Source organism: Eumetopias jubatus, unplaced genomic scaffold (genome assembly GCF_037043125.1).
Source record: "Eumetopias jubatus isolate StellerSeaLion01/CBP00866 unplaced genomic scaffold, mEumJub1_p1.0 scaffold_1, whole genome shotgun sequence".
NCBI classification, from domain to species: Eukaryota; Metazoa; Chordata; class Mammalia; order Carnivora; family Otariidae; genus Eumetopias; species Eumetopias jubatus.
The window spans coordinates 86952654-87024742 of NW_028274807.1; the positions used below are offsets into that span (position 1 = coordinate 86952654).

General features: G+C 36.8%; 1 protein-coding gene across 1 annotated transcript; it reads right to left on the minus strand.

The window, feature by feature from the left end:
- Window positions 1-38018: 38018 nt before the first annotated feature.
- On the minus strand, window positions 38019-52364 carry LOC114207015 (L-lactate dehydrogenase B chain-like). The gene is made up of 2 exons (XM_028100986.2): window positions 52150-52364; window positions 38019-39087 (listed from the first exon to the last, which is right to left on the minus strand). Exon 2 carries the CDS (start codon window positions 39069-39071, stop codon window positions 38067-38069), a length of 1005 nt encoding a protein of 334 aa, XP_027956787.1. The 5' UTR covers window positions 39072-39087; window positions 52150-52364; the 3' UTR covers window positions 38019-38066.
- Window positions 52365-72089: the final 19725 nt, after the last annotated feature.

The following is a 72089-nucleotide window of genomic DNA, read 5'->3' on the forward strand; positions in this document are numbered from 1 at the left end:
GTGGTAAGCCTGTAAACCCTTACAGGTACTCAGTTAAGACACTGAATAAGGAGTATAAAAATTTGGAGCTCAGAGCTCCAAAATGGAGAGAAAAACTCGAGAAGTTTTAGATATGTAATGCTAAAGGGATGAGGAGCTCTCCTAAGGAGCGAATGTCCCTAGAGAGGAGAAGCTAGAGAATTGAACACTAAACCTTCTGACATTTAAAAGATAGAGGGAGGAGAACCAGTTAAGGAGGCTGAAAGGAAAAGCCAATGAGGTAGGAAGAAAGTGAGTGTGGCATCTTGGAAGCCAAGGGAATGTTTGGGGCATAGGACTTACATCATGGTGCGTAGTGACAGAGTTAGCTGCTCAGCAGCATGAAAGGAGGCTCAGTGCCAAGGGTATTAAATATATTTGGATGTTAATGATTTGTATTTTATTTTTGTACATTAATAAATGAAAGAGATGTGAAAGGTACAAGTGAACTCTCCCCAAGGACCTCCAAAATGGAGAAAGCAACTACTGAAAACATCCTGACAAGCAGTTATGTAAAATGCCATTTTCCTTAAGGAACTGAGACATGTACAAAAGCTAGTGGATTTCTTTTTTTATAAACTTCCTTTAGCAGCAAATCAACATCACCAAATGGCTGATTGCAAAGGGCAGAATAAAATATGCTGATTAAACCAGCTAGAACTTGGCATTTGGGAGAGGAAAGGTTAAGGTTTAATAAGTGGTAACAGAGAGCTAACATTCGTAGATTTCCAGTAGGTTTTACAGCAGCGGAAGGCACGCGGAAAAGAGGAGGTGGGAGAGTGAAAGGCATATTTCAAGTTGTGGTGAACTATGTTTTTCTATGTGCTCACCAGCTCAGAGACTGTACAGAAATAATGATAGCCTGACTAGACAGGAAAGGAAATTGCTGCCCTGTTTAGTATTTATTGAGTGCCCAGAATGAGAGCCATTCAGGGCACTTACAAATTAGGTGACTAGAAAGTCGTGGGACTGATCCACATTTCATCTGTGGTCAAACCTTGTGTGATTTCTTCTCCATAAGTTTAGTTTATAAGGCATCTAAAAATATGTGTCTCACAGACAGTGTTTTTATATCCAGATGAACACGTCTTTCTCACACATAGTATTGATCACTCTTATGATTAATTCTGACTTTTGTTGACATTTAATTTAGTTCATTCATGTTTTAAAAAAAATGTGCTAGCAGATTTGAAGTTAATCCCACAAGGGAGGCCAACTGCTGGCCAGACGTTTTTCTGGGGACTGTTTTTTTTTTTAATCCATCTACTCAGATTTTTAGGAAGGATTCTCTCCTTAAGAGTATGAATATACCTATTTTAAGTTAGCAGACCACTAATTTACAGAATCAATAATAAAAATTCACTTCATGGGAAATGAAGTCACAAAAATAAGGGAGCGTCTATACTGGCAGATTGAAAGAACAGACCAAACTAAATCTGCAGCTGTAATGGGACCAGATGTTTAGTAAAGTTGATCTCTTCCTTTTCTGATTTATCCTTTTTACAATTTAGGATCCTTTGCAATGATATGCCTGTGCTGGATTAATCTGCTCTTTTTTGAAGTTACAGGAAACATGCGATTATCTTCACTAATGAAAGGGAACAAAAGTACAGGCAATCCAAAATGGCGGCAGACTCCCTGAATCATGCCCAGTTGGCTGTAGGATGTGTTTTGTACTTAAGTTTGGATATGGGTGTGTCTGATTTTCTGGGAATTTACTTCAAAGAGAAGAATGAAATGACACAGTGAAAACTTGGCTCTGTTGGAACTGGGAAACTCTCCAGTTTTCCTATCCTAACCCTGTTCATTCAGGAAACAGACATGACCTTGCTCAAAGATCTCTCTGAACAAAAAGCTCTGCACTGATCCTTTGTATTTCAAAGGGCTTCCTCGCAGAGATATGAGTTCCCTTAAAGCCACAGCAATAACTAAGCTAAGTGTTTGCCTGTGCTTCTGCTAGGACTGTTGAGTAGACAGACGGATACCAAGCCATCTGCTAGATGGGGCTGAGGAGGAATTGTGAGAGGGCAGAGGAACTCCCCGCATGCAGCAAGTCTTGTCTTGCAAAGTACTATAGTATTTGTGATAAGGTCTCAAGCTGAGGTTGATAAAGATTCTTTCTCTTACTAACTCTGAAATCTTTAGCAAAATACTTAGTATGCCCAGTGTCTCCATCTGTAAAATGGTACCCCATGGGCTTGTTGTGAAGATTAAATGAGCTAATACTCAGCACTTGGCTCCACACCAGGTGCATAGTCAGTGATCAAAATCACATTAGCAATTATTAGAGTCTATGGACTGAATTGTAAAATGCTTCTCACACAGAAATGTCTTATTGTTCTGCAAATATATTCAGTTGTAGTTGTGCTTAGTTAAATGCAATGACACCTAAAGACATTACCAAATTCATGTATTCAGCAAGAAAATGTTAAACACCTATCACATACTAGGTATCCTTGTTCACTCATTTATTTATTTTTGCCATTTATATATTTTCTCAGTCAACCAGTACTGAATGAAAAACAACCGTCATGTGAAAGCTCATGCAATCTATGCCACTATAAGTTATCATGAATAATAACCACATGTAATGTAAGAAACAGAAGTGGATCCTAAGTGCAGGTGGGGCAAAGGGAATAGAAAACTCAATTTTGAGACACATGGGGACATTTGAATTTGATTTGGATAAGAAACACGATTAGGTAACTACTGTTACTTTTTAAAGTTGTGATAAATGTATGATAGTGATGCTGGAGAAGGCTGTGCTTAGGAGATTCATGTTGAAATTTTTAAAAGTAAAGTGTCATGATGTCTGCAAATTACTTTTAAATGGGTCATTAAATTAAAACAAATGGAAAAATATTAACAATTTTTAAATATAGGTGAGGGGTGTGTAACAGATCATTGTACTGTTCTTTTATCTATCTTTATATATGAAAGTTTTCTTAATAAAATTGGAGCAGGGGAGACAAAAATATGGTCCACATACATTTTCAAAATTCTATATGGACATAGAATAATCTATTCCAAGTAACTGAGTTGAGAGGAGAAAGCTGAAGCCTGACCTGTTAAGTGACCTACCCAAATAACTGGATAATATTAGAGCCAGATCACTTTCCAGCAGAAAATGTGGCAGTACTCAGCTATCTACGTGGCTCCTTCTATCCTGGTCAACATTTCAGAAACTGTGCCTTCAACCACAAGAGTAACAGAGTGCAAATGGATCAATGAGAATCTATTCACACTAATGGAGAAACAAGTAAGAATCCTCCTGTGATAGGAAGGCAATAGTGTCATTTTCTTCTACTATACAGGCCAGCAGAATTTTCTTCACCAGAAAGGAAAATAGTAGCTACTGGGTGCTGAAGGTATATAATTTCAGAGGAAAATGCTTTCAAATATTCCAACATTGTCAACACTAAAATTCATCAAATATATTCATTTCATGTTATCATGAAGCAAAATATCCAACTGAAATTGTAACTAATGTCACAGGTCAAGAATAAGTTTGTATGATTGAAACCTGAAGGACTTTTATTATTGCAAATGATATTTTCTAGAAGATATTCAGGGGGTTTCAAAGCAGTGATGAAGGAGGTTTATGACTTTTCGTAAGTATAAATATAGAAAAGCATCAATTGTCTATAACTCAACTAGAAAGAACTTTCAAGAAACCACAATGGGATAATGGACACATTCAATTTTTAGAACTGGAAAGGCAAATTATAATACTAATATTTAGTAAGTCAAGCATAATGCCATGAGGCTAACATGCATTTTATGTATCTCCCACAACTTCAAGTCTAGAGACCAATATTTTTCAGCTACCCAGACAATTTTATAATGCTGCACATCCTTTTCCATTCCATCCACTCAGCACAACAGCTGTAGCTTGGCCTTTTTCCCATTCCTCCCACTTCCAGGGTCTTCTGTATAGTTTGGAAAGTGAAACTTGGATCTATGCTATGGGGCACCGTATTACCATGCAGAAATTCAAGTTCCCAAATCATCACAAACATAGTCTCAATATTGTATGCAATAAAATGGTAGAAAAAAAATGTGTATCTCACCATGTGAAAGGAAGAGCTCACACAACTCCATGCTAGTTACAGTCTTTGGTGCTCACAGAAAGGTGAGGGAAATTCTAACAATCTGGTGACTTGCGATTTCCATGAACAAAAACATACTACCTCTTCCCTGAATTCAAGACTCCATTTAATATCTACATCTCTTAAAAATGATACCCACACATAGCTGTATCTACACACACACACACACACACACACACACACACACACATTTCCAGCATTCCAAAACACACACATATTTTTACCTTTGTGGTACCAAGAAAAAAATGTCTTTGTTTTTTATAGTAAACCATGTCCATTTTGCCACAACATTCATGCAAATGGTCTCATGTTGTAGATAGACTTCTGGGTTTGTGTCATTGTATTGAATGTGGGTCATTAGAAAACAGTCACAACTCTAGAATCTTGCTTAAATGGCAAAAGAGAAGGTGCTTCTTTGATTCTATTTTTCATTGATTAGTCAGTGGTGTTTTGGTGAGATAGATCCCCCCCCACTCCTAGATGACTTTAACTTTATATAATGTAAATTTGCATCCCAAACAATTCACATAAAAATATAAAAGCACTCTCTCATTTTTGTCTCACACTGGTTACTATTTCAGGATATTTTATAATAAGAAATGAAAAGAAGGGTTTCAAACATAGTTCATGAAAAATGTGTCCATAGATCGATGTGATTAAAATTAAATACATCATACCCTATTTCCCATTCTATTGAACAAAATGAGAAAAACCTTCCATTTTTAATCACCCACTATAGAATACCTATTACACAGAAATGAGGGAGCAATGGCATGCTTTCTGAAAGAGCTATGAGCTGAACGTGAGTCTTCTGGCTAGCAGTACAATCCTGCACAATGCTGCATTCTTCAATGTGTCAGCAGTTCAAAGCAATACTCTATTCTTTGGATCACTTATCCATTATTACTTCAGACAATGAGTATCTGATACAAAACAAAAGTGATGGATGCCGAGTTAACTGGTGAGTGTGTTCCAAGTAAGAACAAACGGGAAAAACACTGTGGTTCATTGCCCGATGAAATTACTTTTGGGTATTTAAATACATCTTACATTATGTTATGCATGGACTGTTGATGTGAACTCTGGAAATCAGCCCTGGAAAATTAACTGTTTCTACCCCATGAAAATATTATCTAAATCTCCTCAATTGCATATTGAAAACAATTATTAAATAAAGTTCCTTATATTTGTACTTGAGACATCAATATTTTAGAGTCATTATTTTAAAATCCATTTGGCACTCAGAGCTATCATTTGTCTGCCCCTGCCCTACTTTTTTTTTTTAATAGAAAGGGCAAAGAGAACAAGTATGGAAAGAGTAAATATGTCTTCCCGTGTAAGATACTGCATAATAAACATCCCTGTTTGATTTTGAAATAGTGAATTTCAGACAGGAAAATGATTCATCTTCTTGGAAAAACAGTTTTTTGCAGACCTAGGCTCTTCTTGGCATTTGGTTACATAGAAATGATCTGTCTCCTGGAGTTAAAACCACGTAGCTCCCTGACTTGGCATAACATTCATGTGCATGACCCCATGTTGTCAAGTTTGTGATGTCCTCATCTGTCCAGAAGCAAGTTTGATAATTTCACTCCTCTACTAAAAATTCTTGGTGTTTTTCTCCCACATAAGCCATTTCTACAGAATGAAAATCCAACTCTGTAGTTTTATATCGAAGTTCTACCATTATGGAGCTCTCTATGAAGACCTAGTCTCTCAAGAAAAAGAAATTTGCATTTAGCTCAACGCTCCTCTTCATCAGAACAATATTCTAGCGGAGTTGTGGACTTCTTATAAACAGAAAAAAAGAAGTAGAATTTTGGTGAATAATTGATGACGTAGAAGCTGGATTTTAGGAGACTATTCAGTACTTTATCTAACCAGCTATCAAGTCCTTTCCAGGAGCCCCCATATTCTTAGGGAAATGAGGTTTGAAGAAAGTAGTTTTCCTCTAAAATATACCCCAACTATAAAATGCAGAGTAGAATTCCTCTGAACTATATTCAAGTTATTAAGACTTCCTCTCTCAAAAGGTATGGATCACTTTTGAAACTCATATCGCTGTGAGACTTCAGGACATCATCTGTAAAGTCTACAAACACACATATTTCAGTAAATCTCTCATATTTTGGATATCAGTCCCTTGAAACTTATTCTGAAAGAATAGATCTTAAAGCTATTTTTTCAAAAATAAAAGAACAAATTTACATCTTGTATTCATTCAATGAATGTTCTACAGGGAGAAATTTACTAAAAATTTCAACAAAAATGTTAATAACAATGACCATAATGAATCACTTCTAGAATGACCAATTAGGGCTCTAAGAGGTAACTTAAATTTGGGAATTACCATGACACGGGAATCAATATATGATGAATGTATTTCTACTTGCCAATTCAAAATAAATTTCCCCAGATTAAAATTCTCAAGTGTCAAATTTGTTAAGTACATTCATCTCAAGAGATAAATTATAATTAAACTACTATTAAATGTCCAGCTTGTCTGGTGTGCAATTTAGAATGAAATATTTTGCCTCTAACAAGCAAAGGCTAGAGAAGTGTTGATAAACTTGTGTTTCAAGGATTTAAATGCGTTGCAGCTGAATCTCATATAATTCACCTATTAAGATCCCAATGTTCATACTTCTTGGTTATGGAAAATGAAGACTTGAGTACAGGAAAGAAAAGCTGACACCTTTTCTGAGCCTGAATGTGTTTTGGCAGTGGGATCCTGGGGGAAAGAGACAGACACTAGTGAATTGGGGCTCTGTAGAAGAAGAGGAAAGGAAGAGGAAATTCTCCAGTGGGTGACTGTACTGAGGAGTGATTTAGGGGAAATGAGTTAGGGAGATAATCCAGGTGATATGCGTAGAGTAAGCCTTCCCTGACACTCAAGTCTTTAATGAAATGTTCATGTTTGGTATGTGATGGTAAAGATGATATGGAGATATACATAGTCAGCTATTGAGAAGAAAGACCTGGCATAAGAAAATTTATTGACCATCTCTCTACTTGAACAAGGGCTATTTGTGTTTAGGGACTATGTATTGTATTTCTATGACCATGGTCGTGCCTGCTCAATATAAGATGCTTAATAAATATTAGCTGAATTGAACTAAATATGTAAATACATACAGGAGGTTGGCATCCTGTAGGCTGCTTTCATTTTCTGTTTTTGCTGAATGGGAGGTTCCCACTAACAGACATCAAGGAACGCCCTTATGTAGCAAATTTGAATGGTGTCAGCTAAAATATGCAGTGAATATATCTTTTCCGGCTCCAATTTCCTGTCAGCCTTTCAAAACAGACAGATTGTCTTTTTCATTCAGGAGAAGCAGGGGGAAGTGAGGAACAGACTTCACCCTGTCTGAACTACTCACCTTGTTGGATATTTGAGAACCACTGGATGGCTCAAGAGATGCCACAAGAAACGGTGTTGATTCTATTCTGCCTGGTTGCTATAAAAGAAAAAAATACATATTTTTTTTCCTGAGTTCTCTTACCAAGTGTTAGGTTTAACATCTGGCACCAGCAAACCTGCAAAAAGATAATAAAATGTGTTTGGGGACTTGCAGGCCCAGAGATGAGGATAATTTGTAGACCCAATTTCTAATAGTACAGGGGGAAATGCTTTCATCTGAATCACTGATGTGATCAAATAAAAATGAGTGAATACTCGCCAATTGCTAAAGCAATTTATCTCTCCAAATGTATTCGAAATGTTAATTTTATCAGGGTGCAAGCTGCTAAAATGCAGCTAGTAGATCATTAAATTTCAATAGGGAATAGACTTCATATTTAACATAAACAGTCAAGTCATTTTGGCTGCCTGCATCTTGTGCCACATTTAGAAAGCCTTCTATGTAACCATAGGAACGGTTTTGCTTAAGCACTGTTGCTTGTGTAAATCCAATTCATTCTGAATTAGCTGAAAAAAAAAGGAGGGTTGCCTGATTTGTTTCTGTCCATTGCTTCCCAAGTTGCCTCTTTAGAAGATGCAAGAGGAAAATTAAAAATAAGGTTTTTTTCTTTCCTCTTTTTGGAGAAGGGTAGGTGTGAGATTGGGAGGCAGAATTCTTCTGGCAACATTGGCATGATGGAGAATAAAAAATAATGAAGTGGTCTTCTACAGCTCAAAATCTTTGCTGCTTAATTAGGCACTTTTACCATTTGGAATATTTCCTATGCTTATCATTTTCTTCATTTAGAGTAATCTTCTTTAATAGAAGTGATTTAGGAACACACTCTTACTGGATATAATTTTACACATGGCATAAAGTCCCAACAGAAATTTATTGGTGTTAAGAAGCTCCTCTTACTGTTCTAGGGGATTTTAGGAGCTATCAGCCTCATACACCATATAGTGAATTAGATTAATCGTATTATTTTCCTTTCAACACCTAGAGTGAAGCAGCTAATTGGAGGGAGATTTAGAGAAGAAGATATTTTCCCACATAGTGCACTGAGGAGAAAGCAGGTTTGTATAGGTTGACCCAGGGGGAATGTTTAAGGCAGCCAGAGGGAAGGGAGAAGATAGTGATTTTTCTAGAGAAATAAGAGAGAGCTCTTTTTCCTCTGTGCCTTTCTCCTATCTGTAAAATTTCTCCAATATTATTAACTCATTGACATCCTCCTTATCTTCATGGACCAGTTCTAATTTCATTGGCTCCAAGATACTTTCTCTAACCTCTATCTCTCAATAACAATCATTAATTTATTACCTTACTGTGCATTGCAGACCCTTCTGTGTAAGTCATATAACTCTTCTCCTTTACATTACAAATGGTTATTTCACTATCCATCTCCCACTCCAAAGAGTAAACTACTGTGGCTAGGGAATGCTTCTTCTCCTTTTTCTTTTTTTAATCCCCCAAAGTCTAAGACATTGCACTTAGTGACCCCTAAATCAATGTTTTTTTAAGTGAACTTACAAATTTTACTTATTTATTTTTAAGATTTTATTATTTTTAAAGATTTTATTAATTTATTTGACAGGGAGCAAGTGAGAGAGCACAAGCAGGGGAAGGGGCAGAGTGAGAGGGAGAGGGAGAAACAGACCCCCTGCCTAGCAGGGAGAAGCAGGCTCCCGGTTGAGCAAGGAGCCCGATGTGAGACTCGGTTCTGGGACCCCAAGATCTTGACCTGAGCAGAGGGCAGATTAACTGACTGAGCCACGCAGGTGCCCCAGTGGTTTTAACTAATTATGAAGGAAAGACTGGAAGGCACAGGGATACCAAGGGCAGGCATAGCCTATTTTATATTTTTATCTAGCCTGTAGGTAGAAGCAGGTGCTATGGAGGACAGGTATGGAGATTTGGAGGAAGAGAGGGGAAAAAGAACAGGAAAGGGAAGTTTATTGAATTCATAAAACATGCTAGACATTGTAATATAAACCCAAGGAAGATACCTGTAATGGGCTGAAAAATGCCCCTCCCCCAAAACATATCCACATCCTAATCTATGGAACCTATAAATGTTGCCTGATTAGGAAATAGGGTCTTTGCAGATGTGACTAAATTAAGGATCTTGCGATGGTGAGATTTTTTTTTTTTAAGATTTTATTTTTTTAAGTAACCTCTACAGCCAATGTGGGGTTCAAACTTACAATCCCAAGATCGAGAGTTACATACTCTTCTGACTGAGCCAGCCAGGTACCCTGAGATGGTGAGATTATTTTGAAAATCTGGACCAATATTGCACTGTATGTTAACTAACTAGAATTTATTTATTTATTTATTTATTTATTTATTTATTAAATTTTATTTATTTGACATAGAGACAGAGAGAGAGGGAACACAAGCAGGGGGAGTAGGAGAGGGGGAAGCAGGCTCCCTGGGGACCCAATGCGGGGCTCGATCCCAGGATGCTGGGATCATGACCTGAGCTGAAGGCAGACGCTTAACCGTCTGAGCTACCCAGGCGCCCCTAACTAACTAGAATTTAAATAAAAATTTGAAAGAAAAAAAAAAAGAAAATCTGGGTGAGCCCTATCACAAGTGTCTTTATAAGAGAGAAGCCAAGGGCAATCCTGTTGACAAAAGAAGAGAAGGCTATATGAAAACAGAGGCAGAGATTAGAGTTGGCATCCCATTGCCACAAACAATGGGATGCCAACAGCTGCAAGAAACTGGAAGAGGCAAAAAAAAAAAAAAAAAAAAAAATTCTACCCTACCAGAGGTTGTGTGGTCCTGCCCACACCTGAGTTTTAGCCCAGTAATTCTGATTTAGGACTTCTGGCCTCCGGAACTGTGAGACAATAAATTTCTGGGTTTTCTAAGGCACAGAGTTTGTATTAATTTGTTACAGCAACCAGAGGAAACTAATACAAAACCCCATAGAATCCCTATTTATTAAGGAAAAAAAAAAAAGAAATTTAAAAAAGGGTCAGCCCCTTAGCCAAGTGTATATTAAAAATCATGGGCGGAGTTGGGACTCAAATCCAAGTCTGACCAACCTCAAAGCTGCTTAGATACTTTTTCTCATCCATGTGTTCATGTGCGGGGCAAAACTCCCTCAAAGCCAAATCGTTTTATTCAATCAATAGGGCATTGTTCCTTGGGCTGAGATGCTACATGTGGATTATCTCCTGCAGCAAAATGGAAGTAGAGATTTAAATTACTTAACTAATTTAGGTAAACCTGTAGGCCTCTCTCATAATTTTGTTTTTATTGAGGTTTAATTCATATACAATATTATATTGGTTTCAAAATCACAACATAGTGATTCAACATTTGTATAGGCTGCAGGATGTCACCACAAAAAATCTAATTATCCTCTGTCACCATATTAAATTAACACAATATTAGTGATTATATTTCCCATGTTGTACATTCCCATGACTTATTTTATAACTGGAAGTCTGTACTTGATCCTCCTCACCCATTTCACCCTCCCAATCTCTTCCCCTCTGGTGACAACCAATCAGTTCTCATATCTAAGAGATACAAGTTTTATTTTGCTTGTTTGCTTGTTTTGTTTTTTTAGAATTCACATATAAGTGAAATCATGTGGTATTTGTCTTTTCTGTATGACTTACTTTCCTTAGCATAATACTCTCAGGATCCATCCATTGCCATATATGTCAAGATTCCTTTCTTTTTAATGGCCTGAATATATGTGTGATACATATATATATTTATTTATATATCACCTCTTTATCCATTCATCCATCCACAGACACTGAGGTTGTTTCCATATCTTGACTGTTGTAAATAATGCTGCAATGAACACACAGATACATGTATCTTTTTGAATTAGTGTTTACATTTTCTTCGGATAGTTATCCAGTAATGGAATTGCTGGATCACATGATAATTCTATTTTTAATTTTTTGAGGAATCCCCATGCTGTTTTCCGTAATGACTGCACTGGTTTACATTCCTACCAACAATGCGCAAGGGTCTCCTTTTCTCCACATCCTCTCCAACATTTGTTATTTGTCTTTTTGATAATAGCCATTCTGACAGGTGTGAGGTGATATCTCATTATGGTTTTGATTTGCATTTTCTTGATGATAGTGATGGTTAATAATATTGAGCAGTTTTTCATGTGTCTGTTGCCCATCTGTATGTCTTCTTTGGAAAAATGTCCTTTCAGATCCTCTGGCCATTTTTTTAATCGGAATGTTTGTTTTTTTGTTCCTGAGTAGTCTGAGTTCTTTATATATTTTGGATATTAGCCCCTTTATTGGATATATCCTCTCCCATTCACTAGGTTGCTTGTTCATTTTGTTGATGGTTTCCTTTTCTATGCAGAATCTTTTTAGTTTGATGTAACCCTATGTGTTTAATAACTTTGGGCTTCACTTGTTCTTTTTTTGTTCCTTTAGGTTAAGTTATTTACTTGATATTTCTCTTGTTTCTACCTAAAGGTATGCCTATATTGCTATAAACTTCCCCCTTAGAACCACTTTTGCGGCGTCCCATAGATTTTGGTATGTTGTGTTTCTGTTTTCATTTATCTCTAGGCATTTTTTAATTTCTCCTCTGATTTCTTCTATGACCCAGTAGTTATTCAGTAACATGTTGTTTCGTTTCCATGTATCTGTAGTTTTTGTTTTATAATTGATTTCTAGTTTCATACCACAGTGGTCAGAAAAGATGCTTGATATGATTTCAATCTTCTTGAATTTACTGAGATTTATTTTGTGGCCTAGCATGTGATCTGTCTTGGAGAATGTTTCATGTGTACTTGAGAAGATTGTTTATCCTGCTTTTGGATGGAATGTTCTGTATATCTCTATTAAGTCCATCTGGTCTTATGTGTCATTCAAGGTCAATACTTCCTTATTGATTTTCTGTCTGGATGATCTACATCAACATTCATTGGTGGAAATGGGGGTTTAAGTCTCTTATTATTATTGTGTTGTTGTCAATTTCTCACCTTAGGTCTGTTAATATTTGCTTTATATATTTCAATCCTTCTATGTTGGGTGCATATGTGTTTATAAATGTTATATTTTTTTGCTAGATTAACCCCTTTATCATCATGTAGTATTCCTCATTGTCTTTCATTTCAGTCTTTGTTTTAAAGTCTATTTTGTCTGATATGAGTGTAGCTATATCAGCTTTCTTTTCATTTGCATTTGCATGGAATAACTCTTTTCCTCCCTTTATTTTCATTTTGTGTGTATTCTTACTTCTGAAGTGAGTTTGTTGTAAACAGTATATAGATACATTTTTTTTATCTCTTTTATAGATACATTTTTAAAAATCTCTTCAGCTATTTTATGTTTTTTGATTGGAGAATTTCATCCATTTACACTTAAAGTAATTATGGATAAGTGTGCACTTACTGCCATTTGTTACTTGTTTCCTGGCCAATTGTGTAGTTCCCTGTTCTTTCCTACTTCTCTTTGTCTCTTTCCTTGTGATTTGATTCCTTTTTTTACTGTTACATTTAAATTCTCTTCTCATTTTCTTTTGAGTATTTACTGTGGGTTTTCTCTTTGTGGTTACTGTGAGGTTCATATATAACATCCTATGTATATAGCACTCCATTTTAAGTTGATTAGCAACTTAAATTTAAACACATTCCAAAACTCTACAATTTTACTACCCTCTCACTACATTTTATGTTTTTGAGGTCACATTTTACATCTTTTTATTTTATGTATCCCTTAGCTAATTGTTGTAGTCTTAGCTAATTTTACCACTTTTGTCTTTTAACCTTCATAGTAGCTTTATAAGTGATTAATCCGCTACCTTTACTGTATATTTACCTTTCTAGTGAGATTTTTATGTTTGCATGTTTCTTTGTTATTAATTAGTGCTATTTCTTTGCAGCTTAAAGAATTCTCTTTAACATTCCTTGTAAGGCTAGTTTAATAGCATTTGTTTGTCTGGAAAACTCTATATTTCCTTCGATTCTGAATGATAATCTTGCCAGATCATGTATTATTGGCTGAATGGTTCCTTTCAGGCCTCTGAATATGTCATGCTACTCTCTCCTGGCCTGCAAAGTTTCTACTGAGAAATTTGCTGATAGCTTTCTAGAGTTTCCCGTGTATGTAGCAATTTGATTTCTCTTGCTGCTTTTAAGATTCTCTCTTTATCTTTAACTTTTGACATTTTAATTATAATGTGTCCTGGTGTGGCTCTCTTTGGGTTCATCTTACTTGAAATTCTCTGGGCTTCCCAGACCTGGATATCTCTGTTTCCTTCCATAGGTTGGGAAAGTTTTCAGCCATTATTTCTTCAAATAAGTTTTCTACCCCTTTCTCTCTTCTCCTTCTGGGACCCCATAGTGCAAATGTTAGTCCCAGAGGTTCCTAAATTCTCTTCATAATTTTTTTTTTCTTTTTGTTTCTCTGAATGAGTTCCATTGCTTTTTCTTCCAGCTTGCTGACCCATTCTTCTGTTTCACCCAGTTTGCTGTTAAACCCCTCTAGTGTATTTTTCAGTTCAGTTATTGTATTCTTTAGCTATGTGAATTTTGATTGGTACTTTTTTATAATCTCTCTCTCTTTGTTGAAGTTCTCATCCATTCTTCTTCTGAGTTTGGTGAGCATCTTTACCATCATTACTTTGAATTCTTTGTCAGGTAGATTACTTATCTTTTTCTTTTCTGAAGTAAAGGTATCTTTTCTTTACTTTTCTATTATTTCACTTGGAATATATTTCTCTGTTTTTTTTTTTTCATTTTGCTTGACTTTTTGTGTTTGTTTTTGTGTGTTATGCTAAACAGCTACCTCCTTAAGTCTTGAAGGAGTGGTCTTGAGTAGGTAATGATCCTTCTCATTCAATCTAGTCCTAACTCTTAGTTGTCTCTTGAACCATTATGATTGTCTAAACTGCTTGTTTTATTCTTGATATGTCCCAATTGTTGAGTGTGTACCAAGACCTGTCAGTATTCCAAGGAGAGGAAACTCACTTAGCACCTAGTTTGGGGCTTATTGTGGGCCAGACCCTCAGGAAGCAGCTTTTAAAGTATGCAATATATACAGTCCTGTGGGGCTACAATTATAATCCCTCCTGGCCACCAGATCTAGAGGGGGGGATCTAGAGATGCCCCCTGAATGACAGTTGCAAGTATTGGGGTTCCATATGAGCGCATAAGCTCCTTTCTGGGGGGCCTCATTGGCTATATTAAAGCCAAGGGGGTGCACAAGGATGATGTCTCCCTCCTTACATTCCCTGGACGTGCCTCCTTGGCCTCTAGATCTGTGGGAAGCCTAAAGCCTGTCCCTCAGGCTAAAGCTTCAGGATAATAGGCCTTTTTCACAGGAACACTGGGTGTGCTTTTCAGTCTGCTGTCTGCAATACCCTGGGGGTTGTGGCCTGCCAAGAACTGTCTTTCCAATTGTTGCATTCATGTGGTGCTCAGGAATACCAGCCACCTTGGCCACCAGAACCAATCAAAGGGTATCCCCTTGGTGGATGGTGCATGCCTGCTGGCTTTAGCTAGGCAGTTGGAGAGTGTAGGGGGCAGGGCATACTCACCAGCACCAGAAAGGCAAGAGGAAAATGTCTTGATTGCACATGTCCATGAGATTCAGGAATGCAGTGGGAGACTGCCTTGTCTGTGGGCACATACTAGCTTTAGGCTGGGAGGAAGAGAATGACTGTTCACCACTTGCCTGCCCCAGCCAAGGAGTGTGGAATGCAGCAACCATTATGCTTCCCAGCTTCAGCAAGGCAACCAGGTAGAACTGTAAATGCTTGCCCCTTCTGTCTTAGTAAGGCACCCTGGGGGAGGGGATTCTGCATCCAAGTTCACCCAAGGGTGCTAGCTGGGTAGATGGAGAGTGCAAAACTTGCTTCTGCTAGCACTTCCATCGCCACGGACAGTTTCAACTCTTCCCTACCCCTCCAACAGTAGTTGCTTTTAGATTAGCAAATGAATCTCCTTCACATACAGTCTAGGTGCTTTTTTTAAACTACTATTTTTTCACTGAGTCTCAGAGTGAGTGAGACTCCACATGAGTCCTTTAAAAAGAGAATCTCAGTTTCCTATAGCACTTTGGGTCACTTTGACATCAGCCCCATTGATTTTCTAATCCAGACTTCTGGGGACTTGTCTCTCCAGTGCAGATCCCTGAGTTTGGGGTGCCTGATTTGGGGTACAAACCCCTTGCTCCATTGGGAGAAGTGTGGACTGGTGAGATCCTTCCCTATTATGTATTTCTGCACTGATGGTAGGGTTTTTGGTGAGACTGTCTCTGCCTCTCCTTGCCATCTCCATGTGGTTTTTATATCCTTTGTTGTGGAAAAGCAGTTCATCTAGATTTCAGATCTTTTCCAGGGAGAAATGATCCATATATAGCTATATATTTGGTATGTCTGTGGGAGAAGGTGATTCAGGATTTCCTACACCACCATCTGTGGAAGTCTCCCCAGGCCTTTCTCATAATTATATCCCAAAGAAGGAAACTACATAAATAACCTTTTTCAAAAAAATTAATTTTAGGTATCCAACCAGTGACTTTGCCTGTTCTGATTCCTTTGGACTACAGTTCTTTAAAAATATCAAGGGAGAAATGGCAGGTTTCTTTCAGCTTCTATCGACAGATGACTTATTCATCTATTAAGCATTTATCAACAAATATCTACCATACTATGTGCCAGAACTTTTTCTATGTATTCTTTTTTTTTTTAAAGATTTTATTTATTTATTTCAGAGAGAGAGAATGAGAGATAGCATGAGAGGGAAGAGGGTCAGAGGGAGAAAGCAGACTCCCTGCTGAGCAGGGAGCCTGATGTGGGACTCGATCCCAGGACTCCAGGATCATGATCTGAGCCAAAGGCAGTCGCTTAACCAACTGAGCCACCCAGGCGCCCCTAGAACTTGTTCTATGTGTTCTAAATGCATTCCTTTACTAATCAGCTAGGGATCCCTACACTTAGATTTGCATTTTAGTAGGGAATAGAAAGACAAAACAAACAAATGACAACCAATATGTAATATATTTAGTGTTAGATTTTGAAAAGTGCTAAGAAGAAAAATAAAGCCAAGGGAAATAAGAAACAGTAGGAGTCAGGGTGGAGGAAGCTGTGTAAAGTGGCCAATGAAGATATCCCTGAAAAAGGAATAGTCAACCAAAGATCCAAAGGAGATGAGAGAATAAACCACTGGGACATCTTGGGGGAAAAACAGTTTAGGCATCTGGATGGGCAAATTTGAAGATGCTAAGAAGAGAAAGGAAGTCAGTGGAACAGGGGATACAAACTGGATAGGACCTTGTAAGGTCACTGACAGAACTCTGGGTTTTATTCTGAGATAAAAAGTCATTGGAGGGTTTTGGGTTGACATGATCTGGTTTACATTTCAAAAGGACCACTCAGGGGATCTTGTAAAGAATAGACTTGACCAAGGTAAGTAGGCCATTTGGAAGGTCATAATTGTATGTGGTTATAGAAAAAAGGCAAATTGTCTGATTTATTCTTTATCTTGAAGTTGTCTCACCACTGTCTCAGAGACACTGATGATTGCATGTACTACACTCTACTTTTGCCCTTCTTGATTTTCATAATGAAATTCAAAACACAAATGACCTACACAGTTAAATGCCTTGCTGCAATACTAAGACTCTCTATCTGAAGAGAAGAAAAACAGAAAGAAAACTAATTTTTTAAAAAGCTGGCCTTTTCCTAATGCCCCAAATTTCTTATAGCCTAAGCCAATAAGAACAATGTTAACTTTGCTTTCTTTATAGTTCTGGGAGTCCTTTAAAAATGTCGCTCCACCTTTCTGCTTCATCAAGGACCCTTATATTAAATGGACTTGTAATTCAGAATTTTCCTTACATATAAATATAAATAAATCTAGAGTTGAATTAAATATAGGCATTATTTTATTTTCTTAATATTAGCATTATTTTAATACATGGTACAAATTCTACACATATGGAATGTAAGACAAGGAACAAAAAGAGAAGAAAGACTAACCGAGTTGAGGAGAGTGGGGATGGGAAAAGGAGGGGCAGGAAGTAGACTCAAGATCCCCAAGTGCTATATTTTATATCACTTATTTCCAACTCCAGAAGAACCTAACTATGTGGTTTATAATCCATAAACCCCATCACCACTACCTCATAACAGCTTTATCAATTGTAGATATAGTACCCTGCAATTTCTAAACAATCTCTCATAACGTGCATGAGCTCTCCAATTTTAGTGACATAAACAACTCAGGAGGCTTGGAAATCTAGTTTGAGACATATTTGAAAATAAGGATGACAACTTTAAAACATCTTGTGACTTTAAGATCACACCAACTACTTTTCATATTGGGACTTCAAAAACATTCTGCCCAGATTTTATCCCATTTCTTGTTCTCAATAAGGCAAAATACCACAAGAATCATTCTTAGGACAGGGCTTCTCACTTAAGAGAAAAACATGACAAGTTACTTCATGAATAGGTAAACAGAATAATGAGAAATTCTTCAAGCTCAGTTTAACAGCTTTCCTATAACCCAAGTCAGTTTGATTTCACATTAAAGAAAGAACTACTGGCTCTTTCATATGCGTCAGATTACGCAACTTTAGAAATGCTTTTTGAAATAAAGATTCCAAAATGCCCTTATAGTAAAAAACAAAATATGGTAAAAACCAAAATACCTTGTTTTCAAAATACAAAAATATAAATTTTTGAATAATCCATTGTTGTTTATATTTTAAAATTCCATTTTCCTTTCTGCATTTGAAACAAAATATTTACCATTTGGGAATTTTGCATTGCCATTTTTCTTTCATTTTTCTCTGACAGCATTGCTAGCATTGACTTTATTTTTCATGAATACTTTCTGTGTTTATCCTAAGAAGCCAGGAAACAAACTTGGAAGGACAAATGTTAAAAAAAAAAAAAAAAGAGTTCATTCTAGTCAACAACCCCAAACTCTGTTACTGGATAAGGACAATATCACTGGGATTCCCCAGGGGATTCATGGTTTGTTTCTTCTTTTTTTTAAGACCCCACTGGGGAAGGTTTGGTTGGCAGGTAATAGAAAGGTCAAGGTGTCAACACTAAGAGCTTCAACTTGTGAAACAGTCTCCAAATTTAGAAAATAATGTGATGCTTTTTGACTCTTAAGATGTATTTTCATGGATATGTGGGTTTTCATATGAATAAAACATCAAACACATGAAACCTAAAAAGAGTGATGTGTGGAGAGTCTTTCATTCCTACACTAGTTGAAATATCTTGAGATAACAGTGAGAAAAATGGCAAGATGTTCAATATTTTGCTGAACATCTGATACCTTGTAAATAACACAGTTCTCTCAAAGGTTAACAGCACAATCTCTAGGGGTACATTACCTGGGTTAAAATCCTGGCTTCCTAACTTACTAGTTTTATGATTTTGAACAAATAATTTAACCTGGCAAAGTTTCAGTTCCCTTATCTGTAATATGGGAACAATAATAATAGCTACCTCAAAGGATTATTAAGGCAATTAAGTTGAGTTTTGAGTTACTGAGACAGTTAATTGAGTAAAGATATGTAGAGAGCTGAGAACAACGCCTAGGCACAGAATTAGCACTCCCTACGCATGAACTATTGCTTTGCTTAGGTATAAGGAAATTTAGCTAAATTTGTGTCTTCTTTTATGTTAAAAGTTGTAGCCTTACAGGGTTATAAAAGTAATTCAATGGAGGAAATATGGTATTTTCAACAAATGGCACCAGAACAACTGAACATACACACACACACACACACAAAATGAAACCCCCCAAAGCCTCATACCTTACACAAAAATTAACTCAAAATGAATTACGGATGTAAATGTAAAGTCTTAAACTGTAAAACTTTTAGAAAAAATAAATAAGAGAAAATCTTCAGAATCTAAGGCTAGATAGTTTATAAGCTTGAACCATAAAAGGAAAAATTGATCATTTGAATCTGAACAAAATTTTAAAACACTGAACTCCAAAAGACCATGTTAAAAGGATGAAAACACAGACCTATCCATCTGTTCAAATGATAGCATTTTGGTTTCTTTCATTTCCTTAGTCTGGGAAAGAGAAAACAAATCAATCAAAAGCCTGGGTCCTCACTTTTAGCTTTTCCTGTTTTATTTTTTTATTTTTTATTTTTTTAAGATTTTATTTATTTATTTGAGAGAGAGAGAATGAGAGATAGAGAGCATGAAAGGGAAGAGGGTCAGAGGGAGAAGCAGACTCCCCGCCGAGCAGGGAGCCCAATGCGGGACTCGATCCCAGGACTCCAGGATCATGACCTGAGCCGCAGGCAGTTGCTTAACCAACTGAGCCACCCAGGTGCCCCAGCTTTTCCTGTTTTAGTAAAAAGTGATGAACTACTTTTCTTTTGTCAATATTTCTCCTTCTTTAAGGAGAAATATTGGTGCTTTTGGTGCTAATTGTATCAATGGGACATTTCTACTGTGGAGGAGAATATTCATCCTTGAGCAAGCATATACCTTAACTTTCTGGTTTTCTTCCAAAACCTTTCTTTTTTTCCAAGGTTGGTAAGTCAGTCGCCATTTTGAAAGGGAAATGACTGGGCCTAGAGCCATCCTTAAATTTTAGACTGCATTATTATTAGGTAGGATATGGTTGCACTGACAGAGCTATCACTGGGGTGTGAGATCGTCAGAGTCCAATTAGTTGAGGAATTCATCTTTACTGTGTCTGCTCAATGAATTACATCATGCTTCCTTCTTGGGAGGAGGCTGGTGCTGCTAGTCCCAAGAAAGCAAACATTAATCTCCTATTACCCCTTTAGCCTTAATAAAATTTACTCAACTGATCCTTGAAGCCATGTGTCATTCTCTCAAATACAATCAGCTTTTATCAGTTAGAGGGAAACTGATCTGGGGCCTTTCATGATAGAAAAAAATAATGCACGTAAACATGCCATTTATCTGTAAAAGCTTTTTTTCTGGTTGTCAAAGTTATCTGCCGTCTGCTTTTTTTTCTTAAAAACAAAACAATAGACACAATACAAAGCTTCTGCCCTGTTTTCCTGACTTTATTGATGACAGTTGGCTCCAATAGTGCAGGAATGGGCTGAAGAGCAGCAGCTCAGTAGGAAGATAACATCATGATGAGAAGTTGTGATCTAGCATGAAAGAGTTGGTGTGGTTTCAATGCCAGTGTTTTTTAAGGTAGGACTTATTTTTATTTTTTCCCTTAGGCTAAGAGCTAAAAATGGACCCAGGGACTGATTTAATACAAGATAGAAATCTGGTTTGGGACATATACTTTTAATGTCTATAACAAAAGATCAACCTCTTCTCTATGCTGTCAGCATGATCTTAAATTACCACGACTTTCCCTTGGTTGCTTCTAATTCCCACAAACTAGATGCAAGAAAGAACAAAGTGTGTTTGGTTTTCACCATCAGCGGGATGCTGGTTGGGGAACTATCTTTAAACCAAAATGAAACAGGGGTGCCTGGGTTGTTCAATTGGTTAAGCGTCTGCCTTTGGCTCTGGTCATGATCCTGGGGTCCTGGGATCAAGCCCCATTTTGGGCTCTCTGCTCTGCAGGAAGCCTGCTTCTCCCTCTCCCTCTACTGCTCCCCCCGCTTGTGCGCTCTCTCTCTGTGTCAAATAAATAAATAAAATCTTTTAAAAAATGAAACAATGAGTGTGATAGTGCTTTGTACACTGTCAAGTGTATACAAATAAAAGTTGTTTTTGTGATAGAACAAAATAAACGCTAAATATAGGTGAGAGCAGATTTCTGCGTGTTTTCTCTAATAGTAAGTGAGGTCTTTGAAAACAGACATGTTTGCCATCATATTCATCTTTGTAATTTCCCTCTCTGAAAACCACCTCAGTCTTCGGATCTCTATCCAAGCTGGTGTTGAACATATAAGCAATGTTTCTTAAATGACTGCTTGAGTTAATTTAATTAATTAATATATTAATATGATAGATGAGGTGCTGGCCCATCAGCCATAGCAAACCTTGTGCCTGTGTTATTTCTCCACCCAGTTGTGAATTTGAACATAATCTTCATAGTACCCTCACCTGGGAACCACGTGACAAATGGCTCACCTGGGTAAAGGAACCTGGTCAGGGCTCAAGTTATTTTATACAAATTGATCCGTTAACTTGACCTTTGTCCCTTCTTCTCATTTTTTAGGCATTTTAAAACTGAAAATAAAAATGTCTAAATATATGAAATAGAAGCAGAATGTCTTAAATGAGATTTAACTCAATTGGACAATCTCTCCTCAGCCTGGCACTGGGCTTTGGAAATGAAGCTGCAAGTGGGATATAAATGTTGCCTTCTAGAAATCTGCAGAGAAGAGCACAGGAAAGAGGAGATGATATGCACAAAGCATGGTGGGGCTGTGCAAGAAAGAAAGAGTGCTTACTACCAACTGCAGGTGGAGGGTGTTTCTGGAAGTTTCCTCAGGGTAGATGACATCTGAGTTGAGCGTGACAATGGGACCGAAGTGCTGAGAGACCAAGAAATCATTACTGTTGAAGAGCACTCATTCTCGATCTCTTCCTTTCCATGTGGGAAAGGATTCTACAAAATGAGTCTTAGCGTCACTGAATTCTACAAGAATCATGCTGTATTAACCCAAGACATTAAAAGTATTGCCCAGAGAGAGCCTTGTGACAAATTTTAGATCTCTCTTGCTCCTTTACATTTTGGAGAAAAGCCTGTATACTATGGTAAAAAGCATGGGATTTGGTATCAGACAAGACTGGAGTTCAAAACTCAGCTGTGCCACTTAAGCAAGTTATTTAACCTTTATAAACCTCAGTTTCTTTTTCATTAATATGAGGATTATAGTGGCATTTAACTCATTAGGATTTTGTTAGGATTAAATAGTATAACACAGGAAAGGGGCTTAACCTAATGCCTTGCTCACAGAAAGCACCTAATAAACATAAGCTATGGTCATTACAAGAAATTCCACCCTGGACTACTTATCCCTCTTCCCTACATTGTGCAAAGGCAAAAAGTTTAATTTTAGAACATGGATTTAGCTTACCAATGTTAATAAGAGGAAAAGGTGATTTGAGTATACCCAACTCCTCCACGAATGGAATCATGTTGACAGCTAAATTGGGGTTATAGTGCCTCCCTCACTGCCACTGAGGAAACCTACATGGCTGCTTCTCCTTGTTCCCAGCAGCAGTGATAGCTAGCATTGCTTCGCAGGGCCTCACAGAGGCCATCTGGGATTCCTGTGGAAATCATTAGGCTTGGGAGGGTCCTTGTTTAGACTTGAACAATCTGTATAAGCTTGGACTCTCCACCAGAAATGTGGCTCATTGTGCTGCTAGGCTATTAACTATCAACTTTCATTTTGAAATATAAATTCTGCTCTCTTGGCTGCCCCACTGATCTGGTTATAATGTGCTGTGTGAAATGGAAAAGTACAAAGGGAAAAGATGGAAATTTAAAGACTTACAAAAACTACGAGAGCAGTTGATGACAACCCGATTTCCACATGCAAATGAATTCCTTTTGCTGAACATCAATGTTCCAATTTAACCCATTGCCCCAATTTTAAATATGTTTAATTAGGTATGTAATGTTCTTGCTATTATTCATATGGCTTTTTTCCCCATCCAGACAGTTAACTCTTATTTGGGGTTTCTCTTGTCTTTTCATTTGTTACTCTAATTTATTTATTTTTCTTTCATTTATGTTTTTCTAATTTTAGATTTTTGGGGGGGAAGAGGAGCAACATAAAGAATGTTTTAAAGACCATTATGCTAAGATTTCAGCTTAGCATTAACAAAAAAAAAAAAACCAAACATTATGCTGATTCATCCTAGGGCATATACACACAAAAATCATTGCTCAACAGAACAAAACAAAACAAAAACTACATGCCATGCATTGCACTAGGCACCAAATATAGTAAAGATGAATACAATATGCTTCTTATATTAATAGGGTAGTCCTTATCGATGAGGCTTATGCTTGCCAGTTCCTTCTTGTGAAAGCATTCTGGGGTTTTATCTAGTTCCTTAATTGTAATGGAAGGGACCCGACCATTTTTTTAATGGGTCTGGCTTGCTGAGGGCTAAGGGGTTAAACATTTACTGCTGATCTTCCCTGCAGAAAACTACCAATTAAATGTGGGGGATAATATTAGATTTAAATAATAGCATGCAATAGTTCTGTATTACATAAAATGCCCCCATGCATTTAATAGCATTTTCATACCTAATAGAGCTGCCTTACAATGCACTTATTTTGTAATAATTTTCTCATTCTTAATTTCTTTATAAGCCATGGGCCCTTCTACAGCCTCACTTACTTTTACTGGCCTTAGCTTGGCTTCTCTTTTCTCTCTCCCAAATTGCTTAATCACCTTCACCTGTAGGTCCCATACCCTAGGTTGAACCACTGCTCATTTCAACATGTCTCTGTCTTAAAGTATTCCCTATAACAAACTGATACCTAACTACAGATGGATATCCCAGAGCCATCTCACCCCCTGTTTGGAAAGCTAGGTTTTCCTATTTCCCAAAGGACTCACTTCAACCATAACCCTACATGATCCTTTCTCCTGAAATTCAAAGAACTGTTTGTGTCTGATTTTGGAAAAATGCCAGTAACTGTAGGAGAAACTATTTTTGCAAAGCTACTTCCTGTGTAACAGCAAACTGTTCTAATTTCTCTGAACTGCAATCTCACTGCTCTGTTTCTTTTTGTATAGTATCCAATCTCATCTTACTTTTATTTTTAAATTCATTCAGTAGATCACTCTAATTCTAAGAACCTTCTAAACAAACCCAATCTAACTAAAAGCCCAACTTTAAATTCTCATATCCAGGGTCCTTAAATCCATACCTTACTCATATGTTTTTTTTTTAAAGGTTGCTTTATCATCTGCATTGATCCAATAGACATTTATATTTGTAAATTGCTGTGACCACGGTGTTCTCATGGAGATTTCTCATCCTCACAGTTTGAATGAAGCTGGATCAGTGCAATCTACTGGGGTCCGTTAGGTATCTCTGATAACTGAGGTACAAGGGCAGCTGGGAGGCAGTGAAAAAACTCAATGTTAAACTCCCCCCTGTTGGTCTAACTATAAACCTAACTGGTGCCATAAACAGTTTCTAGGAAGGTATAAATCATAATGTCTTGAGAATCCAAAAGGCTGATATGAGTAATTGTTCTATGTAGGACCAGATGTGGACAAGGAAAAACACTGGGAAAAAAAAAACAAAAAACAAAACACTGTCCCTCTGCTTAGCCAAAGTAAAGACAATCCCTTTAAAGCTGATCCAAAAGTTATAATAAAATTGCACGTAAGGAAATGGTCAATCTAATCATTTTCCCAACTCTACTTGATTTTTACCAATCACATTTCAAGTATTAAGGAAAACCAGCTGTAGTCACTTGGATGTACTGCCAGTAATCTTACTTCTTATAACCATTCCTTTATAAAAAAGGTAAGCAAGTTTTCCTGAAGAGAACAGATCATAGGAACAGGGATGATGAAGAAGATATTTTTAACATGCTTTCAATTAACAGTTAATGACGGAACAAATACCTTCTCAGGGCTTACAGTCTTCTTCCTGGATTTGTCCTCAAATAGCCCATCTGCTTCCTCGTGACCCCCAGCTTTTTTTTTTTACTCTGCCCTCCTCTACTTCCTGTGGTGTCATCAGGCCTTCTTTATTTGCTACCACATTACCTGCAAAATAGCTTCCAGAAATGACTCCATAGAATCTTGTGAACCAAACTGGATTTAAATGGGGAAGGGACCTTTAAGGTACATTCATTTCCTCCAGATAGATAGATAGACAGATACTTACATAGATACTCAAAATTCAATCTTTCCATAATTTTGGATTAAATCTAGTACTAAAGAAGATGCTATTACCTAAGAATCCCCAAAGGGAGCTCTAACATCTTAAGTCAAATTTGCAATACCTGACCCCAAGAGGTAATTCCAATATAGTTCAACGTCAAATATCTACACTGACCTAGATCTCTTACCTGATGGGCTCACCTATTGAACATAAAAGTCTTTTATGTAGTATTAAATATATAGAAGATCATTTAATCCTTCCATATAATACATGCTACCAACCTTTGCAGTTATATTTCTATTTCTATCTCCAAGTAATAGTCACTGCTAATTACATTTAGTCTTTCTGAAGATTTGTGTAAGGTGATGATTATTCAACATCTATTTCTCAAACAAGATGGGAAAGACTATCTGCTATCTTTTAAATTGTTCATTGTACTTCTATTAATGTGTTTTCTTTGTGCATCAACTTCTGAAAGAATTCTGATGCATCTCACCTATTACCTTAATTCTAGTGGAAAGAATAACCTGGAAGCTATGGCTATGAATTAACACTTTACTGCCCAACATATGCAAAATAGTATATACTGGTAGGTTAATAATCACTTTAAAATTCCCCTCAAAGCATTGTGAGGCACCTGATGTTTTTTAAAACTTTTCCTCCTCTTTTCCTCACACTTGTAAAAAGAGTTACACATACATAATAAACGTCAGTGATCTTTGCAGTGCTCACTGGCTTTGCAGTACTCATTATCCTCCCTCATCACTGCAATAGACTGAAATACATCTTCTGCAGCAGCCATTCTCACATGTTATTTTCCAGAGAAGAGTTACAACATCAAACAGAGAGAATGAGAAGAACATCAGAGACCAGTAAATGTTCCACAAAGCCTGGTTTTGTGCATGTTGCCTGGGCTGTCTGCATACCTAATGCCTAATGTATACTCTGTAGTGATCAGAAATTCCTATCAAGTGACATGATTAAAAGGATAAGAAAGGGTAAGTGACTTAATGTAAGAGTGTAATACCATTTTTCATAAACTATGGTCCATGGACCACTTACATAAGGAAAACAAATGAGTGCAGAAAATTCAGATTCTTGGATGTCATCTCAGAGCTAATGAATCTTAGTCTCTGTGGACTATTTCCTACATTTTTGGCAGTCCTCCTAGGTATGTTATAAACATACTAAAGTTTAGAATTACTCTATGGGTGTGGTCAGTGAGTAATACTATGTTTACTGAAGAAGGCTAGGCATAGCACTTAGTTAATAGTGTTAATAGGTATGAATAGGTAATAACAATATTTGCAAATAGTGTTAATTATGTGTTATTAGAAGATTAACAGTCATTGGATGCAGTTAGAGGAAGAAAAGTGATAATGCAAAACACTTCTCAAACTTTACTGTGCATACAGAGCAGCTGGGGATCTTATTGAAATGAAGATCCTGATTCAGTAGTTCTTGGGTATGACTTGAGACTCTACATTTCTAACAAGTTCCCAGGGGATACTCCAGCTGTCGGTCTCTGAATCACAGTTTAAGTAGCAAGGATTAAGAAGGTTTAAAAGGTTTAAAAGAAAGTTCCCAAGAACCTCTGGTGAATAGTTACTTCAAATAGTTATTTGAAGCATAAAAAAAAATAACTATCTGAATTATAATAAATGCATTTTATTGAACAGACTCCATAATTTCAAGTGGAAACCCCAAAAGTTGTTGTTCAATTTGAGGCCCAGGAAATACGAACACCTACCTATGTTCTGTATGATTTTCTACCAGATGTGATTTGGGTTGGGGGAGCCATAAATATACACTGTTTTTCCTTCTAGAAGGGAAAATGAACCCCTTTCAAGAATGTCTGCAGAAGTTGCAGCATTTTATGGAGATGAATATAAGAGAGTGCATGAAATAATCCCGGGAGAATATGACCCTAAGACAATGGAAGGTAACTGGTATCAATAAATTGATGAGTTGAGCAATAAAAACTAAAATAATAACCAGAGAATTAAACTTACATGAGAGGCATTGTGGTAAGAATTGCACAGTGATTTTAAAATTTAATCCCCAATCTTATGAACAAAGTGTACTTTCCTATATTTTACTGTTCATGAAATAAGGCTCAGAGATATTGTCCTAGGATCACACAGCTAGTCATGGAAGAATCAGGACTCCACTTCTCTGATTCCCCAGTCTCCAATCCTTCTATTATATCAAACTGCCCACCTCCAGAAAAGAGAGAAAGAAAGAAAGAAAGAGAAAGAGAAAAGAAGATAAAGAAAAGAAAGAAAAGAAAAAGAAAAAGAAAGGAAAGGAAAGGAAAGGAAAGGAAAGGAAAGGAAAGGAAAGGAAAGGAAAGGAAAGGAAAGGAAAGGAAAGGAAAGGGAAGGGAAGGGAAGGGAAGGGAAGGGAAGGGAAGGGAAGGGAAGGGAAGGGAAGGAAAGGGAAGGGAAGGGAAGGGAAGGGAAGGAAAGGAAAGGAAAGGAAAGAGTGAGCATCTGGGTGTCTCAGTCAGTTAAGCGTCTGACTCTTGATTTTGGCTCAGGTCCTGATCTCAGGGTTGTGGGATCGAGCCCTATATCAGATTCTCTTTCTCTTCTCCCTCTGTCCCTCCCCTCACTTGCACTCTTTCTCTCAAATAAATAAATCTGAAAGAAAGAAAGAAAGAAAGAAAGAAAGAAAGAAAGAAAGAAAGAAAGACAGAAAGACAGAAAGACAGAAAGACAGAAAGAAAATGATACTAAGCACAAAGTTGTCCAGTACCTATGCCATTCTTTTCACAGAACATGCATTTTACATGGGGATTGATATTGATTGCTGCAAGGGTAAAAACTGATTCCTAGGAGGGGGTGAAAAAAACCTTAGTTATTGCAATGGTTGGAGGGCCATGGTGCATAAACAGATGAAAGGTATATCTATGGTATTAAAATATCACAGGGGATGAAGGAAGTGATTAGGAAAAACTAAAAAAGACTCTTGGTGGGGTTAGGGGAGTGCAGGAAGGAGAGAGTGATAATGAAAAAAAAAAAGATTGAGAAACACATCATGGAGGGTGAAGTTCAACCTCGAAAGAAACACTGACTTCCTTCAGCATTGCCACAAACAATAGTGATGATCCACAGATTCTAGCATATGGGAGTTATCCATCACCAACCAAGGAAAATGCAACTCACAGGGTGGTAGATGACTCCATATTGAGGCAACCATGTTAACCATTCATATGGCTGACAAGGCTAATGTGGAATTCTGCTGCCTTCCACAAACAACTTATTTAGAAAAGAAAAAAAAAATGTAAGAAGGAAGGAAGGAAAAAGCTGATAGCATCATTCTTTACTAGGCACCATTTACCCAGTAAAACCAGAATATTTTCTACAGTTGTCAGAGTTCATCTGAGCCAAGTATCTACCCAAAGCAGTACCATAAATCATCTGTTAACTTAGTACCTTACAAGAAGGATTAATTCATTGATAGCAAATGATCCCACATGATTGAATGAGAACTGCATGCAGGTTTTAAATAGTTTAGATATGAGCTGAAATAGCTGAGCCTCAATAGAAAGGAGTGGGGGTATGAGCTTTTAGTGCTGAGGTGCTTTCTGGCACAGAATTCTTCGTAAGGAGAGATGGACCCAGACATATTCACGTGGCTCATTCACAGCACCATATTCTGAAAGGATGATTGTGAATACAGGACATCATCTGTTCCTCAACTTATTCTTCCAAACCAGAGCCTCAGAAATAAAAACAAAACATAAGTAAACAAAAAAACAAAAAACATGATGGTCTACAGATTCTGAGTGAAGGAGTCCTGTCTGGGGAGAGAAAGGTGCAAGTCAGATGGAAAGAACTGTTTTCCTTCACAGGGAGTATAGGATGAGGTGTTTTAGAATCCATACGCAGGAGTGTGGTACCCCAACTAGGAAGAGGAATTCTTCCTTGTCTAGCAGGAAATGCTGGCTGTTCTTGCTACATCAGTGGCACAGAAACATTTTTTTTTTTTTTTTTTTTTGGCAGAGTGGGACAGCTTCAGAACAACATGGTGTTGGCAGAGCATTGTTTTGGCAAGCCACAGTAGAAAATGGTGTGAATAATAGTGGTAGCACATTCAAAGGGATCCAAAACAACAGAAATCACCTAACAAAGGCAGAACTAGCAAAGCAGAAGAGGAAAACAGTATATTCCTGAGAACTGGGCCTGTGAACCCAATGAATGAAGTGACTTCTGGGAGTTCTACAAGAAAATGGGGAGACTTGGATGGTAGCTGGAGATCCTGTCAAAAAAGAAGGTAGAACAAAAGACACCCACATTGCAGTTACTTTTTTTTTTTTTTTTAATTCATCAGGTTGGTCTGCCTTGGCCATGGGCAAAATGAAACTTATATAAAAACAAGCTACAAATAATATAGAGTGCATTTCAGAGAACTTCTCTCCTTCTCTCTTGGGGTTATTGGACATAAGCTGGGATAAATATCTCTCCAGCTCTCGTCTACACCCCTTTCTTTCACCAACCAGCTTTTCAGCATCTGCTCACACCCTCTGTGCCCATTGCTGTCTAAGCACTACCCTTTCTGAAATGGACTTGTAATTTCTTGAGTGAAAGGCCTAAAAGAAAAAAAAAAAAGCAGAAGTGTATACCACCCTCCCCTCCTGCCACTCCACCTTACTGCCTTTCAAAAGGGGAAACATCATTTTCAGGTTTTTGCCACTACTAACCTTTATTTTGCTCACTGGCATTAGAGAAGAAGAGAAATAAGGTCAGAGACTGAGATCAGACAGAGTCCTCTATCTTTCATGTGAACAGATGAGAGAGAAAGGAGAGCAAAGAAATGAGCAAAAGAAGAGAAGGGAATAAGAGAAAGAAAAAGAGATCACCAGAGTGGTTTAAAAAACTTCTGTAAACATAAAAGCTACAATTATAAAATTTCTAGAAGAAAACCCTGGAGAAACTCTTTGATACCCTGAGTAGGCACAGATTTTGTAAAGAGGCCACAAAAACCAATAACCATAGAAGGAAAAATTATAAACTAAACTTCATCAAAATTAAAGCCTTCTGTTCTTCAAAAGACATTATTAGGAAAATTAAGCAACGGTAAGGGAGAAAATATTTGCAGCATGTATGTTTGACAAGGATTCATTTGGAAAATACATAAGAAAATCTTATAATTCAATAATTAAAAATTATTTTTTTGAAAAGGAAGATTCTGCCACAGACTCTACACACACACAAAAATATACAGATGACAAATACCACTTGAAAAGAGATATTCAACATCATTAGTCATCAGTAAAGTGTAAATAAAACCCCCCATAGGATACAACCAAATGGCTAAAAATAAAAGGACAAAATACCAAGTATTAGTGAGGACATGGAGCAACTAGAGCTCTTATACAAAGCTAGAGGTAGGACAAAATGGTGCGAACGTTTTGGAGAGCAATTGGGCAGTTTCTTGTAAAGGTAAATAATATTACCTAAGAGAAATAAAAACATATGTCCAAAAAGACTTGTGCATGAAGGTTCATAGTAGCTTTTCTCAAACAACTAAAATCTGGAAATAATGCAATAACTATAGAAGAATGGATAAACAAAATGTATTTTCATGAAATCAAATACTCCTCACCAATGTAAAAATATGAACTACTGATAAAACCAGGATGAAACTCAAAAACAGTATGCTGATTCAAAGCAGGTAAATACTACAGAATTATATAAAGTTGTATGGAGTTCTAGGACAAAGCTATGCAAGGTTCTAGAAAATTTTAAATTACCTATGTGGTTCTTATTATATTTCTATTTGACAGAGATGCTCTGGAACAAGAAAACTGATGAGATCAGTGGCTATAAGAGGTCAGATCAGAGGCTACCTGTCAGGGGCATGGGGGCCTGACTGCCGAGGAACATCTGTGAACTTTCTGTGGTGATAAAAGTGCCCTACTTCTTAATTGAGGTTGTTGCTACTCAGGTGTATGTATTTCTCCAAACTCAGCAACCTGTGTGCAAAGAATATGTGTAATTTTTTTATGTAAATTTCATTTCTCTGAAGTTGACACAAATAAACAAACAAGACAATTTTAGATAGTGATTAATGCTAGGAAGGAATCGGAAGAGAGTCAGAGGATAGAGAAGGGGAGTGGAAGTGGAGAAATTGACTTTGAATGATGTAGCCGGGGAAGGCCTGGACTCAAATCCTGATCATGACAATCAGCCCATCAGTCAAATCCTGATCATGACAATCAAATGCAAGGATCTGAGCATGAGGGTTCCAGACAAAGTGCAGAGGTCCTGAGGCAGTAACAAGTTTGGCATGCTCCAGGAATGGACGGAAGGTTGGTGGTCTGGCTGAAACTCAGTGGAAATGGAAGAGAGAGGTAGAAGATGAAGTCAAAGTGGTAGGTCATGAGGAGCTTGACGTACCTGCGTACTTCTAAATGTAACGAGAAGCCACTGGAGGCTGTTAAACAGGGAAATAACATAACCCAATTGACTGTTTTTAAATGTTATTGTGATTCTTTTGTGGGAATTTTTTAAAAAATACTAGCTGAATGTATGGGGATCAAGAGAGAAGTAGCAAATGGAGTTAGGAAGCTACAGACATTGTGGCTTGGTCTAAGGTGGCAGCACAGGCAGTGACTTAGAGAAGTTAGGGTATGTATTAGAGGACCTTTTGATGCTTATGGTTGGGGATAAAAGAAAGAAAGGAGCCAGATATGCCCACCAAATTGAGTTCTAGATCCGCTGGGAGTGTGATGGTGCCATTTGTGGAAATAATGAAGATTTGGGGAAGAAAGGTTGTGGAGAGTGTAAATCAAGTAAGTATTTTGACATATATGTTGAAGTCTCAGAAACATTAGGGCTGGAGATTTAGGAAGGTGTCATCCCCACACAGATGGCATTTGAAACTGTTGGATTCAAAAGTTCTCCTCCCTAGAGGAAAGTGAAGAAGGCTAATGTCATAGGCAGAACAAAAGACCCCCAAAGATTGCCAGGTTTTAATCCACAGAACCTGAGAATATGTTACCTTACATGACAAGAGGGGACTTGGCAGATGTGAGTGAATTAAAAAACTTGAGATGGAGAGACTTTCCTTGATTACCTAGGTAACCCCGACATAGCCACAAGAGGCCTTCCAGGTGGAGAACTTTTCTTGGGTGTAATCTGGGGGAGGGGGTGACTACAAAAGCAGTTTTCTTGACAGATTTGACATTGCCTGCTGGGAAGATAGGGGAAGACATCGGCGAGCCGGAATGCAGGCAGCTCTAGAAGGTGGAAAATACAGGAAAATGTTTCTCTCCAAGAGCCTTCAGAAAAGGACATAACCCTGATGAACCTTGCTTTTAGTCCAAGAAGACAATGTCAGACTTCTGAACAGTAACATAATAAAGTTTGCCGTCTTCAGTCACTAAAGTGGTGGTAATTTTGTATGGCAACAATAAAAAATGAAATATAGGGAAGGACTCGGTTTTAGGAACTTTCAATATTTTGGAGGTTGACCCAAAAAGGTCAGCAAAAAAGTCCAAGGACATGGAACCAATAAGAGAATAAGAAATCCAGGAGAGGGTGGCATCATGAAAACCAAGAGGAGAAAGAAGGGAGTGACTGTGACCAAATGTGCCCAAGAGCGGCACAGTACGGTGAGGGCAGGAAAGTGGTCCTTGGGTTCACCAGTGTGGAGGTGGGTGACGCTCGCTGGTGTAGTTTCAGTCTCAGTGGTGGAGACAGAAAACTACTTGAGTGAAGAATGGTGTGTGAGAAGTGGAATGTGTGCGATAATTCCCCACAACTCTTTTAATGTGTTTTCTTGTGAAGATGAGCAGAGAACTGGGGTCAACATTTCTAGCTGGGACAACTGGATAGATGGCAAACTGGGGATAAAAGAAGGAGCAGTGATGGGGAGAGACTATGAGTTCAGGTGTGAACATGTTGTATTTGAGGTGCCCGAGGGTGGAGATGTCCAGGAGTCACTTGCGGGTGTTTGTTTGCAGCTTGGGGTTCACGGAGGACCTAAAGAGATAAAGGCTTTCGGATCACAGAGATAGAAATGTTCGTTTAAGTCTCAAGTGAGCATATGAGGTCAGTCAGAGAGATTTAGAAATAAAGGGGAAGGGAAGTAGCTTTATGTATAAACACAGTATTAGCCTGCATGGAAACTTACAATTTATAAAGTTGGAAGTATATGATCTACCTGAAAATGAGGGGAGAAAAAGGTATTGATGCTGTTTTAGAAGCACACTTCAGAGTTTGAGATAAAAAAAATAAATGATCAATAAATCACAAAACTGGTGCTAAGGCAAGATAAAGTAGCTCCAACTATCAATATAGCTGCTGGAAGCTTTATTTTGCTAAAGGTAGAGCATCAGAAAGTTCTTGACATGCCCTGCTGATAGTTTTGTGGCTCAAAAGGGAGAGGGATAAAGGCAGAATGAGAGGACTTGCTACTGACACCTAATTCTGATCAACAATGAGAACTGATGGGAACCTGGGGAGAAAATGACTATGTCATCTTTAAATTTATAGCAATGTAAGTGAAAAATAATATTGTGCAGTTATTAAGCATCTACCTCTAAAGTGTAACTTGCTGGGTTTCAATTCCACCTCTGACACAAGCTGGATGGACTAAAGTGTGCACATAATCACTCTATGCCTCAGTTTCCTCTTCTGCAAACAGGAATGGTCAAAGTACTTAATTCATGGGGTTGCTGTGATCATTGAATGAGTTACTACTTATAAAGTATTTAGGACAGCACACAATAAAAATATTCAGTAAATGCAAGCTGATAATAACAATAATGGTATCAACTGATGTGTACCTTAAATTTCAGGAAAGTTACTTTTGAAAAATTGGTAGAGAAGTTGCATTCTCTAATGCACAGAGAATGGGTGATAAAGTTTTCAGGGGATGATCCTACTTCACTAGGTGTCAGAGGATAGTCACTTATGACACCATCTAGGTCATCCGGCACTGGAACCAGGGTTAGTGTGGTAACCTGCAGTAGTCAAAAGAAGGAAGCACCAGAAGCTGATTTAAAGTCATGTACTTTTGAGGGACCAAATGTCAAAATGAGGGAATCAAATTCAGTGAGTCTCAAGTGCAAGGTTGGGGTAGAGACATGGGACGAAGTTTAAAGATGAAGAAATGAGCGGACTCTGGCGCAGAAAAAGAAGTGACAACAAGGGTGGGAGGAAGCTAAAGGACCCATGACAGCTAACACCTGGGACCTCATGTTTCCAGAGTCTGTTTTATGTCCTTAGCCATATGGTGTGACTAAGGATCATGTAGATTTTGAAACTCAAATTAAATTCTTACTATGTGATCACAAAGATTTCAAGACAGAATGGAGGACACTGTTGGGAAACAAGCAAAATACAAAATAATCTATCTTTTACTTCACATACACCTGTAGCCCTCCCCCCCCCACATATCCACCTTATAAATTGGTGACAGCAGGGTTTAGAGCTATGGAAAATACTTATTAAGAAAGTTGAAATTGGGGCATCTGGGTGGCGCAGTTAGTTGAGCATCCAACTCTTGGTTTTGGCTCAGGTCGTGGTCTCAGAGTTGTGAGATTGAGCCCCGGTGGGGTGCTCAGTGTGGACTCTGCTCAAGTCCCCGCCCCCCACCCCACTGTCTCCCTCTACACCTCCCCGCTATGTGCTCAATCTCTCTCTCCAGTAAATAAATAAATCTTAAAAACAAAAGTTGATATCTAAATGCCAAACCTGAGAGGGGATGAAATGGAAAAATAAATTTGTTATAAGTGTGATGGTTACCTTTATGTGTCAATTTGGCTATGAAGCACCCAGATTAAACATTGTTTCTGGGTGTGTCTATGGGGAGTGGTTCTGGATGAGATTATCATTTGAACTGGTTGATTCAGCAAAGTAGATTGTCCTCCTCGGTGTGGGTGGGCGCCATCCAGTCAACTCAGGACTTGAGTAAAACAAAAGGCAAGGCAGAGGAAGGAGGAATTCTCTCTTTTTCATGCCTCACTGCTTAGCTGGGACATCTCATCTCATCCCCTCTAGTCCTCCTCATACTGGGACCGTTGCCATTGTATCCTCTGGTTCTTGGGCATTTGTACTTGCATTGAATTACTACCACTAGCTTTTCTGGGTCCCCAGCTTGCAGATGGCAGATTGAGGGACCTCTCAGCCTCCATAATTGTGTGGGCCAATTCCTTATTTTTTTCTATATATACCACTGGTTCTGCTTCTTCGGAGAACCTTGAGAAATGAAAGTGGATATAGAATAAAGAATGAAAACTGGAGGTCTCTGACTGAATTCATCTAATTAAATTTTGTTATTTGTGATTTACATGGGGGTATTGACCTAAATAAAAAAAAATATTAACTACTTATATTAAAATTCTGGAAATCTCTCTCTCTCACTCTAGTTCTTTTTCTCCTTAATACACACACATTTATATTTTCAGCATCTTCAAAAAGTCAGAGGATTTTACCAGAATGGGCCATCAGTCCTGTGAGGCAATCAATTGGAGGTGGATGAGTAACAGCTGCCCTCTTTGTAGATGGGCTCCGGGCTCTCCAATTCTTCACATTTTACTAGCTGGGGCACTGCAGGTGTTGAATTTGTGAAGCATGGTCAAACCCTGAGAGTCAAGGAAAAGAGCATAATACCCAAAGCAGTTGGCAAAGAAGGAAAAGGTACCAAGAAGAGAAAAACAGCACCTGTAGCCTGCATGTGTGATGGGTTAATGGACTGACCTGGTTTCAAGGGCCATAGATACAAAACCCTTTGTAGTTGCAAAGGACACTGTTTGATGAGGTCACATTTTAAAGGAACATTGGAAAGGTTTTTCAAAGAGAAGGAAAGGACATAAAACTAAATATTAAATCAGAAGATCAGTTTGCATCTGTAAGGAGGTTGAATACTCAAAGTGAGCTCAACTTTGCAAAAACTTTCTGAAGACAAAATGGTGGACTGTTTTCCTTTTTGCTAAGTTCTGAGCAAGAAGGAGATGAAGGAAGGCAATCTGCTGGTAACAGATGGCACACACAATGCTAACAGACGACAAAAAGCAAACAAGACTAATCAACTAACTCCTATTTAGTTTTCATCTTCTCCAACCAGGCAAATGATCTCCAAAGTAGCAAAAGGAGAGCAAACATGGTTAGAAGGAAATTGAAAACCAAGATAGGCAAGGAGGTAGTGTGAAAATATAGAGCTGTTTTAATCCTCCAGTCTCAGAAAAATTACATCTCAGGGAGTGAAAGAGCTAGAGATTTGATTACAAAACCACCACAATCTTTGAGAACGCCTAAAAATGGAAGAAATAGGAAGTGGAAGAAAAGCAATTTTTTTCTTCCAATTACTGGCATTTCATTTTTATTAAGATAATCCACTTTGGAAATAGGAAATTGAGAACCTACAGAAAGGTCATAGGAAGCAGAAACCTATAATTTCACTTATAATTATACCTTTTTGGCATATTTTTTTCCTGAAATTTCATATGCATTTTTACATAGTTGTGATAACATAGACTACACAATTGTTCACCAGGCTTTCTTGAATTCAGCAATAAATCATAAATATTCTTCAATGCAATGATAACTCTTCAAAAACACCTCTTAGTAACTATATATCATATAGATCATGATATCACATATATATGATGTAATATGTAATTATTAAATTATATTAATATTTATAATATGTGGTTACTAAATTATATGTAATTTATTTAGTGCTCTTCTTCAGTGATATTTATTTCTAATTTTAGACTGTTGTAAAGTGTGATGAACATCATTACATTACATATAAATATATTACTTTTTTAGATTTTTGCCTTAGCATTCATTCCTTTACTATAAATGACTATATAAATGAAAATGACTATATAAAATGTCTCTATGTGCATTATTTAACTGCTTTCCAGAGTTTGATTCAATGTACATATGTGAGAATACCTTCCCAAGGAATCCTCAAAAAATTGACTGTCACAATTACATAAGATTTTACAACTTAAAGGTAAAAACAGTATCTTGTTATTTCGATTTGCATTCTTGGAATCTCAGTGAGGAAGAAGAGTTTGATGTTTTTATTAACTATTTATGTTTCCCCTGTTAATTACCTCTTTGTATTAATTTTTCTTTGATTAATTTTTTTGATAAATGTGTCTATATGAGGCTAGAAATTTTTATTCCGTTTTAGGGTAAAAAAAGGTTATCAATGCAAAAAATCTAATCTTCATTATTTTTTATTTGGATATCTTGCTTCATCAATAACTGAATATCTTCTTTTTTATTTCTGATTTTCTGGTATATCCTTGGTCTGTCTTCTTGTAGACATCCTGTTCTAAGCAACATAGAGAACATTTTCTTAACCTTTATATTTATAACCATTATGAAATGATTGAATCATACCTCTTAATTTTTTTATACCTTCTAATTTGATGTGCTTCCATACACTTCAGTTGGTTTTTATTTTTATTTTTGCAAAAGTCTATTTTTTGTTTTATTTCATAGTAGTTTGGGAAGTTTTTTGTTTTTAATTTTACTAGTGATAACACTTCTCATATTTTTTTTTTCACACTGCAATAGTTAATTTTATTTGTTCAAGGGCTCATATTGCAAGCATTAAACCAAGCATGGGCTTCGATTTTGTGAGCCCAGATACACATATTTAGGAAGATAAAAGCAAACTGTGATCCATGTATATGGATGAAAAACTAAAGGCTCACAGTTAATCACATCAGAGTTTTAAATTTCTACAGCCTAGAAGCCAGAAGTCACAGATCTTTTAGGTCTTTCTGGATGTCCCACAAGGTATCTGCACTTTTCTTGAGCTGCGCAACCTCATCATCCTTCAGCTTCTGGTTGATCACACTGGTTAAGCCCCGAGCGTTCAGGATACACGGAAGGCTCAGGAAGACTTCGTTCTCAATGCCATACATCCCCTTCACCATTGTTGACACTGGATGAATCCTGGATAGATTTTTCAACATGGATTCAATGAGATCAGCCACACTTAATCCAATAGCCCAGTTGGTATATCCTTTTAGCTTGATGACTTCGTAGGCACTTTCCACAACCATCTTATGCACTTCCTTCCAATTTTCACTGTCGTTGTCTGTTCCCATTTCTGGATTCAGTTCCTGGAGAGAAACGCCTGCCACATTCACTCCACTCCACACAGCCACACTTGAATCGCCATGTTCTCCCAAAATCCATCCATGGCAGCTGCTGGGATGAATGCCAAGTTTTTCAGCCATGAGATAGTGAAATCTAGCAGAATCCAGATTACACCCACTTCCAATTACACGGTGCTTGGGTAGTCCACTTAGTTTCCAGGTAACATATGTGAGAATATCCACTGGGTTGGAAACCACAATTATGATACAATCAGGACAGTACTTGACTATCTGCGGAATAATGAATTTGAAGACATTAACATTCCTCTGCACCAGATTGAGCCGGCTCTCTCCTTCCTGCTGGCGGACTCCTGCAGTCACCACCACAATCTTAGAATTGGCAGTCACAGAGTAATCTTTATCCGCCACAATTTTAGGTGTCTGAAGAAATAAGCTCCCATGTTGCAGATCCATCATTTCTCCTTTGAGTTTATCTTCTAAAACATCCACAAGGGCCAGTTCATCAGCCAGAGACTTTCCCAGAATGCTGATGGCACACGTCATACCAACTTGTCCAACACCCACTACAGTGATCTTATTGTTTGGGATGGTTGCCTCTTCTTCTGCAACTGGTGCAATCAGTTTTTCCTTAAGAGTTGCCATTGTGCCCAGAGAGAACCTGCGGGGAGAGTCGTGCGAAGAAGACAATGTTCACTTCTCATATATTTTTAAACTCGTGTTTTTCTATTTCTCAAGGGCAAAAAGAAATGACTTTGAGTCATTTCTTTGCTAAAGGAATTTATCACTCCTTGTTATTCCTTTCCTACCCATTTCTTAGTTTTGTTTATTTTTATTTTTCTGAATGAGTTACGAAACTGCTTATTAGTATATATATTGTTCTACTACATAAAACACCACTTTCAATAGTTTTGTATTTTGCATTCAGTTGAATAATCATACTACCATAGCTATTTATACTTCATCCAATTAGGTTGCTTACAATCCAACAACCAGTCTTTTTATATTACTACATTACTATTCTTAGGTTCTTAAAGTGACTGAGGAATGTCTCTTTCTGAAAGAATATATAAGTCTTGTGTTTAATGGGGCTTTTAATCCCTAAGAAAATTATTCTGTTGTCTTTACGTTTGAATGACATCTTAGACGAGCATTTGAATCTTGTATCCCTACCACTTAACTTCAAAAAAATTCAATACCACATTTTTCTCTAGCTTGAGTTACCCACTTATGTATATCTTCAATTGCAAGGAAAGGAAAATAAGGAATGTATTTTCAGAATTCTTAAACACAGCTATTCTTTTGTTTTCAAACTAGATTGACTATAGTACTACACATAGAATTCTTAAATTACATTTTTTTCTTCTAAAAATTCTACAGGCGTTGCTGTTTGCAATTTAGTACTGCACAATAAAAGTCTAAGACTAGTATAATTTTTGTCCCTTTTTAAGTAGTTTTTAATTTCCCTGACAATATACTTGTAGGATTTAACAATGTAAAAGTATGGGTCTCTTACTACTCATTTTACCTGGAACATATGTGATCACATTTAATCTATAGGCTCAAGTCAATTTTCACCCATGAAAATGTTCCTTCTGGTCTTTGTCTTTCATCCAGTTTTTTCCCTTTATTTATCATGATAAGCATACGTTTTAGTCTCTATTCTCTTCCTTCCATATCTTTTTTAGCTTTCTAAAATGTTTAGGTCCTTTTTAGCACACAAGGAGAGCTCCTTTAGTTTCTTATTGTCAATCCAATGTTCTCAATTTCATTCCTGCTCTTTACTTTTTCCAGTGTGCATTCTAATTTCTCTCTTTAGGTAGTTCCCTTCTACAACCTACTACTTCATCCCATCTTTTTCTCTCTCTATAGCCTGTAATGGATGATATGATAATCTCCCCAAGTATTTTGTCTAAGCCAGTCATGGTTGTTTTATTTCACATTTCAGTAATTGCCTAAGGAACATTCATATAATTCAGTTCAGATCAATGTGAAGAGAAGCTGACCAGGAGCTTCTGCACAATAGTTTTCTCTCTTAAGAAAGAGACTTGGGAAACTTCATCCCTTTTTATCATGTGCACATTGGTATGCATAGATGTGACACATGGAACTGCTGTAGCCATTTTGAGACTTGAGATAAGCCAGCCTAAAAAAAACAAGCAAACAAAAAACAACACAATTAGGGTGGAAGAACACAAAGGCCCTGATGACAACTTGACCTCTGTAATGACCCTACATGAGAATCCACTCTGCCTTCGTATTCTAGTTATGTAAGAAAATAATGTATTTATAAATAATCCAGTTAAGAAATGGGCAGAAGACATGAATAGACATTTTTCCAAAGAAGACATCCTGATGGCTAACACACATATGAAAAGCTACTCAACATCAGGGAAATACAAACCAAAACTACAATGAGATATCACCTCAAACCTGTCAGAATGGCTAAATTTGACAACACAGGGAATAACAGATGATGTCAAGGATGCGGAGAAAGGGGACCCCTATTCACTGTTGTTGGGAATGCAAACTGGTGCAGTTACTCTGGAAAACAGTATGGAGTTTCCCCCAAAAGTTAAAAATCCAGCAATTGCACTACTCAGTGTTTACCGAAAGAACACAAAAATACTGATTTAAAGGGGCACCCTGATGTTTATAGCAGCATTATCAACAATAACCAAATTACTTTCTTTAAAAGATTTTTATTTATTTATTTGAGAGAGAGAGAGGGAGCAAGCATGAGCAGGGAGAAGGGAAGATGGAGAGGGAGAAGCAGATGGCCTGCTGAGCAGGAAGCCAGACATAGGGCTAGATCACAGGACCCTGGGATCATGACCCGAGCCGAAGGCAGATGCTTAACCAAGACTGAGCCACCCAGGTGCCCCCCAAATTACTTCAAGAGCCCAAATATCCATTGATAGATGAATGGATAAAGAAGAGCTGGTGTATATATACAGTGGAATATATTCAGGATCTGAACCATCAAAAAGTATGAAATCTTGCCATTTACAATGATGTAGTTGGAGCTAGAGTATATTATGCTGAGTGAAATAAGTTGGTCAGAGAAAGACAAATACCATATGATATCACTCATATTTAAGAAACTTAACAGATGAACCTGGGGGAAGAAAAAAAAGAGAGAGAGAGAGAGAGAGAGAGGCAAACCATAACAGAGACTCTTAACTATAGAATACAAACCGAGGGCTGCTGGAGGGGTTTGGATTAAATGGTGGGTATTAAGGAGGGCACTTGTGATGAGCACTGGGTATTATATGTAAGTGATGAATCTCTAAATTCTACTCCTGAAACTAATATTACATTATATGTTAAACAACTAAAATTTAAATAAAAACTTGAAACAAAAAAAAAAAAAAGGAAAAAAGAAAAGAATGCGTTTATTGTTTAAGCCATCCCACATCAGAATTGTTACTTGCAGCCAAAAACATACTGATTAATACTGGCTTCTATTTCTACTTCATAGTGGTCATGTTATTAGACTTTTACTAGGAGGGTAAGACAAATATGCTCAAGTACTTCCCACTTATTCTTATAAAAATTATTTCAGAAGTTTGTTCTTTCTCTGAATCTTCAGGATAGTTCTTTGACTTTATGTTGAAACACTTTTCCATAAGCCCTATGTCATGCTATTTAATACCACCTGGTTTACTCATATTTGATACTTCTATGCTGATGCTTTATTTACAGAATACAGAGTACATATACTACTCCTGTCTAGATACTCAGCCTATTGCATACTGGTAAATTCTTGCTTTTAGACCTAGACCTGTAGCAATGTGTTCAGTAGGAATAGTGTGGATGGATGGATAGAGAGATAGAGGGAGGGAGAGAGAGAGAGATAATTTTTATTGGAGTTTCTGGGCATCAGGGTTTAGTCGGCTGCCAGATTTTCTGGTCAACATAATCCTTAAGTCATAAGGTTATGAGCAGACCCTAGGGATGCAGCTGTTTATGCAATGCTGTTACAGTAAATGGACTAGATCTACCCTAGAATGTGTATTCTAAGTCATTGAAAATTCCCTTCACACAACACCATATGGCCTGTTCTTATTTTTAGTTTCCTGAGCCATTGCAATTTTGGTCCCTTAATTGATCTTTATCAAGATCTCTCACATAAGTATTTAGGTGAGAGTTGTTAAGAGGATATACCAGATACCAGGATCTGACTTCTGCATTAACTATAATTCCTCTATTACAAAAGGTGAACTTATAGACCATTAAGCTTGGAAGTATTTCTCTTAGACATTATCTGATAAAATTATTAAACAGATTCTAAGGAGTAACCTCAAATAGAAGAGTGGAACCCAAAGCATGAGCATGTATTCTTCTTGTTTATGCCATACTGAATTAGTCTCATGTCCTTCCTGGTGAGGCTGACTCTACTGATAGTTAAGACAGGATGTCATTTGTGTCCTCAAATGTCTTCCTTGGAGCCCTGAGGTGTGTGGGCAGCCGTGGCTTAGGAAGAGGATGAGAGGAGTGGGGGTGATGATTGTAGGTGTCCCATCTTTTCAACTACAGCAGCTCCACTTTTTTATGTTCTATAAATTATTATTCCACATAAGATTGTAATTTTTAAAAAGATAATTATGTTTCTTTAAAAAAACTAGTAATCGGAAAACCTTCTTATTGATGAAGTATTCTTGCTGCAGGAAGAGATTTAATAAAGTCTCTCATGATATTGCTGAGACTATGAAAATAAAGTGTGAATTGGACAAAAAAGATAGTCAGCCAGGTCATAGTTAGCTAGACAGACACAACTACCATTTTAACCTGGTCTTTTCTAGGGATATGGCAATGAGATCCTGACCAGTTCAATATTTTGGTTACCAAATTGAAAGCAGATATAAATTGCATGCTATTCAAATTAGCAGATAATTAAAAACTGAGTTAACCAGGTAACAGGTTGAGTGGAAATCAACATTTAAAATTATTTCAACAGACTGAAAAGTAATAAGATTAAGTTAGAGATATATTACAGATCCGCCCTTGAGCCTTAAAAAGTAATTCACTCAATTGAAGAATAGATGAAGTATTACTTAAGTAGTTCATGTGAAAAAATCGACATATGTTTATGAACAGCCAACTCAAGATGAGCCAAAATCTATTCTAAAAAAGGTGTAATTTAAGCTGTATTATGTGTAGAACCCACAACATTCTCACTGGCCTCTATAGTGGCAGGTCTATATCTGGAAAGTATATTTGATTTGGCTTGGCTAAACTAAGGTTCTATCATGGAAGGTAAAGAAAATGCTGAGTCCAGGGCGCCTGGGTGGCTCAGATGGTTAAGCGCCCACCTTCGGCTCAGGTCATGATCCCAGGGTCCTGGGATCGAGTCCCGCATCAGGCTCCCTGCTCTTTGGGAGCCTGCTTCTCCCTCTGCTCTCTCTCTCTCCCTCTCTCTCTCTCCTCCTCTGTCTCTCATGAATAAATAAAAAAAAAAAAAATCTTTAAAAAAAAAAAGAAAATGCTGAGTCCAGCAGTGTTACATGAGAAAGGATTGGAGGGATTGAGGATGTTAGGGCTGGAGATAAGAAGACAAAGGACAATATCAAAGTGGCTCCAAATATCTAAAGTCCTGCCACATGAAGTACTTCTTCTCTATGTTTTAAAAGAATAAAACCAGGTCCAGTGGGCAGAAATTACAGAGGCAAAGATTTGGTTCATTACATGGAAGAAAATTGTAATTAGAACCATCCTGAAAGGACTGGTCAGCCTCACAAATCAGACATAAAAGTAAATCTTCAAGCAGAGGCATTATGTAAAAGATTAAATCATAAATATCTGCAGCATTTCTTTTAGAACTTAAGCCTCTGTAATTCCATATATAATAGAAGAGCAAGAGGATCTTAAGCTCTGTAGCAAGTCACCCCCAAGGGAGCATGGGAGGCCTCCATGATTCTCTGCTAAGGCTGTGGGAAGGCTGTAAGGGAGATTAAGCTCATGGTTGTTTTATCACTTTATTTCTTCTAACTGAAAATAAAGCATTTTAAAGTATATGACTTTAGAAGAAAAATGAACAATTGATTAATGTTTTCTGAGTTTATAAATTATTTAGGATCCCACTTGCTGTTTTTTCATTTTTGTTTTATTGAAAGATGATACATCAACTCTATTAGACATTTTAAGAGTAAGAAGTGTTCTCTTTATCTCTGACATACTATTTTTCATGCCATCTGACTATTTTTATCCTCATGTATTCATATTTTTATGTTTGCCATTATCAGGTACGGACATTTTGCTTTCACATGTAGCATTAAAATCATAACCATTTTCCACTATCTTATAGGATTCATAACATGTTTCAATAACTGATGAATATTCTCTTTCCACATATTTCATAATTTGCTAATCAATATTGGGGGGGTTACTATTATATATAATATTAAAATAAACAGCTTGATGAATTCTAAGTTTTTCTTGGTTATTATAAATGCTTACACTTCCAGAAAAAAAAAAAAAACAACTTTAGGATCAATTTGTAAAGTTCAGAAAAGGTCTCATTGTAATTTTGACTGAAATTGCACTGAGTTTATATGGTGATTTGGGATAGATAATATCTTTACAATACTGAATCTATTAAGGAACAACATATTTGGCTTTAATTAAGATCTTTCTTTAATGTATTTTTGCATACTTTTACAATTTTGTTCACATAGGTCATAAATATTTCTTAAGCTCATAATTATAGTTCTGATGCTATTGAGAAAGATATTTTTAATGTAACTTTCTAGTGGTTTCTTTGCAGAAGTACAAACATAAAAGTCTTTGCGATCCAAGATGGTAACATAAATGATCCTATCCTCCTTTAATCTTTTAGGGGAGAAATTATGGTAATATATTTCCTACTACTGAGCTGACTTTGCATTCCTGAAATAAAAATCATGGTTTATTATATTGTGTTATTAATTTTCATTCCTAATATGTGTTTTTAACATTTTATTTAAAATGTTACCTCTACATTCATAGGTGAGGTTCCTCTGAAGTTTTTCTGCCTTATTTTTGTATCACATTAGGCTACTCTTTTTCCTTCCAAACTTTTCTGATTATGATCAAGTTTTCTTTTATCTTTTTGGTTACTTTGAGTGATAGGGCAGTTCTATCTTATTTTTATAGCATTACATATTTCATCTTAAGTTTATAAAAATATATTTAAAATGTTTTCTCTTAATTGCAAAACCAATCATATGCATAGCCTCTTACCATCTTATATGGCAGGAGCTCCAACAAGCTCATTTCCCCCATTCTCCCACATTTGGCTAAATTCATGTAGAATTCTAACTCCCCATAGACTGTAATTTTACTGTCTATTCTCCTTTGCATATTTCAGGAGCTCCTTCTTAACAATCATTTTAAATTTCATAACCATAGTATCAGCAACTGCCTACATTCAATTAGAAGTTTTACTGAATACTTCTCTTGCCATGGCTTTCTACATTCAAGGTCTTTCCCCTTGAATTCATTTTTTTGTTTTGTTGAAGCATTACCTTAAATAACTTTTTTCTAGTACTCACCTAAGTGGCATATTGATTTTATTTTGTTGTCATATTTTGGTATAGAATTATGTAATCAAATCCTTTTATGAAGTTGTAAACACTGCTCCACAATCCCTTAGCACCCAGCTTAACAACTAATAATTCATTTGTAAGGAACCTCTTTTCTCCTCAATTTTCTTTGCATTTTGGAAAGCAAAAATTTTACCAAGATTTATCAAAATTGTGTTTTTCTCCTCATTCACAATATTATCTTAAAATGTTTGAAGTGCTCTTTAGAGTGAAGAAAGACCTGAATTTCTTCAGTTTAGGGAAATTTTCTTCTAATAAACTATTTTTAAATTACATTTCTTCTTGAACTTTTGTTAAGCTGATGTCAGATATTTTAGATTTGCCTTCTCTTTTTTCATGATTGAATCATTTTTTCTTATTGCACGTGTACTCAATACATTAACTTCCAGATTAACAGTTTAGCTGTCAGTCATGTCCCTTTTGCAATTCAAATTTTCTATTGACTTCTTTAAATGATAATATGCTTTTAATTTTCCCAAAGTTTGTTTATTCTTCAATTCTCCTTTTCTTTTTCAAACAAACGACTACTGCTCTATGGATGTGGTGTCTTCATAAAAAACACTCTAAGAATATGAAATAGATTTATTTGAAGAATTTGTTTCCTTCAGTAACTGTTTCTTCAGAGATTAGATCTTTTGTTTGTTCACATTACTGCCTTCATTTCCTCCAAGTGATTTTTGGTTATCTCTTCATTTTATTTATGAATGTCTGGAATTAATAGGTTTGATAGCTTATGTTTCCTCAGCACTTGTGAAAAACCACTCTTCTCCTTTCAGTGAATATTATTCAAAACTGCCTGAGCCATATGGTGGGAGGGAGATGGAACATAAAGACGAGCTTCCTTTCATGCCCATGGTGCTTTCTTGACATGAATTCTAGAAGCCAAGAGTTACTAGTCCTGCTTATTTCTCCAGCCCTAATGCCCTGGCTGGAAATTCACCCTTACAAACTCTCTATTTCATTTAGAGATCTATACTTGGTAGATATAATCTGGAGGCAGAAACTAATCCAGGAATTCTGGAAAATATGAGTGGTTAACTGGAAATCTTTCAGTGATTTACTTGCCCGTTTTCCTGTGCTTAACATCAGGCTGTGCTTACTTTATTCTTAGAGTCTCCCAGTGTTCTTTTAGGGAAAGCAACACTCATTTTTTAGTGATCTTTCAACCACTATAGCACCCCCACCATGTCAATCCTGACAGGTCTATTCTTCATTTCTCTTTTTCTCAGTTTCTGATCTATTGATGGCATCCTTCCCAGTTCTTCAGGATTACTATGGGTTTCTTCATGTCACTTCAATGAGATTTGAGAACAGATTAGAGTTAAAGGTGTGTGCTCAGTCCCTCACCTTGAACTTGGTCTTCATTACATTTTATCTTTATTCTGAGGATTTCGCCAATGGTAACCAAAAATTACTTTCTATTCCCTTTGGAATCCTACCACAATTTTTATATAACTCTATTCCTACTCTATCACATTGAATTATAATTATGCACTTGTTTTTCTCCTAAATTGACGATGAAATTTATGAGGATAGTGACAATCTTATTCATATTTGCATTTTCCAGGGCCTAATGCAGTGTAGACTGGTGTAGAGTGAGCACCTAAAAATTATTTAACAGATGAAGGAGTGCACAGTCTAGTAAAATTGCTAGCGTGATATACCAAGATATTGGTCTTGGAAGTCTTACATGAGTGATTTTTTAGAATTTGTTAGATTTTTTAGAATTTTTAGAACTACAGCGAGTGGAATTCAAACTTCATAAACCTGCCTCTGTCATGATGCCTTATGATTTTAAATATTTATGAAACACAAGTGTCAGCTACAGTTATCCAGACTTTTTAGAAGGAAGGATGATTGCCGGAAGCTCTTTCCCTATTGAGGCCTCAAGGGAAGATGAGTGTCCCTCCAAAGATTCTGCACATTTTCCATGGATACCTCTGACCTTAGTTAGCTCTTGCTTCTATAGAATTATTTTAAGAGGAGTCTGGCTGTCTCTTGTGTGTTATGTTTTTCTTCACTGTATCAATACAAATGGTGCTTGATCGTGGTCATTACTTAAAAATGTATACCAAGGCCAAGAACTGAAAGTTGAATGCTACATTTTCCTGCTCCGAAAGCCCTTTCATTTGGCCTCTTATAACAGGAAATTTTTCATTAGCTACCTGACCCCAAGGAGCACACAGGCTTCTGTGGAATTGTTCCCTTCACCCTTCACCCTCATTTTGTCTCTGTGGCCCATTCCATCACTCCCAGACTGCTTCTAATGCCAAGTTCTCCTTGCTCTAATATTCATCTTTCTTTGGCCCCATCTTTTGAACTCAGTCCCAGGAACACTTCTGAATATCTACAAATGATCCAACTGTTCACATGAAGGAGCTCTATTAGCAGCTTAGTCAGCAATGACCATCAGATTTTATTTAAGGGTCCATCTCCCTTAAAAGGAAGTTGTGCTGGGCGCCTGGGTGGCTCAGTTGGTTGAGCGACTGCCTTCGGCTCAGGTCATGATCCTGGAGTCCCGGGATCGAGTCCCACATCGGGCTCCCTGCTCAGCGGGGGGTCTGCTTCTCCCTCTGACCCTCTTCTGTCTCGTGCTCTCTGTCTCTCATTCTCTCTCTCTCAAATAAATAAATAAAATCTTAAAAAAAAAGGAAGTTGTGCTTTTAAATAATGAAGTTTTCATATTTCCATTAAATATAAAAATGACTTGGCATACTTAATTATCTGCTTATTTCCAAAATATTAGAATCTTTATCCAGAACATAAGCCCTTAAAATCAATCATCCACACACAACAATTGTTGACAACTCACATAGGCTACATGACAGAAACAGACTAAGAAACGTTAAAATAATCCATACATAAGAAAAGTAGCTATTTTAGAATATTTGTGTTTACTCTTTCCACAAGCTAATCCAGCTGCAAATGCCGTATATTCAAATAATTGCAGAGGAAAATATCAAAATCATTGTTATGTCTTCTGTTGACAATGATAACTCCTAGATGCCAATCCACAGAGAAAGAATGAGATAGCTATTTTATAATTTAGAACATATATCCTTGGTGATCTTTTTCTACCAAAAAAAGGATTCAAAATAGTATACTTAGGTTTGTGCTTATCTGTACAGTGGTACTAATCACTATAAAACAGAGAATTCATCAGTGGTATTTTCTGCTTAATTTAAAAAAATTAATAAAGATCAATTCTCTTACATGGTTCTGTGAAACAAAACATTACCCATGTATGATTTGTAATAAATATTTTCTACATTTGTTTACAATGAACACTGCTGCAAAAGGGGAGCTTGCTCTCTGTCCAGGAGCCACTTGCTAGCTCTAGAGAAAATCCCAAATGCTGTGCTATTTCACTGCAGTGCAGAAGGAGGGAGGAAAGTTCAGCTAACTTGTGCTTAAAAGTCTTCCATTTTTCCATTAAGCAGCAATTACTCTTTCCTTTTTCTTTTTTAAGAAATGCTACTATTTTTATTTTTAGTGGTTCTAAAGGTAATATTTGTTTCTTGTTAAATTTGTAAATAGTATAGAAGTAGATAAAATAAAAATCATATCTACTTCTAACTTTACCTTATGTAGTCTGAGTGCTCTTATAATTTACTAATTTGGGAGAATGAATACATAGTTAACATACATACATAAAATATAGTTCTGACCTCAAAAGGAAAATGTTGGTTTATATCTTATTAGAAAGGGTCTTCTTAATTAAGAGCAACGTGCTCTTCTTCTTCTTCTTCTTTTTTTTTAAGAAAGGGTTAAGTAATCTTTTATTACCCGTGGCAAGGGCAATTACTCCTTTCTTCTTCCATCCTGATAAAGCCCCCCAGAAAATTCTAAGACCTAGTTAAAGAATGATAACAGGAGTAACAAAACTATTATGTTTCCTATCATACTGTCTTTGAGTTTGAGATTTTCTTTGCATTGGTAAACCCAATTTCAACTCATATACCCAAAATTATGGATATAATTTCAATATTACATGCATTATAATAACCTTTCTAATATATTTTGTTGCCCTATAACACATTATATTGGAATTTGACAGTTTTTTCCATTCATAAAATGTCTTGTAGAGTCTAAAGTCATTATCAATTAATTGTTACTGATCAATTTTAAAGATTTATTATTCAACACTTCAGAAAAATTTCTGGTCTATTTCCCCTAATAAAGTCTATAAGTAAATCCACTACAAGTATTTCCATTCAAAATTTTTTCAGATGACAAATTAAATTTTAGGATTTAGAAGATAAAACATCATTTATTGTAATCTCCATTCAGTTATATTTGCAACAAATTTATATCAGGTGAGTAGAAAATAAGTAAATCTTTTTATATTCATTGCACAGCAGCATAAATGTGTACACTTGTTATACAAGCAGGAAAGTAGCTAATTAGTGGGATGGATTTTAGAGGGAAATTTATTTAGTCAATCAGCTATTATGAATAGGCAATTAAAATGCAGAACTTTGGTTTACAATATGCACAAAATTAAATACGCAACAGGAATACAAATCCATTTTACAAAAGCAAACAGAATGTGGTATGACAAAGATATATCAAGTGTAACTAGTTTTTCTAGTGAAGATTATGCTATAAGACTTTAGTGAACTAGTAAGAGAATAATTCAAATTTATCTCCTTAACAAAGGTATCAAAATACATCATACAATCTATAATTTAGTATCATCAAGGAAAAATAAGGCCATATAAATACGGGGCTATGTATACAACACTCTGCTAAAAGTTGAACTTTCTTTTTATGTTATTTTCAACTGTCTTTGTGTGAAAAACAGCACACCTCTTTTAAAGCACCCATAACTATATTATGTGTGGTGGCCCTTTTAGAATCCTGATGTCAGAAAACAGTACTGACACCAATAAACAGTGATTCATCGATTGTGATGATAATAACCTGATTCTTTCACTTTGTTTTCTAGATATCTAGGCAAACAGCTCCAAACAAGACAATCAATGCATCTTTAAACAGAAAGATGAGCAACAAATCACATTGAAAATTTCTGGAAGAATATCGAATTGTGAGGAAACAAACAAATTACGCTAACAGAATTCTGTTTTACTAAGCTCAATGTGACCAAGTTACAAACCTTTGATGCGATCTTTTTATAGATACACACCAATCTTTGAGTAGACTCATGTTAAATTAGGAAACAAATGAGGGCCTTCCAGAGAACAACCAGTCTGTCAGATGATAAAGTATCCAGTGTAGGAAATAGCCCTGACCTACATAAGTAAGAGAAGCTCTTTTGCCCAAATTCAAAGTCATGTTTTACCCTTTTATAATATGAAAGCATAAATAGAATTTGGGGAGGAGGATACTGCTGCATATTAAAATAGCATGTATTTTTTTCCCTTAAAAAGATCTCAGGTTATTTTTTGCAACCTCTAGTTGCATGCTTCTGTCCCAGGTCCTCAGGCAGTGGCAATATACCCTTTAAATCACCTGGCGGAACTGTACTCATTTATCTCATTTTGATGGAAAAACTCAAATTCTTCTACTGCCTTCACTGACAGGTCTTTCCAAATCCCCTCCCTGCCCTGAGCAATACAGCCCTCCTTAGAGTCATAGGGTGAGTAGATCACTTTCTAATAAATCATTTATCAGACAGAGGCATCATTCATCAGAGGACGAATTCATTAAGGGATAAAGGAGGGAGGGGTTTAGCCACTATAAATGCTGTAAAAGAGTGAATTCGAGGTTACGAGTCAAGTTAATAAGACCTATTGGAGAGAGAGTCAGAATAAGGAAGGTTACACCACAGAATATTTGTAATCACCAATGTGGGGTGAGTCAAGCACAGATTTTTATCTAATGAAGCAGAAAGCCCAACTGAGGATAAGCTGCCCATGTTATCCTCCCAAGATAAAACATGGGGATCCTTATCCATTATGATGACAGCATATTCATGATATTATAATGAGGAAAAACACAGGCAAATAGAATAAACAAGTATTACGAGGCAGCAAAACATTTGGCCTAAAAACTTGATGAAAGATCTTGGGAAATGTGTAGTAGAGGTTTATGCCACAAAGAATGAGAGCATGAGGGCTAAGAATTTGATGTCTGTATAAAAAGGTTAACATAAGTATTCAGTTCTGAGTACTACTGACCTCTTGTTTTTTTCACTGACTGTGCTCAGGTCAGTATAGGAGAAGAATTATGCAACATATGGCCTACTTTACTCCTCGGCTTGGGTGTCCAGGAATTACCTCCTCTGGCTCTCTGGGTAAGTTGGCCTGGAGTGGTACTAGCCTTGAAACAGCCTTCAGTGTTCTCAGAAGGGTTGGACCTTCTCAGAAGGGTTGCTCAGAAGGGTTGGACCCACCTGTAGGGTTGAGCAAACATACAGTCAACAGAAAATAATTCAGGAGTTTATTCTTCCCCCCTCAAATTCAATAGTGAAATCTTTGCTTAGATTATGAAGTTTGGTTTGCATATCACCCAGATTTTCCGAAGCACAGCTCTGATCAGAGAGCCTTGTAGAGTGCTTTGGCACCTATGAGAGACTCAGCATTCTATATAAAAGAGTATCATTGCTTGCCATATCACTGGCTCCCTACTCCTTACCAAATAAAATGTAGTTGCTTTATCTCAGTAGATTTAATTAAGCACCAAATTACCTTTCCATCATCTCTCTCACTTTTAATCTTGAAACATTTTGTTCACAGATCTAAGAGAATGTTGTGAAACCAGGGATCTTCTCATAAACTTTTAAGTTGGTATTGAAAAAATGTTATTATAAGTTTAAATAGTTATAAAAATGTAATTCTAAGTATTGATGTCTTTAATAAACATTGTAATAACCTTTATATTATATAGTATAATTACTTTATATGTATCCCGTGAAATCTAAATAATATAGCAACTTGATAACCACCAAAACCTATTTAAAAGGCACTTAAACATGATCTTCTTTAACAGTCAGAATTTTTACATCACTCACTTTTGTGCTTGAACTCACATTTCCATACTTCTTCCTCAGAATTTTATCCTAATGTAGTTTTATACTTGAAAGCCTTTTATTGATCATTTCATTCTATGTCCCTGCAACAACTATCCATCTATCTAGATACACAGTTTTTTCTGTGACCATAAGGGACTAAACGTTAAATACTAAAGTTACAATAATCTAATATTTGGGGGACCAAAGTAGATGGTAACACTCTTCCCTGAATCTAACTTTTCAATGAAATACAAAATACTAATTTGCATGTCATATGCATTCCTTTTCCTCGAATATGCAATAATCTTTTGGAAGTGATGTTTCATTTTCTCGCTTTCCTTGAAATCATCCAAAAATATGCCCCTGAGATGCCGACAGACACACAGGGACATGTAGTCACTCACCAAGCTCTCAAGACTGAGACTGGCAAACGTGCAGAGGGCACTCTGAAGAGATTGGTATTTACCAGCCTGCCTTTTACAAATCTTGATTATTCTACTATCAAGCTAGACAGATATATTGAGCATTGTCATGAGTTTGTTGCCTGGATGAAAAAAAGATGTCACAACCTTCAGTACTTCTTACCACCAGGAGCGATCCTCAGAAGAAATGCAGTACTTGACAAAACTTAGGGGATGGAAGAAGCTAGCTCATTCAACAAAATGTGCCATCATCAATTCTGCTAGCCAAGTCTATAATATTTATGATTTCCTCTCATCTTGACCCAGGCCATAATATCCTGTTTCTAATGCCAAGCTTTGCCTTAACCTTAATGCATATAAAACAGAGAGGGATAGGGAGCCCTACCACAGACAATGACTTGATGCCAGGAGGCTTTGCAGACCCCACTATTTTAAACATTTGTTTTGTTTTCTGATTGTCACCTCATAGCACTTTCAGCCAGGGTAATCTTACCAGAGTAAGATTCAGGGTGGGTGAGAGCTGAATTTTCTTTGTTAAAATAGAAGATTGTTAACGGCAAGGAGAGAAAGGAAACATAGCCCATTTTTAGGCAGATTGGCGTGGGGAAAGACATGAAGATGTTGGGTGTCTGGGAATAATTCCACTGAACTGTCCATGTCCCTGAACACTTAGAGAGCCATTGTCTACCCCAGGAGCATATGCACTTCATTTTGAAGGTCCTGATATAATCTGTATTTAAGTGTATTGGCATTTTTTTGTGCTGTGTTATAATTTAATACAGATTAGCAGATTGCAATAACATCCATTTGTTATCTCACAGTCTCTGGATCAGGAGTCTGGGAAGGGCCTAACTGGGCCCTCTGCTCAGTCTCACAGACTGCAACTGACGTGTCAGCCAGAGATGCAGCTCAGCTGAGACTCAGGGTCCTCCTCCAAGCTCACATGGCTGTTGGTAGAATTTCCCTGCGATTGTAGAGCTCATGATGGCTTGCTTCTTCAAGGTCAGCAGGAAAGCTTCTGTACTGCTTTGAGTTTTTGACTGCTAAACCCTCTTCAAACGGCTCATCTGATTAGGTCAGACCCACCCAACAGAGGTTCCCTTTTGACTTTTAACTCAAAGTCAACTAATTAGGGACTTTAATTACATCTGCAAAAATCCCTTCATCTTTTTCATATGACCTGATGACCTAATTTAACCTAAGCACAGAATGTAACCTACAATATTTATAGACTCCATCCATACTGAAGGGAGAGGACAATAGGGAGCATGAAGTCAGGGAGCAAGAATCTTGGTGGTCATCTTAGAATTCTGCTTACCATACAGAACCAAACAGAACTTTCTAAATATCAAAATTTGCTGACACTCTCTAATGCTTTTCATTTACAAATAAGTTCTATACATATTCTCTTCAACTAAATGCCCTTTTTCTATCTGACCCTGCTTTCAAGGTTTACTTCTAACTCCTTCTTTCCACAACCCTCTATCTGTATTTCCCCTATGGTAGTCTTGTTATTTGTGTAAATATCTTATTCCCTTCATAGGTAAGTAACTCCTTGAATCATGTGTGATTTATCTTTACATCATCCATAGGACCAATGCAGTGCCTTGAAATAGAAGGCACTGAAATATCTGATTAACAACTAAGTGGATAAATTAAAATTTGCCAATGTCTCAACTTGAGGATGTTTCTAGCTCTGACTTCTCAGCCTTCCTCCATTCTTATATTCAGCTATGTCCCTCACTATGTTGTGAATGTATAAAGAACAGGGCCAATGACTTCTCTGTCCTTCCTAATACATTTCAACAGAAACCATAGATCTAATTCTTACAGGTGTTTAAAACTGAGTGCTCTTAAGAGAGGAAAAAATGAAATAAGATGAAACCAGAGAGGGAGACAAACCATAAGAGACTCTTAATCTCAGGAAACAAACTGAGGGTTGCTGGAGTGGAGGGGGTGGGAGGGATGGGGTGGCTGGTGATGGACACTGGGGAGGGTATGTGCTATGGTGAGCGCTGTGAATTGTGTAAGACTGATGAATCACAGACCTGTACCCCGAAACAAATAATACATTATATGTTAATTAATTGAATTTAAATAAGAAAAAGAAAAAGAAAAAGAAAATGTAAATCTTTGCTTAAAAATAAACAAAACAAAACAACAACAACAACAACAACTAGGTAACCTTATCTCACTGACAAAGGCTGACTAAGAGTAATCAAGCCTATGCCTGGTGTAGTTTATGGTATTGTATTCTTTTATTGTTTCCATTTATTTTCTTGGTGGGGAAAATTAGTACTGTTAAAGTTTCTGAGGAAAAAGTGAGAGATGTTGGGGACTCCAGGTTTCCAGTGTTTAACAATTATCTTCCTACCACCAGATTCTTTAGGAAAATTTGTACAGAGGACCTACTACTACAAAATATCAGTCTTCATGTGGCTGTGGCCATAAACTCTTCTGTGGAGCCCCCTGCTCTGGTGAGATGGACCGGATTGCTGGCAAGCTACAGTGAAAATATTTGGCCTTTAGTCTAAAACAAAGAGATAACCAAAAACAAATGAACAAAAACCACAATGTCTTGTCAGATTTATGACAGATTCACATCCTAATATTAACCCTCATGATCTTGCCACTCAGATGGCCAGAGGGAATCCCCAGAGGCGGTGGGGGAAGCACGGAAGGAAAGAAAGTCTCTTTCTCTTGGGCTGAGAGCAGCATTAAACTAACTCACACACTATTAAGGCTTCCTATTCTAGAGCGCTCCCCTCCTTCAGAAGTCACCCAAGACCCATCTACCATACAAAAGAGGAAGCCAACCACCAGATCAAGTCATTCCAATAGAGAGAACTCCTAGGAGAGCAAGTCAGGCAGATATACATATTTTGAAACTGTCAGGGGTGGGGAAAACCCACTTACCCTGAATTTAAGGATTAATACTATACTTGAACTTGCCCACAGCGGTCCTTGCCTTCTCAGGTAGAGAGAAGTTTGGGAGACAACTCTGGGGCGGGGGGGGGGGCTCCTACCTGCCTAGGGACCTGAAATGATGAGAAATCTTTCATTCTCCTTTACGGATCACATTTCAATAGCTGCTTAGTGGTTTTGGTGACTGGCTCCCTTCATTTCCTCTTTTCCTAACTACCTATCAGATATACATGAAAAGAATGAATAAGCTTGACATTAAAAACAAACAAACAAACACACAAACAAAACCTAAACTAAAATCCTTTAAGTTAAATAGGCCACTCTCTGCAACAGAGGAAGTTGCATAACGAGGAAAACTCCTTTGGGGGGTGGGGTGGGGGTAGAAGAAGCATCCATGTAGGATCTAACTGCCAGAGTCTAATTAGTTTTTGACTAGGGCTATAAAACTTAGAGAGAAGCAAAGATAAATATTTCAGCTAATTTCCCTATGTACTGTGAATAAAAGAATGGAAATGATTCTCAAAATTGAATGTTATGAAGTCATTTGCAAAGTATATTAAGTCAGTTCTTCTATGTAATGAAGTGTCCTTTACAGTTTAAGAGACTTTCCAGGAGCTGACATTTCTCTTACAAAGAGCATGGCTCTTGTGGCTTCATTATGACTTCTTGAAACAATCAACTTTGGACCTTTTCATCTGCCAGCAGAGGACACAGCTACACAGGAACTGGTGTTTAATAGCAGTGCAGGGCACCGAGGCTCAAAGTTATTTCAACTGTCATGTCCTAAATCTCTGGTTGGGCCACAACATGTTGAAAGCCTCCTTGATAATGCCTAATTGCTCCCCCCGCCCCCTGCATTCACTGAGAGAGTTGCACATTGTACTGATTTCTTTCTTTGTTTTTTAATTGGATGGTGTGGTGGAAAGTCACTGAGAAATGAATGTCATCACAAAACAATTCAAGGCATCACTTCCTTTCCTTTGATCAGTTTGATTCCCTTCTTGGGAGGCCCAATAGCTCCCCCAAAAGTGGTCTCCAGGGCACGATTACCTTGAGGCAATCTAGATGATGCTACATTAGGGGGGTGAGAAAGAGCAAATATCAAACCAGAAATTACTATGTATAAGTTTGCAAATGAGTCAAGAATGTTCCCTTTGCCACCTTCACTTAGAAGAGAAATATGTTGATTTTATTTTGAGTTATAGAGATTCTGTTGCTCCTACCCTTAGCTTGGTGGCTGGTAAATCTATCTAACATATGATTTCAGTTTATTTAAGAGTTACTTTTTAATAGATCTTTATAGCTCTTATATTCATTGGTAGGGTTTATCCCTATATGTTTGTACTGCAAAAGAACATATTTTCTTTTCTAATTCAAAAGACATCCATGGTGTATTCTATTCTAGAATGATTATGTTTGCTTTATAATAAAAGTGTTTTCTTTCATTATGTATTTATACACTTATAATTTGTTGACACCATCTTTTTTTTTCCAATGCACAGTTCATTATTTTTATCGGGAGAAGAAAACATAAGACAAAAGGAATTGCTATTTCCTGCACGTTCCTTGAAGGGAGTGAAAATAATTCCTAGCACTGTCCTTGGGAAATAGCAAAAATTATTTGTTAAATTAGTGAATGAATTAGTGAAATAGCAATATTTAAAAGAATATATGTGAATACATACAAAATTTTACAAAATGAATTCACTATGCTTAGGAATTAACTACATTAATTATTGATAGCAACTGGCTCAAGATTTAGCCTTCATATATTTGGAAATATCAGATGCAATTTAGAGGCAACCAAATGCTATTTTTCATAAATATCCCAAGGAAATAGAGAAAAAGTTGAGAAAATAAAATATGACATAGTTTCCAAAAATGGAAATGGATAAAATCCTGGCATTTACCTCCTGATATATTAATAACATCATTTTTATAATTTTATGTCTATGGCTATTGTAGGCAAGCATAAAAATTGTCATCAATTCTAAGATAATTAAATGGAAACATTGCATGTTGACATCATTCATTCATGCAAAAAATATTTGTTTAAGTTTTATTAAATTGATTAAACTATACTGAAGCAAATTATATTAAACTGTCTTCAATCGTGAGTGTCTATGATTGATTCTGGGGTTCCATAATTTTTACTCCCCAAAATAGGTTCTATCATTAAACAATGAACTTCCAAAGGTCTAGGAACACATTTTATTTATCTTGCTATTCTCTTCACCTTGCACCTAAATTTTTACGGAATGAAATGTTCATTGATTTCTGAGAATCAACAACAACAACAAAAACCCTCCAGGCTTCCTATATAAATATAAAATTAGAAAACTTGTTTAACAGTTTATAAGTGTGAAATCCGCATTTACTAGGCTATCCAAGGAAGAATGAGGATTACAGCTGACATTTAATTGCTTGGGGAAACCCTGTGGATCAATGGGAAGAGTGCTGGCCTAGGAGTGGAGTCTTTGGTCTTCTTATGATCTTATCCACTTGACTTCTTTGGACTTTTATTTCCTCAAGTGGAGAATGACAGACTAAACCAGATCCACAGTTGTTAATATTTTTAATTCACAATAGCTTTGTTCAAACAAAAATCTTTCTTGGAACTTACATAAGCAAAACAAGATGCTGCTATTGAAATTGGGTGAGGGTTCCCCTCCCAAGCTGGCAGCACCCTCATTTACCCATCTGTCTTTCATCTACCTCACTTCCTTCCTTAGGGTCTCTGGGGTGGGGCTGGGGGGGCAGGGGGTGGGGGGTGAAGCTCAAGAAACTCTCACTAATTCAATAAATTAATTAGTAAATTAATTTTAAATAATAGTTTACGTTGCTGATCACTAAAATATTTTAGTTCTGAAATTGTGATTTTAGGTTTTGGTCCTAATGCTAACCTAGGATATATCTCTATCAATATGAGGTGGAATATAACCAATTATACAATGTGGCTATTATCCATATTGTTGTTTTCTAAGCTAAACCCATTTTGATCATGATGAGTGGAATAATGAAGGAGTATACAACAATAGAGAAAAGTGGTAAAAACTAGATCTCTGTTTTTAATTCTAGTGATCAGAGAGTAATGACTGACTATGTTCTCACTTTTACCTTTTAAAGGGTAGCTAAAACTGGCCAGGCCAGACCACCATTCTGGGATTATTTGTTGTAATCAGAAGTGGAGTCTGAAGTCTTCACCAAGAGAATTACAGCCTTGTAAATAGATAATCTTTAGAAATGATAAATAATAAAGTGACTAAGATAAAATAAAATACAAATAATAAAATGATAAAGCCTTAGAAAGAAATAAGTAAAAACTGTGCAATCATGCCCAGGTCCGAGTTGGCAAGAGAGAGGGTTAGAAAGATCATGTAACTTTGTGAGACCAAAGGTTGAAATCTAAGAGTAAATGATGAAGTCAAACTTCAAGATCATAGGGACAAGAATAAAAGAAAAGAAATCAGAAATTAAAGAATCAGAAGTTTCTGAGTTATTCCAAAGTCGGGATCTAGCAAGTGTGAGTTATAGGCAGGCTGTGCATGTGAATAAGTCTGGCATAAAGAACCAGGAATGGAGGGAACAGTTGGATTTTTTTCCTGTGGCTAAAATGATTATAAAGGGATTCTATATGGCTTAATTTCTCCCTTTCCCTGTTACCACAGATAATTAAGAATTAGTGCTAATTAAATATGTCAGTTTATAGTTGAGTGAAAACAAAGACATCCATTATTTAAACAGGGCTCACCAGTGGAGAAGGGAACCATAAAGATGGCTTCAATTTTCTATCACGGGTCTTAAAAAGTAGAAATACACACAGTTCACTTAAAGTTCTGTCTCTAGGACTCAGATACTAGAAGAACTCAGTTTTGACCCTGGATTATGAAATCTCAAATCTCGATAGACCCTGCAGTTTTTGCACTAGATTCAAACCTGACCTTTCCCTCTTTGCTAATAAAACTACTCTCCAGAGTGCACGTAGGGTTTCGCCACCCTCAAACGCCCCTTATCCTCACAGAAATTTAACCATCTCTGTCAAAAATGCATCTTTTAGACTCTATCACATATTTCCCCCCTCAAGGTACAATCATGTGTTAGAGATTCAAAAGAAATAAAGGTAGATTGCACAAAATATAACTCAGTTCCCCAGAAGGGAAATAGTAAGGCTGATGTCTCAGCAGCCCACGTTACTCCTTGCAAAAGCCTTTAATCTTTTCAAGTCCTGATTTTCCTGGTTGAAAGATGGAAAATCAAGATTAAAGTAGTAAAATCACAGCTTCAGTTAGTGAAGATGCCTGACTTAATTTGGTCTCAGGCTAGCCTGGTAACTGTCTCTCCCCAGTTCTCTCTAGGCATACACCCACACCCAGACACTCTGTGATGGTGTCCAAATGCAGACACTGATAGATAACCACTAGAAATGTTCCTTCCAAAAATAAGGCCAGTGTTAATTGTAGGGGGAAGAAAATGAGTAACCTGATAGATAGATGATAGATAGATAGAGATTTTTTTTCTTTTCTTTACTTCATAAAACATAACACTCCTTCATATCTGAAACAAGGTGAGAAAATACCTATCGCTCTTTTCCTAGATCAGAGAATCCCTACTCGTGATTCTCAACCCTGCTTATACATAAAAGCCCCTGGAGATGGCCTGAGATAGGGAGAATCCTAAAGATGCCCTCCTTACCCCCCTTTGGCATTCCCATGCCCTGGTTATCTGATCAAACTAAGTATGGCTGTGAAAATTTTGTAGATGGAATTAAGGCTAGTCACTAGTCAAATAATTTTAAAATAGAAAGATGATCCTGAATTACCCAGGTATGCCAGGGAAATTACATGGGACCGGAGAAGCAGACAAGGAAAGCAGAAGAATCAGAGACACAGCAGAAGAGAAGGCAGGAGAGATGGCACAGAAGTGGAGATCACAGAGATCCAAAGCGCTGGAAGGACTCAACCCACCATTACTCACTTTGAAGACAAAGAGGCCAGGAGTCAAGGAATGCAGGAGGCCCCTACAAGTTGAGTATGAACCCCAGCCACAGTTGACAAAGGAACAGGGACCTCAGTTCCACCACGGCACAGAAAGGAATTCTGCCAACAAGCCAGTCCAGAAGCTATGTCCCCTAGAGCCACCAGAAAGGAACACAACCCTGCCTGCAACTTCATATGAGCCTTGAGAACTTGCAGTGGAAAAACCGGGTGAGCGCAATAGACTTCCGAACTACAAAACTATGAAATAATAAATGAATGTTGCTATAAGCCATTAAGTTTGTGGTAACCTCTTCCAGTACATGGCTTCACTCTAAAATCAATCAATATCTGGGGGATAAGGCCAGGCACCAAGGTTTTTCAAAAGTTTCTAAATCAGTGCTACTCAAACGCTAATGTACATGGGAATTTAATGCATCTTGTAAAAATACAGATTCTGATTAGTAGGTCTGGGTAAGACCTGAGTTCAGAGAATTCCCAAGTGTGGGGCACCTGGGTGGCTCAGTTGGTTAAGCATCTGCCTTTGGCTCAGGTCATGATCCCAGGGTCCTGGGATTGGGCATTACTCAACAGGGGAGTCTGCTTGTTCCTCTACCTCTGCCCCTCCTCCCCCCCACCCCCCGCTTGTGCTCTCTCACCTCTTTCTCAAATAAAATCTTAAACACACATATACACCACAGGTGAATGCTAATGTCCCTGGTCAGGAGACCACGCTGGGAGAAGGAAGGCCTTGGATGAGTCTATATTCACCAGTCCTCTCAATACTTTGTGGATATCACATTTATAAGTGCCCACCAGACTATTATTTCAGCAATCCTACTGTTCTACATAATGTCAAGACTGAAATTTGGTGGCTTGGAGGTAGTTACATAGAAAGTGAAGGCTGAAGGCAGAGGGGGCAGAGTACACCTTGATGGGTGTGGACCAACAAAGAACCCACAGCAGGTAGGGTTTTTAAAAACTGAACTTTGGCAGGGTGCAAGTAGAGATTCTAATGTTTCAGTCCTTACTTGGTTCCTAACACCACAGAAAGACGCAGTGGGAATAGTGGGGAACCTCATCCTTATAGGGCAACAATTGATGACAAACTAGGTTCTACTGATAATCAGCTGAAGACCTGAGAAATGGATTCAGCCAGTAGGCAGTTTACAAATATGAAGAGCCAAGAGGAAATCCAGATAGCTTACTTTAGCAAACTGTGAGTTTGAATACGTGTTTCCTCATTTTCTGAAAAAGAAAAATGTGATCGTGGTATGACAATACACTAACAAAAGGGGAAAAGGGAGCATCATGAAAATTGAGTAAAAGAACATATATCTGAAGATAATCTACTACAGGAACCTGGAGAAAATTTAAGAATAATATTTTGCATCCTTCCTGAGATATAAGTAGACATGACATCTATTAAAAAAAGAAGAAAACAAGGAAAAAACATGAAAGAAAAGACAGTAGAGTAATGTTTGAGGGCAATAGTGGAACATGAAGGATGTTTCTGGAGGCTGGTGATGTTCGGAATCTTGAACTTGGAGCTGGTTACACAGTTGTTTGTCCAAAGTAAAAATCCATCAGGGTGCATTTTTTGATACATATTCTGTTCTGTACATATATTTGACTGCAGTAACAGAATTTAAAGGGACAGAAGTGATTAATGAATCAGCAGGGAAGACAGGCAATAGAATACATGAAAGAAGGCTCTGGGTGGGAATAAAGAACTAAAACTGAAAAAGCAGAATTATAACTGGAAATGAAACACTGAATAGCAAAAATGACACTTGGAAAGCTAATAAGTTCTGTAGAGTAACTAATTTGCATAGCTCTCAGAATGCAAAAGCAAATGAAAAGTTTATAAAAATTTTCAGAGGAAAGATGACATTTATAATGGAAAATAAAGATGCAACTGAGAATCATAGGTTCCCCCAGGGGAAAAGAATATTGAAAAATTGAGGCTTAAGTAGAAAGAACAGTCTGGAGCTGAAAATACATTCACTTTTGTTGTTTTAAGACAGTTACCTTAGTTTTAGTTCATGCAGAATTTATGAAAAGATCGGTCAAAAAGATGTATCTAAAACTTAAATACAACCATAAGATTTAAAATCATGTAAGCATTTAAGAGAAAAAAAATGTAACCCCATGAGGATAGAAATGTTTGTCTATTTAATTCCCATCATGTCCCCAGTGACAAGATAAAAGCCTGGCCCATACTAGTTGCTGAACGAATCTTTGTTGAATAAATGGATCAAAAAAAGGAAATATATTTTCCAAACTGTTTATCATAAAAAAAGGAAGAAAACTCCACATTTGTCCTCAGAAAAATAAAGGCAGAAGAAAATAAAATTATATGTACTCACATTTGAGGGGCAACAGCAAAGAATTTCATATGCAGTTAAGTTTATCTTCAAAGATGACAGTAGAGACTCTTTCAGATATAGAAAGACTCAGAAATAGATCACTTACCAATCATTGTTGAAAGAAAAATTCTTTGACAGAGTATTCCAACTTACCGGAAGATGATCAACAGAAGAATCTAAGATTATGGGTATGTTTAAAAAGGCAGTGATGAGTACTCAAACATGTTAAACATAGAACTAGATCTAATGAAAACTTTAATATATAGTGATAAAATAAATATCGAGGGATTGCTTAAAATAAAAAATAGTTAATGTGAGAGTCATGTTTTACCAATGATTACTTCAAGAATACGTTGACAAAAAACAATTGTACCACACATTAAGTTAAAAATAAAGTAAGATAAATTTCAGTTAACTTTATAGAATACAAACTCTGGCCCAGTTTCATGGCCCATGAAAAATGTGCAGTTCCCTGTTACCTGGTTCCTCAAGTAAATCTCCCACTTCTGGCTGATGGATTGCCTGGAAATATGTTGTTAACTACTGTCATACCAGGCTTTGACATTCTATTACCTAGAACCTTCTCCAGTGTATATTAACTGAAAACAAAGCTAATTTGCTACTCCTTTTTAATAACTGGATACTCATTCTAGTTTTGGCCTACCATTTATAGCTATGGAACTTTCCTTGGACAAGGCTCAACTAGGCCTTTTTTTCTTCCCTAGTGGCCCATGCACTGAACTTCCCGTATGTCTCAGGCCTGAGTCTGCCTCTACTCTGGCCGAGATACAAGAGGCTGGAGTTGTAGATATATAAAAAACAGATTTTGAAAGATAGGAAGAACCAGCACAAAGGTAAGTGTGAAGAGGTGCAATGGTCCCAGAAAGTATGATTAAGATGACACTAGAATTGCCAAAGTTACATTTATAACAATAAACTTACTTCACATTGAGTAAGCTGCAACCCCTGCCCTCAAGCCACTTCTAGAAAGGGAGCAAAAACTTAACCTTATCACTTAAAGTTTACAAAGTATTCTTGTGTGCATGATCTCACCTTTCATAATAGTCCAGTCAGGTAGGTCAAAAGCTATTGCTGTTCCCATCTTACAGATGAGGAACACTGAGGCTCATGATGGCTGACATGATCACAGCTAAGGCAGAATTAGGAACTAGACCCAGGTCTTCTAAATCCAAATGCAACACTCCTTTGATTCTTTTGAAAAAACAAAAAACGTTTTTCTCTCCCATCTTAGGTTCTCCAGCGATGACTCTGTGGATTAGACTGACAAGAGACAGATTAATAAGAGAAAAACAAACAGAAGTTTATTAACACGTGCATCTCACATATACATGGGAACACTTAGTGATAAGCAACTTACAGGGGTGGTCAGAACAGGGGTTTTGGAGCGCCTGGGTGGCTCAATCGTTAAGCGTCTGCCTTTGGCTCAGGTCATGGTCCCAGGGTCCTGGGATCAAGCCCCGCATCGGGCTCCCTGCTCCGCGGGAAGCCTGCTTCTCCCTCTCTCACTCCCCCTGCTTGTGTTCCCTTTCTCGCTGTGTCTCTTTCTAATACATAAATAAAATCTTAAAAAAAAAAAGTTAAAAAAAAAAAGAACAGGGGCTTAGGTAGCAGAAGAACACATTTTTAGAGAAGTGAGAAGACTAAGGAGAAGGACTTTGAGCTTCTAGGGGTGGCAAATTGTGGGAGAACAAATATACTGGAAAACAAATGGCAGATAAAGGCTAGTTTTAGTAATGTTCATTATGTAGATTCCCCGCAGGGAATCTCTGGGCTAATAATGGCCTTAGAGTTGTCTTTGGTGATTAACTTCTGTCCTTTCTGGTAGAGAGGGAAATGGAGGCACCTTTATGAATGTATGTCCTGCTTTTTAGGCAAATAGAGGGAGGGCGGAGAGCTTCTCCTGTATCTGCTTCTTCTCAATGACTTTTGCCTCATTAACATCCTTACGCCAGGCTGGCCTACGTGGGGGCATATATGGGCGTATTCTGCAACCCTTTACTTTCCTGCTGCCTCTTAAAAAGTAACTCAGGTACACTGGTTGCCTGCTTAGTTCCTCCTTGGCTTGCATTGCTGGGAATTGACATTTGGAGAGAATTCAGTGGATCTGCTGCAGACTGTTGCTGTGGCAGTAATAGGTCACAGACTCTTAGCTTTGTGACAGCCCAAGTCAATGACTGGCACAACACCATGAAATAATTCCTTCGGTCTCTTAGAATAAAGAGCGTTGCCCTAAACTTGGGGACCACAAGGGATCCCACGGAGATTCGGTCCAGCTTAAAATCAGTCTGCTAGCCTGAGTGGCAGAACAAATAGTTATGACCTGCCTCTGCTTCGGCTGGGAGGACTAGCTCTACCTGATCCCCTGTCTACTAGCATGACAGCAATATCAACCTCAGGTTCCATTCCTGTCTCACCCCCTGTCCCCAGCGCGTCAGCAGGAGCCTGATGTGAAGACTGATGTTCAGTACACATTTGGATTCTGAGTAACTCTTAACTTTTTTCAAATTAGGAACAATTATTAGAAATTTTAAATAATTATAGGTATTGGTGACTGAGCCACCCAGTGAGTCGGCAGTATTTAAGAACGTGGAAATGACAGATCTCTTGGAGATGTGGTTCCCAATTAAGATCAGTCAGTTCTCTTCAGCACCAACTCACTTGTAAATACAACCAGAAGCGAAAACTGTTTAATTAGGAGTCTGAAGTTGTAGAAAAGAGAGAAAAACTTGAAAGAGATGAACTCCAGCCAGGATTTTGAACCCAAACCAGTAAACTCATGGTGCCAAGCACCTGGGAGAATAATTAACTGCCTTTAATCTTTCTTTTCAGGTTGTTGATACCTTAATGTACCTTAAACAGAGAAGGTTTTTAAATTTTTTTTGTTTCCTCTTCTAGAGCTCTTTAAAATAATAGAGTAGTTCAGCTTTTATTTAAAGGGCCAGGGAAACTTCTGAAATAAATAAGATGTCATTGCATTCTTTATTTTTAATCTCTAAGTAAAACAAATTGCCTAATTACTAAACTTTTTAGATCAAGGTCAATTTATATGACATAAGTTATTTATAAGCATGGTGGAACTAATAAAATATACTAGAAAATATGCTGTGAATTGTGTAAGACTGTTGAATCACAGACTTATACCTCTGAAACAAATCATACATTATATGTTAAAAAAAGAAGAAGATAGTGGGAAGGGAAAAATGAAGGGGGGGGAATCGGAGGGGGAGACGAACCATGAGACACCATGGTCTCTGAGAAACAAACTGAGGGTTCTAGAGGGGAGGGGTTGGGGGGATGGGTTAGCCTGGTGATGGGTATTAAAGAGGGCACGTACTGCATGGAGCACTGGGTGTTATACGCAAACAATGAATCATGGAACACTACATCAAAAACTAATGATGAAATGTATGGTGACTAATATAACATAATAAAATAAAAAAAAATAAACTATGTTTCCAAACTACAATGTTAATTATCTGTAAAAAGAAACACTGATTATCAGATGTGATTCTTCCTCTCATGTATTCAAAGTAAATGTACACATAACTGCCAAAAGAATATGCTCTGGTAGGAGAAGGAGAACAGAACAATCCTGCTTTTCCATTAAAGGCAGATTCTACTGAAAAGGAGAAGGGATTATTCTGGACTTCCTGTGATAAGTATATGTAGTTGACAAGTATATAGAGTGAAAATAATTTTGTTAATGTTCTTTTCCTTTTGTTCTCCATGACTGGACTTAGGTCCAGGTGGGTGAGAGGCTCTGCTCTGAAGCTACCACCTTAGGGAGCTCTGGGATCGCAAAGTACAACAGATGCAAACCAACCTCTAACCCCTCCTGGCACTAACACCGCTCTGGCCCCAGGGAAGTGCTTCTTTCCATCTCTTCCCCATGGTCTCAAAACAGAAAGCTATCAGGCCTACATTCCATGAATAATTACTGTGCTGCAGACACAGGGGATACACATGGCTTCAGAGCACCAGACAGAGTCCTGGTGGCAGGACTCAGGTAGAAGGGAAGATAAATCCATCCCTCCCCTTGGAGGCCACGCATGCCAGAGGGTCTTGTGTGATGAAGAAGCTGCTTCAATTAGTGACAAATGTCACATTTTTTTAGCCTCTCTTTTTGTTCCAAATCATGTTCCTGAAATTACTGATGAATCACCATCATATTTGCAACAAGTTACCGATTGGCTGAAAAGCCACTAATCTTGCCATATTAGGTAATTTATGTTATTCTAAATTTGTATATATAGGCACATATAAATGGAAATACTGATTCTTTAAATTGGCAAGCAGGATTGCTAATAGTTGCATTTTTATGAAAGTATTTTAAAAGATTAAAATGTTATCATTTGTCAAATCTTAAAATTCAGGTGTTAAAACAGTTTTGACTTAAAATTCTAATATATATTAAATATATTTGGCTTTTTTTAATAGTGATTTTAAATATTTTATTGAAAAGAATTATTATGAGCACATAAAAATCCTTTAAAATTTTCAGTTTCTTGCACTTGCTTTAATTTACATTTTGAAGAAAATTTATTCATATTCTATATACTTCAAATGAAACTGTATTACTCCTTTCTAATCCTTCAGACCAAAGTGAATAATATATCAAATCATGGCTGAAATAGAAAATACCTTGGAGGTGAGAAAAGAAAAGTCCTGTAAAGGAAAAATTTAGACTCCCAAAGAAACGATCTACTTAACTTTTTAAGAACAGAAACAATAAAAATTAAAGGATCTCTTGTAAACATGAGCCATATAACATATTTGAGCAGATATTATAAAATCTTTATTTTTTTATTAAAAAATTATGGATCAAAACAATGACAATGAGCAAGGAAACTGTTCTCATCAAATACAAAATTTGAAGGGATCGGTTTCTTCAATAAATGAAGATTTTAACTGATGATCAAAACAGTGAGAATAAAAAAAAAAGGTTACTTATATAAAATTCCCAACTCAGAAGCAACAAATGCAACTCTGTCCTGCCCAATAAAATAAATTACATTCATGAAATCAGAAAATTAAAGAAAAATACAAAACTTGGAAACTTTACTATATTTATTAGAAAATTATCCTGGAAAATTATCATCATGTCCTTCCGATAGTAGAACATTTTCTAGAAAAACACAATTTGATTCAAATCATTCGTTATGATTTTCTGTTGGAGGAGTATTGCAGAAAATTTTGTTGGACGTCACAAATAATTCAAATGGACAAAGAGACTATAAAAATTGACCTTTCTATTCTAAGTTTAAAGACAAAATATTTTGCTATTACTCTTATGTGCTTCACAACCAATCTTCCAAGATCAGTTTTGACCAATATAATGTTTGTGACTGAAACATTCACTTAATGCATGCATGCGTGTGCATACACACACACCACTAAACAAAATATTTGCTCTCACAAAAGTAAACATGCAATTACTATAACTGAAACTATTTGAATAAATAACAAACAATAAGTAGTTTTAAATAAAGACAAGTAGGTGCTAATACAGAACACTGGAATGATATTTTGTGGCACATTTATTTTGTAGTCCTGTTATCACAATATGACATGAAATAGTGGAACATTTCTAGATTTTGTAGAAGTTATTTTAAATGGTGATATTAAGTGGTAAAACAGGTAAAACAATTTTTTAAATATTATACTAAAAGTTACTACTTAGGATTGACTACTTAAATACTCTTAATTAAGAATTGACAATGCTATTAACGGAATTGGCTATTTTTTTCTTTCCTAGAACTGGCTTTGTGAATTATGAAAGTTAAGATATATACCTTTAAGATATACAGTAAGAAAATAACAAGCTGGGGCGCCTGGGTGACTCAATCGCTAAGCGTCTGCCTTCGGCTCTGGTCATGGTCCCGGGGTCCTGGGATCGAGTCCTGTATCGGGTTCCCTACTCAGTGGGGAGCCTGCTTCTCCCTCTGCCTGCCGCTCCCCCTGCTTGTGCTATCTCTTTCTGACAAATAAATAAATAATAAATAAATAAATAAATAAATAAAATCTTTAAAAAAGAAAATAACAAGCCATTATTCATAGTTTAATTATATAATTACACTATTTATTATAACTATAAATAATATGGAGTTAGAAATCAGTATATAGGACTTTATAGTGTATTTATCATACCTGGGGAAAAAACCCCAGAATATTCAGTTCTCTATTTAAAAAGATACCTTATCAATTCACAGTAAATCTATAAAAGTAAACTTTGAACATATAAATAAATGTTCAGCTTCATTCCTAAGAAGTGAGGAATGCAAATTAAAACTACACTAAGTTGCCATCTCTCACCTGTCAGTTTGGTAAAAACTGAAAAGAAGAACAATATTCTTTTGCAAGGCTACAGAGACATAGGCACTTTTATATATTGCTGGTGGGAAAGAAAATTGGCACAACTATTATGAGATAAAAGTTAGCTGTATCTAAAGTAACTACACATGTGTTTACATTTTGACCCAGTGATCCTGCTTTCCGGAATTTTTGCTAAAGATACTCCTCCAACAATATGAAAATGCATATACACAAGATTGTCAATTGTCATTGAAAAATATTGGAAACAACCTGAATGCCTATCTATAAGATAGTTGTTGAACAGACTATGGTATATCCACACAGTAAACATTCTTATTTAAAAAGGATGAGGAAGATATTTATAAACTAATGTGGATTGATTTTCAGGATATTGTTAAGCACAGCATTGTGTCAGGCAGTTAATTAACAATGATGTTTGTGGTAGGTTAAAACTTTTTAAAAATGTATAACTTGTGATCACTTTTCACATGCTTGGTAAATATTCTTTTTTAAAACTTATTTTGTCTTTATGACATGCTGATAAAATATGTATAGGCTTTTATCTGATTTTTCTAATAGGTTTTCCACCAAAACTACTCTAAAGCATTTTTCTAAAGCATCATTTCCCATCTTGGCTGAGTATCACATCAGCCATGGACCTTTAAGAAAATAGAGATAAAATAAAGAAAGGAAGGAAGGAAGGAAGGAAGGAAGGAAGGAAGGAAAGAAAGAAAGAAAGAAAAGGGAAAAAAAGAAAAGAAAAGAAAACAGAGATTTCTTGGCCACACATAAGTTTGGGTGCTGTCCAGAAATCTCTTTTCCAAAGCTCTGTGGCTGATTCTGAGCATCACCCAAGTTTAGGAACCTCCGCTGAGAGTATGTATGCAAAATAGGAAAAGAATAAATTCTTTTTGCTCTGTGGTTTTTGTTTAGAAGCTTGTGGAATTATCAATCATTTCATAATCAGGGTTTAACTATTTGGCCAAAAGTGTTTCATCCTGAAATTGGGGTATTTTAAGGGCAAACTAACAGCAGTGAAGAATTCTGCTTGTCTCACGCAGAAGTTTAGTGGTGTGATGCCTGCACCTGAAGCCAGTTCACAGAAATGGATTCCTGATCCTAATACATCCATGGCTTGTTGAGTCAGCAAGGTTGTTAATATCAGTATCTGGTTTCCCTTCCGTAAAATGTGTACAGTTTGGTCTTTTTCACATAGACTGAGAACCAGTGAAGATACACAGATAAAATATTCTTAGAACCTAGTAAGTATTCTAGTTCTGAATATAATTCTCATTCTGTATCTAAAGCCTAATTGTGTCTCTATTCATTATAATTTTCAAAAGTTTAATTCTATATTTAGATTACATCATTGTTATATATCTGTATGTATGTATACATATGTATGTATGTATCTATCTACCTACCTACCTACCTACCTATCATCTTTTCCATCCATCCATCCATCCATCCATCCACCCCAACATATTCCCTGTAAATTAAAACAAAGCATGAACTTAGGTTACTTGGGAATACTGTTTGCCTTTATTAATGTCAGTGTCAGCATCAGGTGACTCACAGAGGATTCGAAGTGGAGTCAAAGACTAACCACCTAAGGCAATATGGAAATAACTCTCCTGAGGATGAACAGGAGTTCCACACTTTTTTGAAAGGCAGATGAATAATTATGTTCCATATGATCTAATATAAACATTTACATCTGTTAAACATATATCTTTCATAAATCCTGGCAGAACCAAATACAATTCACAAACAGTTATATTATTATATAATTGCCTTATTTTCCGATGCATATTTGTGTGCTATTATTTCAGAAAACATACAAGTAAAATCATATTTGTCTTAGATAAATACATCCTGCATATTTTCAATAAAGTGATAGAAGTCACCATAATAATTTTAAAACCACATATGGTTGAGAAAAATGCCAAAGGGGGAAATTAATTTTGATTTCAATGGTATGTTTCCTGAGCTGGAACAGAATCCTGATTTGCTGGTGGAATTCACACCTCTTCATTACTGCTATTAGCAATTCTTTATCTACTTCTGGAGTCTATAAAAGCTTAG

Coding starts and splice junctions, on each gene's coding strand:
- LOC114207015 (XM_028100986.2), bottom strand. CDS start 39,071: ATGGCAACTCTTAAGGAAAAACTGATTGCACCAGTTGCAGAAGAAGAG.